This window comes from Amblyomma maculatum, chromosome 1 (genome assembly GCF_055883805.1).
Source record: "Amblyomma maculatum isolate TAMU_Amacu chromosome 1, ASM5588380v1, whole genome shotgun sequence".
Classification (NCBI taxonomy): Eukaryota; Metazoa; Arthropoda; class Arachnida; order Ixodida; family Ixodidae; genus Amblyomma; species Amblyomma maculatum.
Window position 1 is genome coordinate 428,907,553 of NC_139344.1, and position 72,089 is coordinate 428,979,641.

Sequence of the window (72,089 nt, forward strand, 5' to 3'; positions counted from 1 at the left end):
ATTTTTAGAGCAGTGTTTTCCTGCTGCAACTCCGGCATTGCTGAGATCAGCTTGCAGTGAGCAGGAAGTGTGATGTTTTCTCATGAGAGCCCACACTCAGACATTATACATGATTTATTTTTATTACAAACCAGGGAATGATACACTAGTTTTCCCCCTAATAGCTTTGCACTGTTCTTCACTGTCCTAATCTTTGAACAGCTATAACAAACACGTAAAGTGGCCCTGTCCTCATGTATAGAGGAAAACAGGAAGAGGAAGGAATAGAGGAATAAGTCAATGTAGGAAGTTGCTTAGGCAGGTGCTGGAGGCATGCATCTGTATGTGAGTGGCATACCTGCAGAATACCTACTGCACAATAACATACATTCCAACCGACATAATATTACTGCACTAACCTAAGTGTTGTGTTACAAATGAACACCAATCTCCATCAACAGTAGCCATGCAACACTCGTGAAAATCCAAGCACAAAGGAATGCATCACGAGAATAAAATACAGTCTAAGAACTTTGATACGCAAATCTTTGCAGGTTGGCAATAAACTGATGGGCTTGTATAAAGACGCATGAAGCCTGCTCGTCACCATAAATTATTTTTAGGTTAAAGGTAGCCGAAAATGTTTAACTGAAAACTTGTCACTGTATGTCCTACAGATCTAAACCTTTTGTGGAGTGGGGCTTTAATATACAAAATTATGAAGTATTTACAGTCATAGATAAGCACAATACTGAGCTCCAAGGAGGCTAGTTTGAGAGTCTATTTGTGAGCCACTTTATTGAAGATCCGATGCATGAATAAATATTTTACCTCCTCTCAGTGTCGACTAAGAATGCCTGACAGCTTTTCTAAAGGAACTGTGATTATTTGTGCTTATTACACATTTACAAACAAGTTTTTAGGTTCCTAGAATGCAGCAGCTTCATAGCATATGTTCGCACAATATACGATAATCATCACTGCAAAAGACAAAGGCGACTCTTTTAGATGGCGTTCAGGCGAGTTGTATCACCTACCTACGAGTAAAGTGCTCCATAATTGAATTTAATTTACCAGTTCATGGGCACAGCACCTAGAGATAGGAAACTGGAGTACCATGATGCCTACCTTGTGTATCTCAACTCGGTGTTTTTATCTGTAGACATTTTTGCATGAAAATAATACGAAATTTGTTTTTGGCATTCAAGCAATCGTGGCTAGATTGCAGACATGTTTACTTTTAAAATTCGAGTAAGCAATGGATAAATGTCTGATCAGAATTTTGCATGAAATGTGTTTGAACAGACTGCATATGCATAGCTTGTAAAAATTAATAAAGCATCACAGTTTATTTCTTAGTCATACAATACAGCCCCATGCTACCTCCAAGCTCTAAACTTCTAGAAAGTAAAGAGCACCCTTTTCCTCGAATTATAGGATATTCTAGTCTTTAGGAGTGTTATGTGAATACACTAGCTGGCTGAGAAGCAAGCCTTGTTGGCTGGTAAAGATAGTATGTACAATAATTGCAGTGAAGCAATCCTTTTGAGACCAAGCGTAAAATAAAAAGACAGAAAGAGGAGCAAAGCGACCACCCCGCAGATTACGGAGCTGAGACAAGACTTACTAATAAAGGTAAATTTGGCCCCAGATAGGTTCTACAGCTCGAATCTGGAAGAATTTATTTCTAGCGATCCTAAAAAGTTTTGGCTGCACCTAAGCCAAAGAAAACAACAGAAACAATGCATTAAAATCAACGGAACTGAAATAGAGGATGCGCACTGCATTGCTGAATATTTTAATGTATATTTTCAAAGTGTGTTTGCAGAACGTGATCAGTGTGAACTTTTCAGTACTAGTAGCCCGTCGGTAGAACACATTTTAATCAGTCGCGAATGTGTCCTGGCGTTGCTTTTAAATATAAATATTAAGAAGTCTGCTGGGCCTGATAACATTCCAACTGCTTTCTTGGGGCGATATTCTGAACAAATATCTGAATTCATTTCTTTTTCAGTTATCCTTAAAATTAGATGCAGTACCATCAGTCCGGAGAAAAGCACGTGTTGTGCCGGTACACAAGAAAGGGGACCGCCAGGCTGTTTCAAATTACCGTCCTATATCTATTACTAGTACGTGTTGTAAGCTATTGGAACATATTGTCGTTGGTTCCATGCATGAGATTTTGAAATTTGAAAGATCATAGCATACTATCACCTTTTCAGCATGGTTTCAGAAAAGGACTCTCCACTGTGACTCAACTCGGTACATGAGCTATCCAACATACTTGATTTATTTGGACAAATAGATGTGCTCTTTCTGGACTTCAACAAAGCTTTTGATAAGTTCCCCATGGAAAGCTATTGTATAAATTAGGTAAAATTGGACTTCCAGTTGGTATCACACAGGAGATTTGTGCTTATCTCAAAAACAGAGAACAGATTGTTGATTTTATAAACTGTACTTCAAGTGCTCGTCAGGTCACCCCAGGAGTCCCTCAGGGCAGTGTGCTAGGACCATTGCTATTTTTAATTTATATTAATGACTTCATTGATGTTATTAATTTATATTAAGGACTTGATTGATGTTGATGATTATACCATTCAGTTATACGCGGATGATTGAGTTATCTTCAAGAAAATTGTGTCCCATGATGATCATGATGTGCTGCAGAGATACCTTGCAGAAATTACTCACTGGTGTTCCAATTGGGGAATGGAGCTGAATGCTGAATGCGGAAAAAAAAAAACTACTTTTACGCGTAACAAGAAAAAATCTCCTAGCATTTTTCCGTACCAACTTGGAAATAGAACTGTTCTCGAATCGACAAATACAAATACCTAGGCATTACTCTTACAATAAGCACACATGGTCAACACATATCTCAGATGATTGCTCAGCTGCGCTAAAAAATTATGGTTCATAACGAGAAAGCTTAAAAACGCGTCTGTACGAAATAAAATGTTAGCTTACAAAGAAATAGTGAGATCTAAGTTAGAATATGCTTCAGAACTTTGGGACCCGCATACTTTGAAGGACACTAAAGAACTCGAACGAGTCCAGAGAAAAGCAGTGTAATTTATATACGGGAAATATGCCAGGAAAGATTCGCAGTCCTCAATAATGTTACAAAATAGAATACAGACACTCGAAATATGCAGAAAAATTAGTACTACTACATACTACATACTACATACTACTACATACTACATACTACTCTTTCTGGAAAAAATAATAAGGCGCTACCAGCGTCCATATGTCGGCCTTCTTTGAGGAGAATACGACACAGTCATGAGTATCTGCTTGCACCAACCTTCGCGAAAACAAACGCTTACAAATACTGCTCTTTCCCTCGAACGGTGAACGAGTGAAAGTCACTTCCCATTGGTGTATTTTAGTGCAGCGATTTCATGGTTGCACAAAAATAATTTTTGTGCAAGTTAGGGGTGTTGACGTTTCATTTGTGCTTCTTTTTTGTGCATTATGTTCATTTCATGTTACATTTTATACGCTTTTCTGTGCCTTATTTTTGTTTGTTAATAGCCCCTCCTGCTTGGGCCAAAGTATTGGCCTGTAGTATTACTAAATAAATAAAATCTGAGCCACTCAAGAGAATGTTTAGTGTCATAGACTCGACTGCTTTCCTGTCACCCTCTGCACGATATGTTCCACACACAGGCATCCGCAGGTCCTGTCGCAGCTTTCCGCAGAAACTCTTCAGCCTTGGAAGCTTCAGCGAAGTAGGCTGATGTGAACGGCAGGCCTTTTCAACTGCATTGTTAAAAAACACAATCAGAACAATGAAAAATACTAGCACTCACTATGGTTCATAGAAATTGTATAAACAATAAATTATGGTGAAGAAAGCCTCTGCAAACAGCGTACAAATAGAACAACTTCACACAGTTGGCAACTGAAATTACAGAAAAAATGACTAACATCCTTTCCCAATGTTATGTAACATTTTAAGAAGCATGTTTAAAATGAAATATTAAAAATAACAATCACATGCTATTCAAGGGCAAGTGGCTTTTCTTGTACAATGCTTGAGTTATTAGCCCCGAAAATGTGCAGACGCATATTCTTCCTCAAATAGATTTTTTTTTCTCACCTGAAATATCTTCCTGCCAACCAAGATCCGTATAACTCGTGCTATGGTCTTTCCAGTTGTGATGTATGGATGCGAGAGTTGGACTGTGAAAAAGGCTGACCGCCGAAGAATTGACGCGTTTGAAATGTGGTGCTGGCGAAGACTCTTGAGAGTTCCTTGGACTGCCAGAAGATCAAATCAGTCGATATTGTCGACCATAAACCCTGACTGCTCAATGGAGGGTCAAATTTTAAAGTTAAAGCTCAGCTACTTTGGTCATCTGATGAGAAGAGAGGAGTCGCTGGAGAAAGATTTGATGTTGGGAAAGGTTGAGGGTCGCCGGAGAAGGGGTAGGCAGCGAACGCGTTGGTTAGATGGCATCCTCGAGGCACTGCAGATGAAGTTATGTGATGTTAGGAAGATAGTGAGAGACCGGAAAGCGTGGCGTGACATGGTCCATAGGGTCACGAAGAGTCGGACACGACTGAACGACTAAATTGAACTGAAATATCTTCCTAGTGGTAATTTGCAGTCTGTAGAGAACAGGTTATATATCATGTAACCAGAAAAGTTCCTAACTCAGAAGCTGGCGCAAGAAAAAAAAATCTCTCTTAGCACCTGTTCTACACCAGCGGTGCCATGCTTCCTTAACTTGAAGCCAGGGTAGTCTAAAAGCATGTAACACATGTTATGGTCCAAATTATTTAGGCACACTGATTTAGGCATCCAAATGATAAAGGCACACACATCAAGGGCATGTGCATTGTCGCAACTGGTAACTATTGTGTAGAGGGCACACTGGGGGAGCCAAAGGTGCCATAATAACTCCACTTTCACTTCAGCTGTTAAATCACTTTGCTGGTACAAGTATTAAAAGAGCAAGACAAAATTGAGTCCGACGAACTATGCAGGACAACGGAAAGCACAGTCTTGCGGTTTACTTTCTTGTCTGTCTTTATAGCAACTTTCTTAACGCCTTTTTTGTGTTTAACCCTGTAACTGGGTTGGACGTACTTCGTCGAAAGATAGACACAAGCCGGACGGGCCGAGCAGCGCGCTAATATGACACAATACGCTATTTATACTAACAAGCTTCTCGGTGACAGACTGCATGCGGGAGCGTAAATTGCCGAGGACGTCGCTAGATAACGAGTTCATGGTATCCAATAGCGTAGACGTAAATACACACGCTAAAGAGGCGACGCAGCACGCACGCTTTTCGAAGGCTTCACTTATCACGCTCGCACTCTCGAGGAAAGCAAATGCATACGTGCACGAGACACAGTCAGCGTAGCGACGTAACACGTAAACAAAGACATCGGCGTGCTGACATTGACACCCAGCAATACAGCGGCACCATCAATCACGAAAGAATTGTTGCACTAGTTAAGTGAAATGCCACGCACACGCATTATCGTGCACAAGGCAAATATCATCAAAAACCACATTTTTTAAAAAATAATCGTGATGACCCTTCTCGCCACGAATAGCTTCATATTATCCTCCGAAACAAAAAAAAAATTGTGTAGACTAAAAAAAAAATGTTTTACAACTGATCGCTATCAAACAGCGGCAACAAACGCGACGACCGGAGGCTCGCAAGATGAGCTCGGCGCCTTTCCACCACGCTTAACAAAAGTGAAATTGTTGAAGTCTTTACATGTAGCAATATGTACACACACTGCAGTGCCAACGTACTTCCGTCTCTCAGAAGCATCGGTGACAAAGACGTCGCTTTTCTCCACGGTAGATTTCGTAAATACGTTGGTCAGCTGATCACGATTTCTTGAGGATCTTCAGCAAGCCCGGCGCCTGAACTTCGGTCTGATAGTCCCTGGTGCACTTGGAGCATGTCAAAATGAAGCGGTAACCATCCCAAATGCGACCGCTCTTCACAAAACACTACAAATTTCATCACAAACAAGGAACAGCAATACAGTTTTAAGGGACGAGGTACGTAAGAATCTCAATATTGCCGCCATCTTGACCAGTGTGGATGGATGGATGGAATATAGAAGCGTGCCCTCTGAAACGGGATGGTAGCAGTTGCTATCATGCTCATTTCCTCTCCCCCCTATATTTTAATTATTGTTTTAGATTGGTTAACTATACCATCGTTCTATTTATTGGATTTTTGTTTCTACATTACTAACATTATGTCCCTTTTATTTTTTTAAGCACCAATCTTCCAGTCGTTTTTTGCTAGCTTCCATCGCATGTTTATTCACCTGGCCACTGGTATAACTGGTATCTCTAAACCCCAGAGCTCGGTGTGCCCATCTGTTACTGTCCTGCGGGAAAAGAGCGTCGAAATGCCATCTAGCGAGAGCGTCAGGGACAGCGATGTGGATAAAATGAGGCACCGCCACTATTGTCGCGATCTCAGATAGCTGTTACTAGATAAAATTGGGATGCAGTTTATTCGGGCTCCGCCACCGGCTGAGTGTTGTATACCACTTTTGCTCGCGACTGTACGTCGGCCAAACAGGCCGATGTCTCAACGATAGATTCTATACGAACACAGTTAAAATGTGTTAAACCACATCAGACTTTCTATCGAAGCATTGCCCTTAGTGCGAGCATGAGCATGTCTGCTAACCTAACTTCTCGGATTGCAGCATCCTGGCCAAACACGTTTGCAAAAAAAAAAAAAGAGAAATACAAAAAAAAAAAAAAAACAGGAGAGATTATCGAGGCGAAGGCAATAGCTGATGCGAGTACTTCGTGCGTCAGCATACCATCGATTCTGTTATCCGAGAAAGAGTTGCATTTCCATAATGCCCGAAGGTAAATCGTGGTTAAGGATGCCGGGAGATCCGCTTGTTATCCGACTTTGTTGTGTTGTTTTTGTTGGAGTTGTTTCGTATTTATTCTGACGCGCTCATGAATAAAATTTGGTTGTAACTTAGTTGTAACGCTGCCTCGGGGCTAAAACATGCTTTCAATGTCGCGTAAAAATAAATTTACAAAGCGTAAATTTGAGGCTAAGATATATTTACAATTAAGATGAAATAAGAATATAAAAATAAAACGAAAATACATTCAGAGGTACATTAAAAATAACAAGACCTGTCCAAATGTGCCCCCCCCCCTCCCCCTCCCCCAAAACAAAAAAGTTTCGGAGTGCCTGCTTGCCCAGGCCATGCTCATGGGCATTGGAGATAGGTAAGCATTTCGCGAAGAATGGAAGACGGCGTCAGCCTCGGACAATGGCGGAGGGCAGTGTGCGCGGCGCGCGTGACGGACTGTCCGCGCGTCACGGGGCCGCAGAGTCGCCACCGCTCACCGCTGACCGATGCTGCTGCTTCTGCTGCTTCTGGCGCCGGTGGCGCGGGGAGACCTGTCGGACCTGGTGTCCAGCGTCACAGTAAGCCCTACGTTCAAGGCCAAGCTGACGGAGGCGGGACCCGTGACAGCCACTTACGGGGTTTCTTTCCCGCTCGAGCTGGAGCTCTCCGGGCCAGCGGCCGACCGTCGGGCGCTGCTGCGCGCTGCCGAGGAGGCCATGCAGCGAGCCGGCCTGGACGGCGCAGCCTGCGTGCGCCGCGCCCAGTGCGAGGCCGCGTCTGGGGGACGCCACCATGGCCTTCTCGGCGAGCTGCTCGACCTACTGCTCAGGTGGGCTCAGAGTTTCATGTTCCCGAACATGTGCTGCGACAACCGCGCGTGCCTTCCAGCGAATAACAAGATATCATCAATATGATATTTACCTGCTTAAAGAAAGTCTGGGGAGCCTCCGCTCATTCAAGCAATGCACGGAAAGCGCCTGCTGCCCCTTGGTGACATAGTGTCGAAAAGCCCACAAAGGGGCGAAAAATGGCACACACGACGGAAGGCGTCCACTTGGGCTCTGGGTTCGTTTTTCTTTTTTTTTTTTTTTTTTTTTTTGTGTGTGCAGATACCCCTTTTCAGTCAGCTGCAGCATGCAACCATGGCGCAATTCGGGCAAACACTGGGCGCGCTCTTGCGACGGTATTTCTGAACTACGACCGCCGAAGCTCCCTCAGGCAAGCTATTATGTTGTAGTGTGTGTTTGCTCACAGACCGTCAATGCTGCTGAGCGCTATACGCGCCGTACACTTCAAAGGAGTATAATCGTCACCTTTTAGTATTGTCACAATATAGTATCTGCAAAACCATAGGTCTTACGATGCCTCCCTTCTAGGACGTCTTTTCGTTGATATGGGTGATTTTTTCTTACAAAAGCTATATAGAGTGTTGCCCTAGTGGATTTAAACTAGTAGCTATGTTTGAGCACAGTCGATTCTCCTCCCAATAGATTGCGAATGCAGGAGGTCAATGGAATGTCGTTTTCATTGAGCGCTATGGTGTGCGTGCTGTAGACGCGGCAGTGACTCAAAACTTGGAAGCTATAGGTTCATAATTAGAAAAATGTGATATAACAGATAAGTAATGATTGTGCACAAACCTACGGTCACATGTTGTAAACCAAGAAAAACTTGACAAAATGTTACATGCGCTGTAGCACTCAGGAATTTGACTTGTGGACCTCCCGAAGTCGGCTGAATAGTGAATAGCAGACCGACTAGGAAACGTTACCTGTGCGGGGGTTGTAGTCGCAGGGCTCAGACTCACGGCGCGCAAATTCCTGGCCATGCGAAAAACCGCCGATACTCGGCAATGTGACGTCACGTGGCAGCCAAAACTTGGTTGTCAACGGGAAGCATGTATGCGATCCAGGTCCACCGTCCACAGCGGGTGTATCGATATCTAGCGTCGCTTTCAGGGTGGAGATACCGTTCTCTCGGGTGAAATGCTTCCGTTCGGCTGCAAAGCTTGCAATGCGGCGGCGAGGTGTAAACGGTGGTCGTCGCGCAGAATTTGGCAAGGTTGGTGTTAGTTGTTCGTAAAGAAGTTAACCGAAGTTATAGAACTGCACAGTCCCGAGACCGCAGTCCAAAACCCACTAAGCCCACAAAGCCTAATGTTGGGCAAAGCCTGGTTCTTGCAGTAGTGCATAAAGTAAATTTCTCAACGACTCTTACTGCGCGGATAACGAACTGGTGACAAAGAAGCTCAAATCGCATTAACATTTCTAGAGAACATTTATTGCCACCAGACAAAATAGCTCTTCCTCCGCATCTTATCGAATTCTGAAACAAAATGACCAATTGTCGAAAATAGGGCACCTGGTTGAGTGGTCTGCCAGGAATCTACGTTTCTATTCGGGCCGTTATATAAACCAGGCAATGTGATCTGCAGTGCTATTGCAGTGCGTAAATCTAGGATTATATACTTCTGTACAGCTGAGGGTTTGCAATTTTCTTGATATGATTTCCTCTGTTGAGCTGCTTATGCGCGGCTGGAGAGACGAGCGAGCTTGTAAACCAACATTCGTGAAATGCACTGTAACACTGCTCAAAAATACGCTGCAACTTAGGTCGGAATGAAAAGAACGTTTCTTTTACGCACCTCATTCGCTCCGCGGTTGTTTTCGTAGCAGCTGTTCTCAAAATAAATATTCGATGGTTTTTAATTTCCCAAAGACACTCACGTACTGGAGGAAGATTTCGACCACCTGGGTTTCGGTATTTGCAGTGCCATCACACACGGTCGCCTTACTTTTCGCCTCCATCGAAAAGCGCCCGTCGATTCCGCATCTTTGGGCACACAAGTCCAGCCCCCTAACTACTACACCACCACGGTGGGGTATTATATGTCGAATAATCACTGCCAACAGAAATACATTGGCTGCTCTGACATTATATTTCATATACACATGGCTAAGGGGCACTAGAGCGATTTTCTGAAGCGTTTAACTTTGTATGATGTTCCATTTTATCGGCTTTTAGAGACGAATATAGTAAAGAATCGGCAAGAAACGGTCGGTAGTATGTCCTCCTTGCACATGATGAAAACGCAGCAAAAAGAGAGCAATTTATTCGCTGAAAGTGCATGCGCCTTCCGCTTTACTATAAATTAAATTAAATTGGTTCACAGGAAGGGAAAGGCGCAGTAACTGTCACACTTGCTCTGTGGACACCCGAACCGTGCCGTAAGGGAAGGGAGGAAGGTGGGAATGAAAGTGGAAAGAGAGAAAGAGGAGCCGTAGTGGAGGGCTACGGAGTAATTTCGACCACCTGGGGATCTTTAACGTGCGCTGACATCGCACAGCACACGGACGCCACTTCGTTTCGCCTCCATCGAAACGCAGCCGCCGCGGTCGGGTTCGAACCCGGGAACTCCATTAAATTACTTTGCAATTCTCATTTGAGTGACCGTTTGTTCTACTTAGTCGTTTTAAGTCATACTTAGTTTGCCGAGTAACTGCGTTGTTATCTTCGGTGGGCGTTATAATTGTGCTCTATCATTTTAAGTCAATCTTACTTTTCTGTGTCATCTTAAATAAATATTGTTATGGATTCGCTTTTCTTATTTATTTTAATCAGTAACAGAGGAGGCATTTGCAGCTTTAGGCGCAGATTACGATCGGCAGAGGGCTATAGCATAAAGGTCCGCCACTGCAAAGCACGCTTGTATTTCATATGTTCTGTTCAGATTAAGGTGCCTTATTCATTTTCAACTTTGCACTAGATGTCAGATTCATGTCCCCATATCTGCGTTATGAAAAGGCCGTTCATTTTAAGTATGCAGTACACGATCCCGCGATGTATACTGAAATTAACGATCGTACTAAATATCATGCGTGAAATGTAAGTGAATGCCTACAAATTCGCTAACGTTGCTTTTAGGACACACGTTGGGCACTAATTTAAAGCTGTGCACGTAACTATGGAGAAAGGAAACAAAACAAGCAATATTGAACTCACACTGCATAGGCGTGAATTCTTTGTCGGCTGTCACTTGTCCAGTTTCACACTGATAGTCCTCGCCTTCTTTTTGGATCTCTAGGAAATGCAAACCTCCTGTAGCGTTAGTGATCCGTGCACGCAGGCATCTGAAACCCCGGAATATGTCGACGCGAAACACGACACCGCAAGTACAACTGACGCAGGCGATACACGGAGAAGCTAAAATATGGCGCGCACCTTCGCCTCCCCACGGCGGAGGGGTGCGTGTGCATCGAAGCATTCCAAGTCTGGCTTGTGCACCTGCCGGTACGGATTTGCGCCTTCAAATGCTCTCACGGTGCTGAAGTGAAAAACAATTGCGTCATTTACTTTGGGAATTGCAAACGAGATACTTCTTCATAGAGCTGACTGTTGCAAATTACAAATAGGACTGATAGTCCTCCGGTTTGAGCAATCTATAATGAGCACAGAAGAGCGTGTTGTCGGGCTAGTTGGTTCTGCATAGTATATAAGAGAAATGCGCAACAACTCTCGTGAACTGTTGTGTGTGTTTCTTTCTGTGTCCTGTTTAAGTTGTTGCGCATTTCTCTTATATAATGAGCACATGTTTGATTCGTAAATGGAGAAGCTCTACTTTGGTGTATTTCACATGCTTAGCGCGTGCTAAATGGACGCGAAGGATGGCTCATGCCGAATTGAATAGGCGCTGAAAGTGAGAACAAGTCTATGCGAGCATCAGGGAATGGAGACTCAATGTGCGCATCCTTTGGCTTCCTCTTTGTCCACATCGTATATAGGGACTTTCTAAAAACTATCGCTGCCTCAGTGTGCTACCGGTGAATACCGCACGAAGTAATATATCCAAGTTAGTTCGTGTGGCGCACCTAAAGATGGCAGTAAAGATAGTTTTAGGTGGGTGAATGATATGAGCCGCCAATCATTTAACTACACATCAATTCCATTTGCCCTCTGCATGTATTTAGTTCACGGAGTGAGCGAACGCCTCAGGGAAATTACGTAGTTTCAGTTTTATATTGTTACGGGGTAGGATGACACTCAGGAGGGACACATACTCAATTGTACACCACCGTATACATAGCCCTTCTCTTCCGCATGAACTCTCCTCCACGCGCTAGCGCAGCACCCTCGCACTGCGCTTCCTCTTCTTCTGGCGCTGCGCTCTTCCCCGTCGTGCGGCGTAACTTCTTTCCACTACCGCGCTCCTTACCGTGTCTTTGCTCGTCTTGGCCCCGTGGCATACCGTCTCGAAGACCTGGCTGAGCGTCGCCCACGTGGTGTGCACCGCATTTTTCCAGATCATGTTTCCAATATGAAGCCATATGTCCCCAGCGCGCGCAGTGATCTCGACTTAACTACTGTGTCGCGCTTATACGTTCCAACGACGGCATACCATCAGTCGAACATATCTTAGCAGTGCTCTGCGGGTGCATGGAGAACTCACAGAGCCGTTGGTTGATTGTGAATTGGGGAGGACAGCGACCAGCAGTTGGTGATGCGCACACAGCATCACGACGACCTCAATAGCCACTGGGTTGTCAAAGGCAGACATAGCTGTTTCTGGAGCTGTTTCCCGAGTGAACCCATCAAATGCGGCGACATCGTGCGCATCGAAAGATCCCTCCGTACTTGGACTGGGATTTTTTCTCGGAGATTCTCGATTATTGGAGCATGTTCAGTCTCTGTTTCCGCATATGCGTGTGAGACGCACTTTACTACGTCTCACACACATACGCGGTGAGGTCCCCCAGGCGACCTCACCTCACTTTTCAGGTGACCATTGGCTGCCTCACTCAACCTCACCTTAAACTCATAATGTGAGGTTGAGGTCGGGCGCTCGACCTCAAAAAAAAATAACTAAATTAAACCGTAACTTAAAGCAAATATACATTCCTCGCTAATCCTGTGATATATAGGCAAGCCAGAATTTTGTCGTATGAACGCTGTATTTTACTCTTAATTTTATACAACAATTAATATCCCGGATAAAAGCAGAAAAACTCCGGAGACTACATGTCCAATTTTGCACTAAAGTAGAGATCCTCTCCCCCTCCTCGCCTACCTTTTTTTTGGTCGGTTTAATTCTAAGGCCTACATGGGTACCTCATTACTACGTATAGGCCCATAATGCGATACAAACAGTTTATCCCATCCGACCCACGTGAATAAGATTCGTATTAGAAATAAAACAAGCCAGTTCTTACTATATATTGAAAAGACAAATGCTGTTGACCCTAGTGACGATGACAACAATGATGATATGCTCTTTTTCTTAATTCGCAAAAAAATTGATGATTGCCAAGCATTTTTTTAATACACTGTACATTGTCTTGAGACCGAATACATTAAGTTCGGAAAGAAAATAGGAATACAGTCGTGCCTCGTTAGTATGGACACTTTGGTTTCCGACCAAAACTGTCCATAACGCGAGTCATCCATAATAACGGGCCATAAATAAAAACGAGAAAAACTTTATAATTAATGGCTGCTTTTTTAATTAAATTTGTAATTCAAAAACAGCCGAACTGTTGATGTTACCCCCTTCTCCATGAATCCGTCGACCCGAAATGTCATGTCTGTTCTTACACCTTGTCAGCTATCCTCTTGAGTAGCTAAGTTAATAATGCCTGCACATAGCGTAGAATAATGTTTCTCCGTAAACATCACCCTGTTTTACTGAACAAAAATTCCGTAAATCATCACAGGTCAAACCTATCAAGACGGAGGAGAAGGAACGGTACGCACCCATAATGTTGCCGAGGCAGCGAGCATTCTGTTGAAGCATTTCGTCGCTCACGACAGCACCATTCGCGCGCACATTCTCGAACCACATTAACAAGGCTGTGTCGTGACGCTGGGATTAAGTCGACCCGGCCTTCACTTGGTAGCGTGCAGAGACTCCGGGTTGATGAAGGAGTGAATCTTCGAAGTTGGTAAAATATATACAAGCAGGTTTAATGGCACTTTGAGAAAACTTATTTACATGAAAAAAAGGGTATATCAGCAAAATGGCAAGCATTAAGAGTTCATAGCGAGAAGCGTCTGGATGAGCCGTTTACCCAGGGCTCAGAGCGTCATTTCGTGCTCTGCAACGTCCTTAACTCCCCCTATGTTCAGCCCCGCTATGAAGATGCTGACCAATCAGTTACAGGGCACACCCCTCAGATATCGGCAACCAATCGAACACATCACTGCACTGATGGTCTGATGCACTGACTGGTCCAGTATTGTTTCGTCGGGCGTGGTCACTTGTCAGGTAGAGCTTGGGAACGGCGAGGAGGTAAATTTCGATTGCTCTGCAAAGATCCGCTATGTTGGTTCCGGCAAGTGGATTTCCTTCTCAGAAACCCAAGTGTACGCGCGCGCCACGAATACTGCTCCCAGCCATTGCAACTCTTTCCTGCATTGACGGGAAATCCTCTATTGGCCGTAATCTTCATACTTCTGTCTTCTCCTGTACGTCAGCGGACGTGTCACTCCGGTCGTCTCCTTTGGACAATAGGCATTCCTCACTTGACAATAGCGCCCCTCGACGGGAAGGTTGAACAATTGAACAAAAGCACTTCCGGCTGTTTCTCACAGGGCGCCGTTTCTTTGTATTTTTCTTGACGTTTCCTTGACAGGGCCAACTTGGCAGTTAAAGGGTCAGGACAAAGCAAAGCATGCTCACACAAAAAGATTCATGGGAACACGCTCACTTAGAGCCCTTGCACCAACAGCATATATCAATACCATGCCCACAGGCGCACAGTAGTGCGCGCAAGCGCTGACCATGCACGGTCACAACAGCTGACTCCATTTCTTCGAACTGTGCTAGGCGCTAGGACTGTGGCTGACGCTGCGATGCCGACGTTGAGCCATTGATCGGAGTCCTGTAGTATCGATGCTACCGTCGACCTGGAGAGGCTGCGGCCAAGTTGAACTTGGGTCCAGTCCCTCACGACTTGCATTGACTGACTGAGATGGCTTTTTGCCGCTTGTATTCACAGATGCCCGCTTCGCCCCTAGGTTCAGCTCCGTTCTTTTGCGTTTAACTCCCCCCATGCCGAAAGTCAGACTAAAGTTGAGGGTTACAGGCTCCTGGTTCTTTGCACTCTTTTCGCCTAGTTAACCTCCCTGCCTTTCCGTTCTTCCGATTCTCTTTTTCTGCCTTGTACTGTTTATGTAAGGAAGCGAGGGAGTCAAGTTGGCAGGCTGCTGAGGGCTATCAAACAGCCCTTTCCTGCGCCGTTTGTATGTGTTGCTATGAAACAAACACTGCAAGCTGAAGTACAGTTTAGAACGACAGCTAGCCGACTACGAAGAGCTCAGACCTTGTCAAGGTCGCATCGTTGACTCAAGGCGAAGCCGACATGCGAACCGCCTGGGGCACAAAATGTAGCAGTTCGGTAGCGCAACAGTGACGAAAACCAGGAGCATGAGAAGGAAGGGCGTCCAGGACTGGACGCCCGGTCCCGATTGCGTTGCGTGCTCGCCGCCTTTCCTTTATCGCTCTACTTCGTGAGTGTGTCAACTCTGACCAAAAAGCGTTAACGGCTTCATGGAACACACTTTGTGTCTTGGTGAAGAAAAACTTCAGTTCCCACCCCCAATTTTTAGCGCTTGTCTTTCTATTATTTCTTTCTTACGCTTTTAGCGGCCTCTCTGTTCACGTTCAGCAGAATTTATAGCGACCACAGATTGCTCTTTTCCCGACTGCGGCCTCTCGTTGCGGCGCGGCTGCTGCACCCAGAAATCTCTCGGTTCCCTCCTTTCGGGGTATTTCTTACTCAGCTGACCCTCGGTTTGCTGTGTACTTTCCGTTCCGCTCTTGCACCTCCCACTTCTAAAACGACGACACGCCAGCTTTGGTTCTTTCCAACTCCACAAGACTCGTCCAGGCATCCGACCGTATCGGCTGTCGCATAAGTTCCCGGCCTGCGCGCCCTTCTTTACCGTTGCATTCGGGTTCCCCTGCTTTTTTCAAACGATGTCCATATTAACGAGACAAAAATATATGGGCCCAAGTGGGCTGTGTGCATTCTTCCCCTGCCAGTTGTTCAGACAGCGAGTTTCTAAATTAACGAGGCATAAATAGATTGAAAAAGTTTCGTCCTTAGAAAAACTTCATAATTCGGATCGTACATATTAACGGTGCACAAATTTTCCATAACATCCACTCAAGAAACGACCAGTTGTGAAGACTACATCCCCAACAAAACAAACAAAAGAGAAAAAAACAGCAACACACCAAATGTTCACAAAACTCGGCCAACGCCGTGTAAACAAATATACCTTCAGAAATTTTCGAAGAGGAACGCTGTGGATGTTATGAGGTGCCAACCGGCCACTCCTAGGTGTTTGTCTATAATTTTGTAATCCCGTGGCGTATTTCAAGAATTGGCGAAATTGCTTCTTCGAACACCACGCTTACATTAAAAAATTACAAGGGTCGGAACTGCTAGGAAAGAGGATTAAACGTAAACCGCTTTGCTGTCGCGAACATCGGCTAGCTCGCCAAATTTCGCCGGACCAAAATGTCCAACTCCCCCCGCCTTCAGCCCCCCTCTCCCCCCCCCCCCCGCTCCAAAATAAAAAACGAAAAACGAAACCGATACAAATACTTGTACGTCCGAACAGATTACTGGATACCATTTTCGCCAACAAGTCTGAGACGAGCTTCTTTGTGTTATTCACTTGTTTTCCTTTAAAGACTGAACTAATATATTGCACGGACGGTGATGTCTCCGAAGCTGCTTCGCCGCATGCACCGCACGTGCATCCAGAGAAACCGTTTCCCCGTTAGTGTCGTATAGTTACAGCACATAAACTTAAAATAAAGACAAGAACAACAGAAAGGAGGCGAGAAAGCAGCCCGGAGGGACCGCGCTCCCTGCTGTGCACGCGCTCCTCCCTTCGCCGTCCGTCTCTAGGCATCTGGTTTTGCTTATACAGTGAATGCCGAACTGTCACCAATACACCCCAAAGGCAGCAGCGCATGTGTGTCAGCTTCGTTTTCAGAGACTGCAATGCGTTTTGAAATACTTTGCAAAAAAAAAAAAGAGAGAAAAACTAAATGACCGCTCCAGTAAGTGGAAAGGAGGGTTGTGCCATGGGGCTATGGAAAGATGGGAAAGAAATAGCCAAATGTGAGGGAGGAAACCTGTTCTCTGTTCAGCAGTGCACGAACGTAAACATCATTCCAGAAATACCATGTTGACGAGAGTAATACGAAATTTCGCACACAAAAAACAGAAGAGAATTGCGCTTCCGAGAGCGTATAGAAGGCTTGAGACATCGACTTAGTACTGCATTTCTCCGTGCTAGCATGTAATTGATTTCGTTCACGTATATCTCAATTGATTCTCAAAGAAAAACGAATGTCTCAATATATTACTTCGACATCTGACCACACAAATTTTCATCCGATTGATTTGTCCGTCTCGAGCAGATGGCAGCACAAAAGAGACACGCTCAGTTTGCCACACTAATTCGTCCGTCTGGACTCCAAATTGTCGAGCCAGAAAACATCTCAATATGTTTTAGCTTATAAAAACATCTAGGAGAACGCTTTCCCCTTTTGTTTTTGTTCCTGCGCCTAAATAAATTTCAAGAGAGGCCTGATATATGGAGTTAAGAATCTATTACCATTATCCTTCCTCCTGTATTGCTTAGTTTCACTAGAAATTTAGAGATAAACAAAAAGCCTTAGCGGAGCAAAAAAAAAAAATTTTTTTCATTGGGCTTTACTGTATACAAGCCCCATAAAAAATTTTGCATCTTCTATCTAGGCAAATGGTTAACATGCGCGGGCTTCTTTCTTGTATACCAGCTGCGTCTTATAAGCTGTGCCATCTGTCTCACCCTCTTGCATGTTTTACCACTATGTTGGATATGTAATTAACGCTAGTACCTTCATCCCATTGCAGTTGTTCGGGCCACCTGTGAATCTGTTAGAAGGAACAAGCAGCACAAGACCAAAGAGATGTTATTCTGGAGAATATATGAATATAAATTTACAGGACCTGAATATAGAACGATGCGTACAATTGGAAAGGAGGACCTCGATAAAATGCTCAGACGGTATTGTGTCGGTTTTCCTGGTTTGTTCATGTGTTCCTTTTTTTTTTTAATCAGTCAGTATCACGTTCTCTAACGATTTCGCTGCACCATTTTCTGTTAACTTTCCATGTAATGTACAGCGGAATCCTACATCGAATGTAAGGCAGCAGCCGTGACGTCAGCGCCGAAACAGGCATGCACACGGCAAACAGTTCTGCTTCGCGCCGTCTGCGCAAAAGAAAATTTGCTTCGCTTTTTAGTTTGTCTGTTTGTTTGCTGCATCCGAGAAAAGCACCGCGGGTCACAGTAAGTTTGTGCTTTGCGCGCTCCTGGGTGTTTGAGCCAGCGGCAAGCACCAGCACAAACAAGTCAGAGGAAACAGGGGTGGCGGGCGTGGGCACGAGGAGTTCATGCCGTAAAAAAAAAAAAGAGGAAAAAATCTTCCAAGACGGCCAGAGGGAAGCGTCATCGGGCTGCGGACATTACGGTGGAATACCGAAAGCTGGGCAGGGGCTGCGGCATCCAGTCATCCGAACGGGGGGTAACCGAATACCAAGAGTCGGCAGGCACACCGCGGTAGTAGCTCGAACTACGCGTCAAAAAGGGAGCTCTTCGAAGGAAGCCGCGGCAACAGCAAAACGCCTGAACCTCACAATTTCGACCTCACACAGTCACGACCTAACTAAACCTCAAACTCACGCGTGAGGTTGATGTCCAATTTTGTGACCTCACTCAAAACTTTTCGAGCTATCGCCGACCTCACCTCAACCTCACCTCACTCCTTGAGGTTGAGGTCATTTTGAGGTTGGGGTCAACCTCATGAGATTGCCCACCTCTGGTTCAGTTCAGTTCAGTCGTTCAGTCGTGTCCGACGCTTAGTGACCCTATGGACCATGTCACGCCACGCTTTCCGGTCTCTCACTATCTTCCTAACATCGCATAACTTCATCTGCAGTGCCTCGAAGATGCCATCTAACCATCGCGTTCGCTGCCTACTCCTTCTCCAGCGACCCTCGACCTTTCCCAACATCAAATCTTTCTCCAGCGACTCCTCTCTTCTCATCAGATGACCAAAGTAGCTGAGCTTTAACTTTAGAATTTCACCCTCCAATGAGCAGTCAGGGTTTATGGTCGACAATATCGACAGATTTGATCTTCTGGCAGTCCAAGGAACTCTCAAGAGTCTTCGCCAGCACCACAATTCAAACGCGTCAATTCTTCGCCGGTCAGCCTTTTTCACAGTCCAACTCTCGCATCCATACATCACAACTGGAAAGACCATAGTACGAGTTATACGGATCTTGGTTGGCAGACTAATGTCTCTGCTCTTTACTAGGCGGTCAAGGCTAACCATTGCTCTCTTTCCCAGAAGCAGGCGTCTCCTAATTTCATGGCTGCAGTCTCCTTCCGAGGTAATCTTGGAGCCCAAGAAGAGAAAATCTGCCACAGCTTCCACTTCTTGTCCATTGATGCTCCAGGACTTGATAGGGCAAGACGCCATGATCTTTGTCTTTTTAATGTTCAGTTTAAGCCCAAACTTCTCACTCTCTTCTTGTACGCGCATCATAATTCTCTTGAGTTCCACTTCACTTTCTGCCATTAAAGTGGTATCATCCGCATATCTAAGGTTGTTGATACGTTTCCAGCAATCTTCACTCCAGCTGAAGACTCGTCCAGACCGGCCTTCCTCATGATGCACTCTGCATATAGGTTAAATAGGCAGGGCGAAAGTATGCAGCCTTGTTTCACTCCTTTCTCGATCGGAAACCAATCAGTAAGAGCATGCCCAGTTCTGACTGTGGCCTTTTGCCCTTCATACAGGTTCCTGAGGAGACAGATGAGGTGAATTGGAACTCCCATCTCTTGGAGAGCTTGCCACAATCTGCTGTGATCTACGCAGTCAAACGCTTTCGCATAATCAATAAAGCAGTAGTAGATGGGTTTCTGGAACTCTCTTGCTTTTTCCATGATCCAGCGAAGGTTGGCAATCTGGTCTCTAGTTCCTCTGCCCTTGCGAAACCCAGCTTGCACGTCCGGAAGCTCCCGATCCACATACTGCTGCAGCCTATCTTGGAGGATTTTCAACATCACCTTGCTAGCATGCGAAATAAGCGCGATCGTGTGGTAGTTGGAAGAATCTTTGGCACTGCCCGTTGAGATCACCCTTTTCACTAAAGCTTCGGCTGTCCGTTTCTCGGAACAACCGTACCTTACTGACCCCCTCCAATCCTGTGGCCACTGCAGGGTTGTCCAAATCTTCTGACATAATGTATGCAGAATGTTAACAGCGTCACAGTTGAGGTTTTGAAGCAACTCAGCTGGAATGCCATCAATTCCGCTAGCTTTGTTCGTAGCAAGGCTGACTAAGGCCCATTCAACTTCACTCTTCAGGATTCCCGGCTCGAGATCAGTAATCACAACCGTCTTATGTTGGGTTTGCACATTCGGGTCCTTCTTGTACAGTTATTCTGTGTTCCTGCCACCTCTTCTTTATCTCTGAGGCTTCAGTGAGGTCATTGCCTCGTTTGTCCTTTATCATGTCCAGCTTTGCACAGAAGCTTCTTTTGATATCTTTGATTGTCTTATATAGAGCTCTTGTGTTCCTTAATTGGCTGTTGTCCTCAACTGCTTGGCACTGTATGTTCAGGAAGGCATTCTTATCTCTTCTTGCTATTTTCTGAAAATCCGCATTGAGAGCCTTGTATCTTTCTCTTTCCCCCATAACGTTTGTCATCCTCCTTTCCTCAGCTATTTGCAAAGCCTCTTCAGATAACCAGTTTGCTTTCTTGCATTTCTTTTGCTTTGGAACTACCTTAGTAGCAACTTTTTGTATTATATCGCGAACATCAGTCCACATCTCTTCGGGCTCTCTGTCTTCTAGATCTAATTCTTGGAATCGGTTCCTCACTTCCACAGCATATTCTAATGGAATTTTATCCATATCATACCTGAGAGGCCTTCTAGTTTTCTGCGTTTTCCTCAATCGAAGCTTAATTTTGGCAACAAGAAGCTGATGATCGGTGCCACAATCGGCCCCAGGCCTTGTTTTTACTGCTTGTATAGCGCTTCTCAATCTGTGCCGGCAAAGAATATAATCGATCTGATTCCTGTACAGACCATCCGGTGAAGTCCATGTGTACAGGCGCCTCTTGTGCTGTTGAAAATGAGTATTCGCTATGGTCAGGTTGTTTTCTTGACAAAACTCTACTAGCCTCTGCCCCGCTTCATTTGGCTCGCCAAGACCGAACTTGCCTATAATTCCGGATATTTCTTCACTCCCGACCTTAGCATTCCAGTCTCCTATGGGAAAAACGACGTCTGATGATGGGGTGCGGTCTAAAAGGCATTGTAGGTCCGCATAAAATCTCTCAACATCAGCTTCTTCAGCAGTAGTGATCGGTGCATAGACTTGGATAACTGTTATGTTGAAAGGGTGACCTTGGATCCGAAGTGAAATCATTCGGTCGTTTTTGGGGTTGTAGCCTAGCACTGCTTAGCCCATTCTTCTGTTTACTATGAGAGCGACCCCATTCCTTCTCTTGGAATCGTGCCCACAATAAAAGACATAATGGTCGCCGGAGTTAAATTCTCCCATTCCGGTCCACTTGAGCTCGCTGATACCCAAGATATCGATGTTCAATCTGTCCAATTCTCGCCTGACGACATCCAGTTTACCTTGCGTCATAGATCTTACATTCCATGTTGCTATGGGATATATCTCCTTGCAACATCGGACTTTCCGGTCGCTTCCCGACACATCCACAACTGAGCGTCCCTTTGGCTTTAGCCCAGCCGCTTCATTCGTCCTGGAGCTTCTAGGAATCGCCCTTTGTTCATCCCCAGTAACATGTGGGACGCCTTCCAACCTGGGGGGCTCATCTTCCGGCGCCATATCATTAATGGTATTGTGACTGGCCATAGGGTTTTCTTGGCAGGAAATACTGGAGTGGGTTGCCATTACCTTCTCCAGTGAATCACATTTTGTCAGAACTCTCTGCCGTGACCTGTCTGTCTTGGGTGGCCCTACACAGCAGAGCTCACGACTTCATCGAGTTTCGCAAGCCCCTCCGCCACGACAAGGCAGTGATCCATGAAGGGGTACCACCTCTGGTGCTGAATGTCAAAAGAGTGGAGAGTTTGCTCAAATTCATTTGACGCGGAGCAGCAGCTCCCGGCGGGATGCTCCGAGACGGATAACAAGACTACTTTCCACAAAGAAGACGGCATTGCTATACGATGTATCTGGGACTGGCAATGCTTCCACACACTTTGAGAAATGGTCGATTGCAACTAGGACTTATCTGTTTCCAGCGCTCGTCTTGGGAAACTGGCCGAAGAAGCCGCGCCAACAGCAAAAAGCCTGGACCTCACAATTTCGACCTCACACAATCACGACCTAACTAAACCTCAAACTCACGCGTGAGGTTGATGTCCAATTTCGTGACCTCACTCAAAACTTTTCGAGCTATCGCCGACCTCACCTCAACCTCACCTCACACCTTGAGGCTGAGGTCATTTTGAGGTTAGGGTCAACCTCATGAGGTTGCCCATCTCTGGTGCTGAATGTCAAAACAGTGGAGAGCTTGCTCAAATTCATTTGACGCGGAGCAGCTCCCGGTGGGATGCTCCGAGACGGATAACAAGACTACGTTCCACAAAGAAGACAGCATGGCTAGACGATGTATCTGGGACTGGCAATGCTTCCACCCACTTTGAGAAATGGTCGATTGCAACTAGGACTTATGTTTCCAGCGCTCGTCTTGGGAAACTGGTCGAAATGGTCTAAACCAACAGATTCGAAAAACGAACTCGGTGGCAGGAAACGCTGCAGGGTTAGTTTGGACGTCTTCACAAATGGCTTCCTGTACTGGCACGTCTGGCACGATGCCACGTGAAGCCTGACCTCTCAATACATATTATGTCACCAAACTCCCTCCAAGACACGAGTGTAGGTATTGCTGCGACTATGGTGACATGCCGTGGGAGCTTCGCGAAAGCCGCGCAAAACCTGCGTCCGCAATGCTTTAGGAAACACCGGAAATCAGACAGCAGGTCCGCCCCGGAACCGCTTCACATGATACAAGAGGCCATCCTCCACCCGGTAGACCCGGCGCAGCTTTCAGCATTTGGGCCCCCCTCTGTGACGCGTCTCCAGGTGTGTGCCAAACTTCAACGGGTAGCAACAATAACTTCCTCTTATCTTCAGTAACAAGGTCTGAGAGTTTCACCAGGAAAAGTGCGCGTAAGTTGCATTTACACGCAAATCTATGAATCAATATCTGGTATGCATCGACGGCCACAGCATTTCTCACTACACAATTTAATATTTCTTAGGGATTCTGATAGACCGCAATCTATCATGAAGCCCGCATTGCACCCAATTGAAAAAAAAAACTATAATCCATCGCTCACTTACACCGCTTTCTTGGCGGAAAATCATGGGGATCGTCAGTACAGGCAATGGTACAGTTGTACAGAGCACTATTTTAAGGATTCCTGCAGTTACAGTACGCACGTACTTTCGAGCACGTGCAAGACTAATTTGCGTGCCCTCCAGGCAGTACAGGGTCAGGCCCTTCCCACATGCCTGGGCCTCCTTCGGAGCGCATCAACAATGGGAAGTAGTACACTCGCCAAAGACCACCCGCTTTCAACGTATATTTTTCTAGACGCGTTGCGAATGCAAATGCGACATATTCCAAGGGTTCCACAGCATCACCTTGCACAGATACCTCTGCAGAACCGCGTTCTACATTTGCAAAAATCATAGCAACGCACCAGTCTTCCATCCCAAAACATTTCACTCCCGCAGCACGACCTCTGTCGTCACTCTGGTGTCTGGTGCTCCTATGTGTGTGCCTTGCTATTCCGGGGATATTGAATAAATCGAACTTATCAACGCCAGCACATCAACACGTATATACAGATTCGTATATACGTGTTCACGTATATGCAGCTGGCTCGGTAACCTACCAGTTCTGCATGTGCCGTCGTCGTTCCTGCGAGACCAGAAAACATTTATGATCTAATTTCGCTTAAGATACTACCTCTACTGAAGCAGAACTGGCCGTATTTTGTGCAGCTCTAAAGTATACTACTGAACAGGATTCTCAAAAATGGGCTGAGTTTTGCGATTCCAAACCTGCCCTAAAATGTCTTCAATTGCATTTTTTGCCATGGCGACCATAAACAACTTGAAGCGGAGGTTCGACATCTCCACCACCAGGCATTACAAGGGGTCACCAAATAATCTACCAGTGGATACCAGGTCATACTCGAATTCTTGGCGATAACTTAGCTGACGATGCTGCTCGATCGGCTCACGATACAATCGACATTGTCGAGATACCATTGACAAGAGCCGCGGCAGCAAGGTACCTTCGACTGATCGCCCGAAACGTGACTACACAATCATGGTCTACGCCTGGAGGGTAGCTATGAGCGCCTGCAGCTTTTCAGGGTCGGGACCAATGCCACGACGGTTCACGATGTGATCTAAGTACGTAACTAGAGCAAAACCGAATAAACATTTGTTTTTTTCGGTTTGAAGCAATACCCAGCAGAAGAAAGGGCTTCGAGGACCTTTCAGGTGTCGCTGGTGTTCCTAAAATGTGTCTGCATAGACTATAAAATTGTCTAGGTAAACCAATGCCATAGTCCATTTCGTATGGCCCAGTACACGGTACATGAGGAGCTGGAAGGTGGCCGGAGCATTCGAGAGGCCTAATGACGTGTGGTTCAACTGGCATGCAGTGTTCCTGCGGCAAGGCCTCCAGCGAAGCAAGCCAGTGAGGTTGGGGCAAAAATTAAGACTCCCATGGCAGCGCTGCCTGTGGTGTTGGATGCTGAGCCGAAGCATCAGGCTGGAGAGATGCGAACGGCAGGTCAGTACTCAAAACCGCCGCTCCGTAAATCAACACGAGAGATTCATGCCTAACGTCCAGTAGGAACACATGGGTCTTTCCTTTGATCACAGAGAGCAGGCTCCGTAGTGAGGTCATTTCACGAGTTGGAGCCGAACACCGAATCGGTTCGAAAACCACGTCCACTGCGACCGTGCTGTCCAGCTGACCAGGCACCTAAGCTGCCGCACCAGGGGGCAGAGTAGCGTCAAAAGCCGTAGTCATCACGGATAGGCAAGGCAGCTGAACATGGCGGCGGGAGTTCGAGGCGAGGTCTCGTAGGCAGATGGTAGCACATTTTGTTGCCGGCACCAGAGATTGGAAGAGGCTTATACTGAAGTGGAAAACCCAGGTGAGCAAGTCATGGTCGTGGTGTCGGTGTCACAAAATTAGGAATGATTTCCGCTCGCTGGCACCAGCCGCACCTGAGGACCACAGCCCAAACTGGACTGTAAGACTCCGCAAGACTTCCGCAGGGATGGCAGGTCATACCGAGGTCACTGCCAGCACGTCGGATAGAGGCCCCTGCAGCGGCTGCAGATCGAAGAGCCCGTACCGGGACGCTGCGGCCTGCAGATGGTGACGACCCCCGCGTGGCCAGCAATATCATTTCAGCTTCGATGGCTAGTGCCATGGTAGTGCAGACAGTATCAGGGCGCCAAAAGTGGACCAAACTCTCCACCTTAAGATCCACCATGGCATCCACAAAATCCTTGGTGGCGATCGGGGCCACAGCGTTCTGAGATGCCCCGGCAGCGACTGCATGGCTGCCTTTTGCCCAGTTCATGACACATATGCTCTTCCAGTATCCTCGACAGTATGTGCCGTAAAACAGCTTGCAATAAAACGAAGGTTTGGCACTTGCACGTATTTAACATTTTTCGTGAGACCGAATTGTCATATTATTTTGCCATGGATCTGGAAACGCCTGAACAATCCCGACGAGCTGGAATCGAGATCTTACAAAAGTAAATACTTGTATATTTCAGCACATTATTGTATTTTAAATACACTTGAATAAAAAGGGAATGACATAAACTGGGCAAAATATGACTGATTTCGCTGCACAAGTGAACAACAGAAAACATCTCTCTCTCTCTCTCTCTCTCTCTCACTCTCTCTCTCTCTCTCTCTCTCTCTCTCTCTCTATATATATATATATATATATATATATATATACATACATACCAAGAACAGCATGGTTGGTCTGTTGGACGGGCGACATACAAGCTATATCGCGCGAGCTGCGAGCATATCGACACTTCGCTCAGTCGATGCCTTAGAAAATCGGCGAGACTTGGCACGAGTGCCGAATAAGTTCCAGCCTTTGTGCGGCGAAACCGGCTTGTTATTTTTCTCCGCCTTGGGATTCAGAAAACATGTTAATCATTCTTTCTAAAACACTGCGAAGTTTTTGAAACGATAGAGAAGAAATGTTAATATTCAGACCACCACTGACAACAACACAAAAATTACTGCCTACTTTATATTCGTGCAGTCTTTAAATTCGAGCGCGGAAGGCCTCAGATCCATTTCAAGTACTACTGGGGGGTTTAAGACCTCCAAGGCCTGACTTAGATTTAAGCCCTGACAGGCACAGGCAAACACCCCGGAGCTTGCATGCTGGGTAATCCGCCATGATGTTGTCACTGGTAGCAGACGACGCAGCACGTCACTCACACTAGCCTCGTTTGCATGGTCGCGTAGTGCGCGAAGACGATGCTGGCGCGATCCGACAGGCCGACTGCGGGTTCTTCACAATTTCAAAAGTACGTATGCACGAGTTCGGGAAGGCAAAGGATCCCTCTAGCGTTGCCGACGCGAATGGCTCGCACGGGCCAACACACGGAGATCGACGCCAATCCGGGAAAGTATCAAACTATTCGCCGGAACTAGAAGTCATGAATGTCGGCGATGCGGCGATGTCGACGGGCGGCCACAGGCCGACGCATAGTACAGCCAGTCGTCTGCGCCTAGCGTGAACAGGACCGCGCCGCACTGCTTTGCCTTTCGTCATATAGCGTGCCCGATTTTTCGGGCACAGCGTCGACGCGTACGTTCCTCACTGATATCTTGCAAGATCTTGCACGCACGTAAGGACAACGCACGAAAAGCCGCTTGTTTGCTCAGTGGACCATCGAAAATGACAAGGCACTCGCTCCATTCAGCCTGGCTGCGCTTCCCGCCGTCTGCTGTCAGCGACAATATCATGGCGGATTACCCAGCATGCATCGCTTCATGCAAGCTCCATATAAGTCAGGTGCGATCGACCAACGTTTAGCGACTAAGCCTAAATGTAGAACGGTGCAACTTTATCACATAAAATTTCATCCTCTCAGTACTCAGGACTCCGAGTGATCAGAACAGCCAATACTCTCCTGCTTTTTTCTTGTTTTCTATCACAGGAAGCGCTAACGTAAACGAATAAAAAAAGGAAACGCGCCTATGAGCCTAGTATTCCACAGAAATGCACTATGTAAAGCAATCTATAGCCAGTTTCAGCAACGGGAAAATAGCGCAGGTTGAGCCGAAACAAGGCCGTCGATCGCACGTACGAGCTCTGATTTTCAACTCGCGTATTTTCCAGTAGCGAAGTACAATAAATGGGAAAAGCTATCCTGAGAGGCCTCCTTTGGCGGTCATTTATAGTTCTTGAGCTCCATTAGACCGTACGAACAAACCAATTAAGGCAAAATAAGAAGTGAAAGCGGGTATAAAACAAAAACAAAAACAAACGCTCTGTTGCGCAGTTTCACAGATCCAGGTGTTTTTCACTCTTCATACGTTTCAGTGACGCACCCTAACCTTCGTAGATAGCAAAGTTCCCGCGCGGTGCCCAGTTCAGGCTGCTTGTTCACGGCTTCCCTTCTGTTCTATGGTGCCACATGTGCGAGGAAATCCTCCCGTGTTCTCGCCCCCATGCATATTCCTGACTGCTTTTTTTTTCTTGCAGCTCAACACGACTACTAGCCGAATTCGTCGTCTTTTTCCAACGGCAGCGCTCGAACTGACTGCGATGCGGCAGCTGGAGAAAAGGCACAGCGCGGGCAGAACAATGAGAGGCACTGAAATGCAGTGAAGCATTGAAGCACGCCGGCAGTGAAGAGGCACGCCGCGCAGGGAAGCAGACAGTCAACTTTTCTCCTCCAGTATTCGACGGCAGCGCCGCGCGCGGCCACCCACTTTTATTGCCTCAGCGCCTCCCAGCGAAACGTGTCCCGCTCTTGCCACTACCACGGCCGCTCAATGGAGGCCGCTCAATGGAGGCGCACTCGCACTCCATTGAGCGGCCGTGGTAGTAGCAAGAGCATTGAGCGGCCGTGCCACTACAAAGCAATCTAGAACACTGCAGTTTTAAAGTAGCGGCGCTCCTCCTTCGCGGCGCTTTCCTCCGCGTTTCTCCTGACCCGCCCAAAGCCCGCGCTGCACACGGCACTATTTTTCACCCTAGCGCCCGCCGGCCAGCCGCGACTTTGAACGCTGGCGTGCCTTTTAGGACAGCTTCCAACCTCGGTGGCGAAACAAATTCTCATAAACGGTTAGCAAAGCGATGAGAATGTTGAAAAAAGTTTGTTTAGTTTTTGTTCCTTTCTAATGCAGTTAATTTTCAAATAGTTCCCCAAAACAGACATTCCTGCAAGTTTCCTTGTACGAAAACTGCCTGTGAAAGGCGATGGGATGTTTCGCGGTGCGTAATCAACTAAGTGCCGCTACAGGCACATGTTGATGTGTTGAAGCTTAATAGTGCAACAATCTAACGTGTTGCTAGTGTTTATCGTAAATTAGTTGTAAGTGCAGTGCAGTGCAAGACGATGTGTACAGCTTCCTGGTGTGCACGTAAATGCATTACATTTAGATGCGCAGCGCAGAAGTGATAGACTTACAAAAATATTCAAAAGTGACAGATTAAAACAAAACCCAAAATAAACAGAAGTGTACGAAAGAAATATTACGTCATGCATACATAAATCAACTTTAGTGTGGGTGAAAGATGGCCAAAACGGACTCAAGCATAGGCTGCTTATGATTTTCAATTGGGGATATTTGTAATGAAGCCGATTCTGCGTATTGCAAGGGCTAGCACATTTTTTGAGCTGAAGGTCTGACTTAAAAAGAATTCGAACGCACGAAGAGCAGTTTTATTTATTTATTTTCTCTCCCTCAACGCGTATGGATGATCCAACTCTTCATTTTTTTTTCTTGTTGCACTTGCCCATTGAGCGCCCCCGGTTTTGTTATAGTAAATTGAAAGCGCGTTAAAATAAAAAGTCGTTTCTGTTGTGAAAAAAAAAATTAACTTTGACGAAAAGCTAAATCCTCACTTAATAAACTAAGGACACAGAGGCTGTAAAATTTTTCAATCTATCCCACATTTTGGCTGGCTGCTTGCGAACGATATCTCTTTTAAAAGGGTCGTTTGCTTTGCAAGTAATGAGACGTCAACGCCTCAGTTAAGGTTAGAAAATGCGACGCGCAAGCCAATGCTTTTACTTGCACATTTGGAACTCTAATTAGAAGATATTTTAGCCGCTTGACTTTTCATTTCAGTATGATTTTCATGTTCAAATTATGTACGACGTAAATTTCGGTAAAATTTAGAAAGAATCGAATTGCGGAGGTCTGGTGGGGCGAACTTCAGGGGCGGTCCACCTACATTTGGGGGTCACTACTGAGTTGGACACGCTCAAATTAGGTTGGACACCGAGTTTGGTCGAATTCAAATGAGATATACTTAGTGACATCAGCAGAGGACTTCACAGATTTTGTGCACATCTTCCTGCGGACACCTTTTCCATCATGATCCAATACATTTTCTCCCTTAAAACGGACACGGCGTAGAAGTTGCTGTCCCGTGCCAGGCTGTACTCTACGGTCCAGAACAGGTTTAAGTGCCGTCATTTCTACGGGCACTACGGATGTCGCTTCTCTCCATTGCGGATGTGTGGCACCCTCAACAATCGCACCTCCCTCGGATGCCAACGTGCTCTTCGGAGGATCGAGAAGCGCAGTGTCAACAGTGTCTACGTCTGTTTCTTTTGTTTCACCAGAACGCGCCTCAACAACTGCCTTCTCCTTCTCATCCTCGGCCTCATTGCCGCCTTCCGAATCTACCAGTCTGCGGTCTAAACTTTCCGCTCTCTGGCCTTGTTCGAAATTCTCCGCGATGCCTGTCCCTTTGTCTGGACTCACCGCTTCTTTCTTGCCGGCCGCTGCTGCCCTGACAGCTTCCTCGTATTGCAAATTCGCTGCTGCAAATTCCATTTCTGCAATCTTTAGTTTTAATTTCGACCGTGCTATCTCGTCGACAAAAGACAACCTCGAGCCTCCGCTGACGCCCCCAACCATTGCCCACGCCACCAGCTCCATCTGCCGATCTCTTGCACCCCGGCCCCATCCTTCCCCGCTGCGGCCCCGTAAACTATGCCCCACAGTTGGCGTAGTGCACGACAAGACAACAACCTGCGTCGTGCTCCGAAGATGGCTTGACCCGCTGGTTAGCGCCCGCGGTTCATGGCTCAGCCCTGGCTCCTTCGTTGTTCCGCCTCCGTCGAGTCCGATGGCAGGTCCGCTTCAAATCGGGAGATTCTTGCCGACTGCGCCAGTTAAATATCAGGTTCTTTTCTTCTTGTTATCTTCCAATTTCGCTTCCTCTCCTGATTACATGGATCATTCAATCTAACTGCAGAATACAGAATTTATTTAAAACTATATACATTTTGCAGCACTTCTCTGTCAGGGTGCGGCCTCTCATCACGGCACCCGAAACGAGTCTCCCTTGCCGCGTCGCTCCAACCCCTCCAAGCTTCTCTCCCCCTCTCCGGGTTCTCCTCTTCAGCCGTCTTTCCGACGTCACTGTAGCAGTCGCAAGCTCCCGTCGAATTCCTGGAAAACCACTCGCTGGCACGGCTGGGGGTGGTTGAGGGAGGAGGAGGAGGAGAGAACAATTATTTAAACCCAATAACTAGGGATCGGGTGTCCTCGGGATTGACGCATTTCCACCGCCGACATCGCTGGCCGTCCGTGCGGCGAAAGCCCGCATACCTCCTCCCAAGTTCGGACCGTTCACAGGGAGGCGTCAGCCACGGCCGCTCTGTTTCCACGCGCGCACGCACGCACGCACGCACACACACACACACGCGCACGCACACACACACACACACACACACACACACACACACACACACACACACACACACACACACACACACACACACACACACACACACACACACACACACACACACACACACACACACACACACACACACACACACACACACACACACACACACACACACACACGCACACACACACACACATACTTAACACTCAGGTTATTTCTTTACAGCTAAAAGTAAAATATTGTGCAAAATCCTACACTTATTCTTAATGATAGTCCAATTGATAGCAGTTTTAAAATCATAGGTGTAATTTTCTCGGAACATATAAGCCGGGACTTGCCCGTAAATATTGTAACTGATAAACTAGCGCGCGTATTAGGGCTACTTAATCGTAATCAAAAATTTCTACCGGTAAAGACAAAGCTTCATAGTTAATACGAGTTGTTTTGGTCCTCTGCACAGCACGGTTTCCTTGCATGGGACATATCACCAACACCATCAAAATCAGGCGTTTTAAAATAAAATCGTAAGAATTACCTTTCACATGCCTTAAGAATGTGCTCTGAATGATTGCAGAGAATTGGCTTTGTTAGGGTAGATAACTTCTTCGATTTTAGAATGACCACAGCTTTATTGAAGGAAGTCAAAAATATTATATGAAACCTGCACGCATTGGCTAATTTAAGTGCGCGCTTACGACAGAAAACGCTTTGAACTCTAGGCTATACCTTTCAGCAAAACAAATAGAAAACAATGGTTATGCTGTAAATGCCCAGACTATTGAATACCTTTAATGGCAACGGCATCACCTTCGAAACTCTTACGTTTACAGAAGTTAAAAACCTCTTTTTATAGTCTTTTTGTTTTTGCTGCAGTTGTGTACTGTTCAATTCAATGCTGTCTTTGTCAATGTGGTCCGGTTTTCAGTTGCACTGTTTCATGCAGAAGGCACGAATTTCATGTAGTCCATAATTTTTGTCACTTGGTTTTAGGAATGTTTCACATGTTTGTTCTTTTATATTTTTAGTGTTCGTGATTACACTAAGTTCATTCATCTTTGAAATTACTTTGTTTTGCACCGAGTTATGTAACATGCATGTGTAGGTTGTGCGGATGTTTTATTCTTTTGTTTCAAGTTCTGTTATGATTCAAAACTTTCACATTGCTTAACATATTCTGCTGAGAAAATGAATTTGTAGCGATGTTCGCGAATAACTCTGCTGTCCGTTGCTCTTGCCTTGTCAAGTTGATTAAATGCGGTTTTTTCCCTCATCTCCCCTTATGTACAGGCAAATAAAATTAAATATAGAAAGTATAAATTGCAAAAACGTCGCAGCAGCGCTGATGCTTTCGTATTCTCCCAGTGCACTTTCCGCAGTGAAATGTTTTTACCGAGCCGATGCTGCGAATTTGCACGTCTCCCGCCATCTGCGACATTCGGTCAAAGGTGTGTCACCCCCCTAGACGGTGGCTGGCCCAAAGATACGATGACAAATCGAGCTGGAACTGCGCTGCCACTGCATAAACCTCTATTCGATGCTTTTTTTTTTTCATCTACTCCAAGTGATAATTATCAAATGCATACTCAAATAATAATAATAGCAGCCAAAGGAAGAGTCGCAGGCACGACTAAATGGTGATTAAAATTGTAACCAGCACTAACGCACTCCGAGAAAATAACTGCCCGCCATGGGAACGCTCCCATTAGCCCAAGAGCGAAATGCATCGACCAAAGCTGGGTGGCTTTCAGGACGGTTGGCGCTTGTGGTTTCTGTGTGGGCATAGGCCACCAACCATCGCGGGTTCGAGCGTCGCACGAGCCGAAGCTCCGATCAGCCGTCACCAAGCGCACACTGAAACACCGCAGAGCGGCGCTGCAGTGCCGGCATGATCGGACGCGTCTCCGCACAGCTCAGTGCTTTGATGCTGTTATCGGGAGAAATCCTGCCCATCGACTGAAAACGAGTGAAGAATCGGATGTCGGAACCCGCTGGGAATACGTGGATAACAAGTTCTCCACCAAGTGAGTCCGATTTCTCGAATCATCAAGGATTTTTGGGGCGAAGCGAGCTAAGCCTAACCCAGACGATAAGTGGTCGAGGCCCCGACGGGGGAGCCGAGGGTGCAGCAGCGCCACCGGCGGCGAAGAAATTCAGCACGGCACGAAGCGCGCGAGAAAATTGAAGTGAGTGCAGCCATGGAGGTGGTTGAAGGTGAAGAAGTGGACCCGCGGGAGTTCACGGTGCCGGGACAGTGGTTCCAGTGCAGAGGGAAGAAGGTTGTCCCGCTTGAAAAGAGCAAGAAGGAAATCGAGGCCGAGCAGTTCAGGCTTAAGCAGGCCGGAAGAAAACTGGCAGCATTTTCTGTAGAAAGACAAGAGGCAAGAATCCCGGAGGGAGCGGACAAGATTATTCTCCGACCCGAAGGAGGACTAGATAGACTCCTTAAACGTGGAGCCGCATATTTAACAAGAATGATCAGGGCGTCGGCGGGCGTAAATATTGAAGAAACGGAAGAGGAAGACATCGTGTTACCCAACACGAAACAACATTCCATTCTCATCGCTACAACAAGTGGGGAAAGGAAAATGAAATACGCGAGCATAAACCGAATTAAGCTAGGGGAAGAAGAAGAGGTGGCAGTCTTCGCCTACGTGGGCACTCCGGACGGGTGCGGCAAGGGAGTGGTGCACGGGGTGGATAGGATTTTCACCCAAGAGGACATCATGCAAATGCTAAGGCACAAGGCAAACCCGGAGGCTATCGGGGTAAGAAGACTCGGGAAGGATTCCACGACTATATTAATACTCTTCAAGGAGGAGAAAGTACCGAGGACCGTCATCCTTGGGGGAGCCCCGCACAGATGCTACCTGTATAAGAAGAAATATGAAGTATGCAAGGCATGCGGAAGACTAGGCCATAGAATCGACGTATGTCCAAACCCGACAAACATCAAGTGCCGTGGTTGCGGACAGGAAAATCCACCAGAGGACCACACCTGCAAGCTGAAGTGCCAACTCTGCGGGAAAGAGCACATGCTGGGGGACAGCAAATGCAAGCTGATCCATCGTACACCGTACGAAATCAAAAAGAGAATCTGGGAAAAGAAGATGAAAAAAGAAGCGGAATCGGAGGGAGCAACCAACCAAATCGCAAAAACCCAAGAACACCAAAGCCGCCCTAGAGCCAGACAAGAAGGGGAGAAGGAAGGGTACAAGCCCAGGACGAGCTCTTTCCCTAGACTAGGAGAGGAGCAGCGGACAGCCTCCAGGGGACGAAGCTCTTCCAGGCGGAGGAGCCAATCCAGGGGACTGTCAAGCTCGAGAGCCACGACCCCCAGTCGAGACCGAGACGAACCAACAACCGAGAATGGTGAGAGCAAAGGCGTGAGCTTCGCAGGCAAGGTTACCCAGGGCCGAAATATTAAGAAGGACAAAAAAGACGAGGAAATAGAAAAATTAACAAGCATTATTAAGAGCATGAATGCAACGATCCTTAGTTTAAAGGAGGAAATACAAAATTTAAAAACAGAGCGCAATACAGTGGCGACTAAATCTCAAACAAAAGCAGGCGGATCTGAAATAGGGGCGCCCAACAAAATCGAAGGCCAACATCTTACAGCTCAAGTCGACAACAAGGGAGCGGAGAATAATATGCTGGTCGAGGATACCTCTCCACCCCCATCTAAACGCAAAGTTAGGGAGGATAACAGCTCAGACCTAACAGTGGATGAAAAGCTAGAGAAAGTAAATGCGAAACTGGACAGAAGTCTTAAGAATTTCGCTAAGGAAAGAGACAGTAAGCTTGAGGACTTAGCCAAGCAGATTCAACATATGCAGATACAGATGCAAAATCACTTTCACCTCATGACGGAGGCGCTCCAGCAATTAAAGGGGGAAACCGCCAACCTAAATGCGAGAGTGACTATACTTGAGGAGAACAAAACAAAGTTGAATAATGGACAGACCGCCCAATAACATCCAAATTTGGCAGTGGAACTGTCGCGGGTATCGACGCAAGCGACCGGTATTGCAGAGCACGCTGTCGATCCGCGAATCAGCCCCCCTTGCTATAGCATTGCAGGAGACCGGCGGCCCGGCCAAATTGCAAGGGTATCGCGCCTTCCACAGTGGGAAAGGGGACAAATCGAGAGTTACAACACTGGTGCAGAGAAACATAGCAACAATCCAACACGAATTAGAAGACAACGTCATAGAACACGTCTTTGTAGAAATTCTAACAGGAAAAAAGGAGGAATCAAACACTTTCCTACTCAATATCTACAGCCCACCGAGACAACGGAAGGTCCGCTTCAGGGCGATAATGAACAAGGCACTTAAGATAGCAGGGAACCAGCCGCTAATTATAGCGGGGGACTTTAACGCCCATCATCCGGAGTGGGGGTACACTAAGGAAGACGCAAAGGGGAGACAGTTGTGGGAGGACACGCATAACCTGGGGATAACATTGCTGACTGACCCATTACACCCCACGCGGGCGGGGAACAGCGTTACAGCCGATACCTCACCGGACCTGACCCTGATTAAAAACGTAGAAACAACGCAATGGCTAAATACGGAACTCAACCTGGGGAGCGACCACTCAATAGTGGAAACCACGGTTGAAATCAGGAGTAAAGTCAAAGGAAAAAAGTGCTTCCGGACGAAAATCACAGACTGGGACCGATTTAGAGAGATTAGAGGGAACAGAGATCTAACAGAGATAGGAAATATAGAGGACTGGTGCGAAGCGGTAAAGAAAGACACCAGGAAAACAACTAAGACGCTAGAAGGGGAAAAAGCTCCGGAAATAGCGGATGCCCGACTCCTACACATGTGGGAGGCCAAACAGGGCATGGAACGTCGACTTAAAAGGCAAGGCAGAAACAACGAAAATCTCAGAAGAAGACTGGCGCGTCATAACAAAGAAATAGAAGATTACGCCTTTAAACTATGTGAACAAAATTGGACTAACAAATGTGGCGACATGGAAAGGAATATGAACCTCCCGCAGACGTGGAATATCCTAAGACATTTAATAGACCCTGAAACGTCCAAAACACAAGCACGAGTCAAAATGGCTAAGGTTAGACACGCATGCGAAGAGCAGGACGATGACATATTCATGAAGAAACTCGTCGAGACATACATAGGGGACACCGAAATTAGAGAGCTACCCGACTACCAGGGAATTCCAAATGAGAAGTTAGATGCGCCCATCACGATAGCTGAAGTAAGGGCGGAGATAGCGAAACTCAAAACCAAGTCAGCTCCAGGGCCAGATGGAGTCACGAATAAGATGCTCAGGAATTTAGATGACAACTCGATAGAGGCCCTTACCAGCTACATGCAGAAATGCTGGGAAAAAGGGGAGATCCCACCGCTGTGGAAAGAGGCTACCGTGATCCTGATCCCAAAACCCGGGAAGCAACCGAAACTGGAAAATCTCCGGCCTATATCGCTCACGTCATGTGTAGGAAAGTTAATGGAACACATCATTCAGACCAGAATTTCAAATTATATGGAGGAAAAAGAGAAATGGCCAGACGAGATGTATGGCTTCAGGCCCCATCTGAGCACACAGGACGTCATGCTGCGGCTGCAGCAAGACATAATTAATTCCAGAACCAAAGATGCGAAAGTCATTATGGGACTGGACCTAAAAAGGGCCTTCGACAACGTCAAGCACGAAGCCATCTTGGAAGGGCTCCAGCAGGCAGGAATAGGGCTAAAAACTTATCGCTATGTCAGAAACTTCTTAACGGACCGCACGGCGGTTATAACTTTCCAGGAAATACAATCTGGGGTGATCAGGCTAGGCAACAGGGGGACACCTCAGGGATCGGTACTGTCACCCACCCTTTTCAACATGGCCATGAGAGGGCTCCCGAAGGAACTGCGGAAAATTGGGAATTACAACTTAAATTACAGCCTGTACGCGGACGACATCAATCTCTGGATCAACAGAGGGAGCGACGCAGAGATCAATGAAACGCTGCAGGCGGCAGCAGATGTCATCTCTAAGTACGCGGCGGACAGAGGACTTAAATGTGCGCCTGAAAAATCAGAAATCTTCGTGTATAATGACAAGGCACTCAGGAATAAACCTCCCTCTGACCCACAGGTGTACGTGGAAGGAAGGGAGATACCAAAAGTAGAGACAATACGAATATTGGGACTCCACTTACAAACACACGGAAGGAACACGATCACCATTAAAAAGCTAGAAAACCACGCGACCCAGACATTAAACCTCATCAGGAGGGTCTCACGTAATGGAGGCGGCCTCAAGGAAAAAAACCTCCTGAGATTGGTACAAGCCTTCATCATTAGCAGAGTGGGCTACGCCACGCCATATCTGAACCTAAAGGCAGATGAGAGGAGAAAGATAGACGCGCTCATCAGAAAATGCGTTAAAAAGGCCCTAGTCATCCCAACATGTACATCGACGGAGCAGCTACTGGCCCTAGGACTGCACAATACGATTTCAGAAATCACGGAAGCGGTTAAAACCTCGCAACTTGAAAGACTCAGCACGACGCGAGTGGGAAGAGCTACGCTAAGTAACCTTGGAATAGCCACAGACAGGGGGCAAAAGGAAAGGGTTGACATTGACAGGAAAATCAGGGCGCACCTAAGAATCCCTCCCCTACCCAAAAACATGCACCCTGAGTTTAATAGGGAAAGGCGACAGAAAAGGGCGGAAGCGATAGAAACAATATATCGGAGCAAACCCCCAAATGAAGTTGCCTACGTAGATGCGGCAGGAAACAGCCGCAGTCGATACATGACCATAGCGGCGGTAGATGGGGGAGGCACCCTCATCACGGCGGCTACCATACTAGGGAAAGAAACCGAGATAGCGGAGGAAGCTGCGATAGCGATCGCTTGCGTTGGCACCAAAGCTAGATATATTATTAGCGACAGTAAAACTGCAATCCAAAATTTCAGTAGGGGGAGGGTAAACCCCCTCACCACCAAAATTTTAACGCAAGGAGTGATTGATAGGACGATCAACATCATCTGGACCCCGGCGCACGAATCTGTCAGCGGTAACGAGGCGGCCCACAGTGCAGCTCGAGATCTCTACCTCCGAGCTGTACAGGATGGCTCGGCTCAGGCAGAACATAATAGAGAAGGGCGATTAATCTCGTATCAAGACATTACAGAACACTACAGGCAATGCCGGAGGCGTTTCCCCCCACCAAACAAGGCGTTAAATAGAGGTCAGGCAATGGCGTGGAGACGCCTGCAGACTGGAGTATACCCAAACCCAGTACTAAATAAACATATCCGATCGGACTGCGAGGACGATAAATGTAAAAGGTGTGGGGCGAGAGGAACCCTCGACCATATAATTTGGGAGTGCGCTTACTCCCCAGGCAGGGCGCAAAACATTAGCAGTAGGGAAGCCTGGGAAACCTTATTGCGAAGCTCAGACCCTGAGCTCCAACTCACCGCCGTCCAACTGGCAGCAGAGGCCGCCGGCGAAACCAAACCGGCCAGCATCTAATGCGACCATCCCGTGCGGCTGGGCCGCTAAGTCCCCTCCCCCTTACAGGGGGGTGAGACAGAGCGGCCCAGGCGGTGTGGTCCTTCTCTGTTGGACAATAAAAGTTTTCAACAACAACAACAACAAACAAACACCGCAGCGCGCACTCAACCTCCACAGGGAGGAGAGCACTTCGTTGCAAGGACACAAGCCTCCAAGTTCACAAAGGAGACGTTTATTGAAACGTCATCCTACAGCGGTACACACACACACGCACACACATACACATATATATACAAACGCACATACACACATACTCAGTCACCGTGTCCCGGGAGCGCGCCAGTAGCAAGGCTCCCCTGCGCACACGAAGTGACACGGAGTGCACATCGCAAGCACGCAAGTGCGTGCTGTGATCTCTCTCTCGCGGTGACCAAAGGGTTCCTTTGAGAGAGCGTGGCCAACCACCGCAAGGCACGCCTGTCGCGGATCGTTGGATCACGATCGACAGGCTCGAGCTGCGCTCCCAGGTACGATCCGGAGCGGAAGAACTCGAGTGCACACTGGTCTGCGCGGACAAAGGCCGGCAGACAAGAACAGTAGCGTACGCACCTTGCGATGTCTCGAAGGGGTCTCTCCTTGAACTCCGCTCGGACGGTCGCGCGAGCGCGGCCGTCGAAGCGGTGCCGTGTTCCCGCCAAAAGGCGCCAATGAGAACAGCCACTGGGACGCCAGGGCGGAGTTGTGGCTGAACGACATATAATATGGTGAGGCTTCCCCCCAAAAAAACATAAAATATTGTGCCTCTGCCCGTGCCACTAGTCCAAACCTCTTTCAGCCGGGAGACAGGGAACGAGAAAAACAATATGGCAAGGGCGGCCGCTCAAAGGGCAGCCGCGGCAAGCCCGAATCCCACACGCTGTACCCAGGACATAGCCTATAATGGATGGTCGGTGCCCGAATATGGCACCTTGCGGGCGTCCCCAGGAAGCATCCAAACTTAATAAACTTCCTTTATTTGCAGACCAGTAGTGATCGCGTACTTTGATTCACTCGCTCACTAAGCCGTTCTTTGAGGGCCTCTGCATGTCGGAATCGTCTTTCTCGAGCGGCCGCCGTACGACGCTGTGTGCGCTATTTCCGTCTCATGTTGCTGATATGTTATCTGCAAAAAACCTAGGTAGGAACGAACACATTGGTTGGGATGTCTGCGCACACCGTCAGGGCAGATGTGGCCTCTATCCAAGGACGCGGGATCGAATCCCGGCCTCGGCGGCAGCTTTTCGATGGAGGCGAAAAGCAAGGCGTCCGTGTGCTGTACGGTGTCAGTGCACGTTAAAGAACCCCAGGTGGTCGAAATTTCCGGAGTCCTCCACTACGCCGTCTCTCATAGCCTGAGTTGCTTTGGGACGTTAAACCCCACAAACCAACCAACCAACCAACCAAACTAGGCCATCGCGATAGGGTAATTCTTAAGGGTAAATGACAAGCTTTTGGTTTTTTATTACCTGTCATGTCTTGAATAACCCTAAATGGTGATAGAGCCTTTCAAATTAGAATTGTGACGCTTGGCTGTTTGTATGAGTAATGCTCTCAATATTTATACGCTGAGATCACAGAGTAATGTGTTCCTTCTGCAGGGGGCCCCGCTGCGATGCCGCCGCCACTGAGCCAATTCGCACCAATTGCTCCCACGAATTTCGATCCTGCCCGTACAGCCTGTTCAGGACCTGAAGACTCTAGTGAATGTTCGCCAGAAGGCTCCCCAAATAAAATTGTCTTTATTTCTCAACGGGTTTACTCATATTTTCGACACTGCGCAATTAATACATCCGCAGATTCTTCATCGAAACATCTTTTTATCGGAACTGTTTTCCTAAGCCAGAATTAATCACTCGTGCAGCTAAGCTGAACGCGAGAAATGTGAGTGTTGTTTCGAGAACCGTGCAAATAAAGAGAAAGAGGCAGGCAGATTTCACCCAACACCAGGCTCTCTTGCGATTCTAATAGAGTACGAAAGAAATAAAGTTGATCTCAAAGCCGACGTTTTGAGTAACAAACAGCGAGTGATGCCGGAAAGATGGACATTTGTCCCCAAGAGCAGCAAAAACGTTGCCAAAACGTTGCCCAAATAATATGGAATGTCAGCTCCACAACGTTTCGTCATCGTCATCATCAGCCTGGCTATACCCACTGCAGGGCGAAGGCCTCTCTCATATTTCTCCACTTAACCCGGTTCTGTGCTAGCTGCATCCACTTGACCGCTGCGAACTTCTTAACCTCATCCGCCCACCTAACTTTCTGCCGCTTCCTGCTACGCTTTCCTTCCCTTAGAATCCAGTTTGTTACCCTAAGTGACCATCGGTTATTCTCTCTTCGCCCTACATGTACTGCCCATGCCCATTTCTTCTTCTTAATTTCCACTAGAATGTCGGTAACTTGAGTTATTTCTATGACCACTCTGCACGCTTCCTATCTCTTAATGTTACCCCTACTATTTTTCGTTCCATAGACCTCTGGGTTGTCCTCAACTTGAGTAGAACTCTCTTGGTTAGCCTCCACGTTTCAGCCCCATAGGTGAGTACAGGTAACATGCAACTGTTGTATACTTTCCTCTTGAGCGATACCGGTAAGCTGCTAGTCATAACCTGCGAGTGCTTGCTAAATGCGCTCCATGCCAATCTCATTCTTCTTGTCATTTCCTTTTCATGGTCCGGATCTGCAGTTACTACCTGTCCTAAGTAGACATATTCACCTACTACTTCCGGAACTTCGCTACCTAATGTAAACTGCTGTTCCTTCGTGAGGCTGTTGAACATTACCTTAGTCTTCTGCATATTGATTTTCGAGCCTACCTTTCTACTTTTCCTGTCTAGGTCATCAAACATTATTTACAGTTCATCGCCCGGGTTGCTGAGCAAGGCAATGTCATCAGCAAATCCCAGATTACTGAGGTATTCTCCATCTACCCTTATCCCTAAATGCTCCCATTCCAAGTCTCTTGTAGTAATCCCGATCGTCATCAGCTCGCGCGCCAACCCGAAGAGGTAGACGAAGTGGAGCCGGAGCCTTATTGGCACTGCAATGTTGGTTCGAACGCTACCCCCGTCGCTTTGGTTTGCGGACGTTGCCTATACGGTCTTTGTGCTCTAGTGAACACCTTGCATTCTCAATACTCCCTCTAAGCAAGCTGTGAATAGTACTGGGGAGATTGTGTCTCCTTGCCTAACACCTTTCTTTATGGGAATTTTGTTACTTTCTTTATGCAGAACTATGGTTTCATAGTTGTCGCTAAAATAACTTTTTTTATCATCAGGTAACGTTAGACGCTAACGATAGTGCAACATTTGGTAAATGTTGGTACGATGTTATCCTGACGTTCGATTAATTTAAAAGGGCAAAAAATAACCTTACTGATTACACTGCACCCTGCAGACATGCACAAAATGTACCTTTATATCAAGATCTGAAACATGTTCATTGTGAGCTATATTAAAGGGGTCATGACACCAGTTTTGGAACGTAAATTTTGTATTGCATCCTATTCCTAATGTGGCAAGTTGCTAAAGCTGAAAGTTTCAGCTCCATCAGAGCTGCATGTATTTATAAAACTAGTATTTTTAGTGAACAGCTTGCTGATGTGCCAACTGGCGTAGCCCCTGAGGACATAAACCAACATTGTCTGCTGTGCGTGCCGTGCATCTCCTTGCAGTTACCTTTGGTCAATCTAGTTAGAATTCGCTAAGACTCTTCCAACAACGGGTTGGGATATAAGGCAGACGTTTTCTATTCTCAACTATCTTTCATTGTCTTGTTGAAACCAGCTGTGAAGCATGCCCACGGTTTTGTTGCTGTGGGGAGCCATGCACGGTTTCAGCACGCAATGGTCCCTCACTCTGCCTGACCTCCCCCCCCCCCCCTTCTGTTCTTCTGTCCACACAAGAGTTTCTTATACCTTTCCAGTCTGTCATACTAGCAGGTGATCAAGATGCAAGTTGGTAGATTCTCAAAGCATATCTCTCCCAACAAGGTGGCAGACAAATGTAACTGCAATATCTCCTATGGCAATGCTGTTTGAAATATTTTACGAAACATTAAGGTGTCGTTTCCTCCCATTTATTTTAGCATTTATTATTGAAAAGAGCAGGTATTTTTTTTTTCATTTGCTCAAAAATAAAGTTCAAAGTGTTAAGAGTTCAAGTGCAAGACCTTGAAAAGTGGACGACAGCTCTATGAAAGTAATATTGTTCAGCGTTTGCTAGGCGTGGGCCGCCTTGTTTGGCGTCCATTCACGGAGCAAAAATTGGCGCTCATTTCGCTACACGTACCACGTACACGAAGATTCCATGATAATCGGTGCGATGAACAGCTGGTTTCACCGCAAGTTCCCGGCATGCACCAGCCTAGAGCTACTGGACGTGGTCTCAAGAGACCTTTGGTCGCCCATTGAACAGGATCAGCCAAGTGCGTGAATGCGTGTTCATAGATGACTCACGCGCCTATCTCATGTTACCTGGGGGACACGAACTGCGCACTCTGTTCACAATTTTGTGAGTGTGACGTCAAAATGCTGTGCCAATGACGTGGCATTAAGACGTCAATTGTGACGGATTTGGAAATCGTTCAATTAACGGTCATGACTTCGCTCCGGTAGCATCCGGTCGCAATAAAGCCTGTGTCACTTCTGTGGTAGAAGTCCCTTGAGGTATTGTCAACTTTTTCTAAAACCGCGCAAGTAATACGCAATTAATTACATAAACAATATTTTATTTTGCAAATGAAATATATTTAAAGCTCAATAACATCAAGCAGAACAAGAAGCATTCTCAATTTTGCAATTATATTTCATCCTCAGGAGATTTTGCTGCCGCGAGGGGACGCTGACAGCGTCAAAACGTGTGTGGTTTACTTTTGGAGTCTAGGGCTGGGTGCTTAAGGACGAAATGCTGCCGGCAAAAATTTGACAGCACAGATTACATTTGCTACTGCTGCATGTAAAGCAGGGAAACGATTGAAAATATTGTCACATTTGGCGGTGCAACGCATAAGGAAAGAAGAACGCATACGCATAAGGAAAGAAGAAGAAGACTCTCGTGAGTTTTGGAGAGAAGACGACGTTCAACAGCGTCGGCTGGTGCCTACAGAGAACGTCCGTTGGAAAGCCTTGTCTTCGGTGTCCGCCCTCTGCTACAAGCTGAACTACCCCGTAACAATATTATTATAGAATGTAAGAGGCTTCAACAACCAATGCACGACGCCGACGCAAGGATTCGAGAAGTGCTGGGGTCTCGGGACATCCATATGGCAGGCTATATTATCGAACAATGGAAGCAAGTAAGCGAAGACTTGAGGATTGGTGGAAAAGGTCAAAGGAGTAGTGTTAAACTGTGCAGAGTAAATAATCAGTTTGCCTAAAAAATATTGAGCACACAACGTGTTAGTAGCTAGGTAACACTTCTCGCCACCTCGTTAAAAAAAGGGATGCTAATATATATATATATATATATATATATATATATATATATATATATATATATATATATATATAGAGAGAGAGAGAGAGTGTGTGTGTTTTGCAATATTATCAAACCTCATTTTAAAAAATTTCCCGCCTAAACCGGAGGCTCATTTCCGCTGTAATTACGCACAAAGCTTGCGAGTTGTTCCCTTCTTTGCGAGGCAAGTTTGACCATGGAGCTTACCTGGTTTGGCCGCGCATGGTGTGAAACCAGAACCGTCTGTGACGAGACTGCGAAGGAAAAAACGCCAGCGCAGAGTTTCTAGCAAAAAGGCAGCTGTGGCGTCATCTGGCGTCGCTGGGGGAAAGCGCCGCGGTTCAAAAGCGCCGAGGCATGCACGGCATGTTCTTGTAATGGTGCTAGATGGTGCCACTGCTGCCCTTCGGGGGAAAATTGGCGTTTGCGTTTTTCTATTCCTGAGCTGGTCCCTGGACGGAGACGCCGCGCCCTGGTCAGCATCAAGCACCTTCTGGTCGCATTATCGCTAGCCCTAATCCTTCGCGGGCGCTGCCGGTGAGGATTTGGACGAATGGCTGACGCACTATCAACGCGTCAGCCGATATAACAAGTGGGACGCGACCGCCCAACTTGCCAACGTGGTGCTCTCGCTCATAGACACAGCTCTTACGTAGTACGAGAACCACGAATATTCGTTCACATCTTGGACAGGTTTTGTAGAAGAGCTCCGCAAGTGCTTCGGTGATACCACTGCAAAGAAGTGTGCAGAACTGGAGCAGCTGCTCATCGATTGAGTGCAAATCTTGCCTTTCGGGTAAAACGATCCTGAAATCAAGAGAGTCGACTTCTCAGTCAGAGGAGCCCCGAACACTCATGTATCGTTTGGTTGTGTGGAATGCACATAACTCCTGCACCTGAACTGCGCTCCAAGACTAGGCCCAGTGCCTTCGGTGGCACGCTGGCGGAAGTACCTTCGTCGGCGCCGCCTGTCTCGACGGCATTACCGACCGCACAGTTATTGGTATCCGAACCTGGGTCCCAACTCCTGGTTCCTGCTCCTGGTTCATCGGCTGAAGCATGTATCCTGCCGTCTCAAAATGCTCATCAGGCCGTGAGTGAACTATCCTCAGGGCGGAGGCCGGGAATGGCTAACCAGCCTCCACTTGGTGATGGAGTTCCCAACATTGTGCGTGAGCAGCAGTGCATGCCAATGGACATGTCTTCAGCGCTACCATCTGGACAAGCAGCACAGCGCGTTGCTCAGAAGCGTACTTCAGAAGACGGTGCACCGTGGTCGTCTTCCGCAAACAACAGTTCACAAGGCAAGCGTTCCTGTACAACGACTGATCACCCGGTATTTTCGACATCCGGATCAGCATCTATAAAGTGATCCTTAAGGCTCTGAAAACCAAGTCCCAGACGGCCACTGACGTACGACGGACGTGCGAACTCGGCCGCCGAGTTGTGGCCGAGTTCGGATGTCCGCCGGAGCTCTGGCGTACGTACGAAAGCGGATGGTCGAATCCGTTCACCCAGCGGACAGCCGCCATAAGTCGGCCACTGGATTCGCTTTTACCAAGCTATTATATAGTTTGTAGCCGTCGTGCTCGTCTGAACTGCGTATAAATCAGTAATGCCATCAAATCTGCATTATATTGTTGCGAAGAAGAAGATCGGCAGTGGCGCGAGAGAAGCCCTCGTGCTAGGCTAGACATAAAATCATCGTTCATCCTGTCGCCATGATGTGCCATCTTCTTTGCTTGTCACCACGTAACACTTTGGTTGGAGGTGCGACGTACGTCATCTCCATCCTCGCCTTGGAGCACTGACGCCATCTGTAAGCCGGGACCATCGACCGAGGGCTCTGGGACATTGCCGAGCAGCTTCGCCCTAGCCCTTCCCGCGCAGACCCGGCCAACTACCACCGCCCAGCCCCCAGCCCGGATCTGAAGACAATGAGAGCAGACAGACCAACCATATCCGAGACGAAGGACCCGAAATATCCGAACGACCCAAAGGAACCGGACATGTACACGCAAGCCCCGCCCAGCTGCTCGTCGCAACCTCGAGTCATCGGTCCCATGTACTTTGGTGGCGGATGGTTGAACAGCTCCAGGGGAGGCGGATCACCCAAGCACCATCGTGTTCATCGTCATCCTGCTGGCAAGCGCATCATTCTCTTGTATGCTTTCTTGAACATCTACACCATCACATCACCATCGACTTCAATGAAACGATCGGGACGATCGCTCGGTGGCCTCGGGAAGTGTTGAGAAGAAGAAGATCGGCAGTGGCGCGAGAGGAGCCCTCGCGCTAGGCCAGACATTAAATCATTCTTCATCTTGTCGCCATGTTGTGCCGTCGTTGCTTGTCACCACGTAAACAAAATGATGCCAGAGCGAATCGATGCGGTAGAAAGCTTTTCATCAAACACGTTTTTTTTACTTTCCGCATGTTTAATTGTTGAATTCTTTTTCAAAATTTTTTGACGAAACGTAAATGACCATAAAACATTTTTTTAATCATGATGGTTCGGTGAAACTTTAATCGTAGGCTAAGGAGACGCAGCCGTCAGCAAGCTTGGAAAGAACTAAACCGAACTACAGTTACCGAACCTTCACTCAAAAGTCTTAAATGAGCCAATTCAATCCACTTGACAAGTTTTATTATGGAGGATGCCTTCAGGCTTCCATGTACTGCATTTTCTGCGCAGTTTCAAATAACTACGGTTATTGTGCACTGTTAGCATTGTTTTTGCTGTGGCTTGTTGCGGTGGGCACACTTTGTTCACCCGCTGATTCCAAAGTAAGTACTTCACCGAACATTTGTTTATTTAGTGGAACGTTTCGATGCACCGACACATTACAAATGGTGCTGCATAAAAATTGGTTCGCGCTGCCACAGCTCTGTAAAGCAGCCGAACGGTCGAGTGATTTAGGCGAGACTAACAGGATGTCTCCCCGCCGACTAACTAGAGTGCAGCCTCATGTCTCAGGGCCATCCTTCTAGGCGTTGCTGGACGCTGCGCCAGTAAGCCGCGCAACTTCTCTGCCTCTGATAAAGGAGTGCCTGCCTGGGCTTTAAATCAGAAGTTAATTTGTTAACCATGCGCAACGTCGTGACTTGTAAAAACTATACGGGAAAACGTTTGCACCCGAGCCTATCGTACAACATGCCAACACTTATGGAAACGTCACGAGGGTTGTTGTTTTTTTATGGGCAGCCGCTGATTTTTCTTTCTCTCTTGAGCTTTGCGGCAACTACAGATTATAGAAAGAATGGCTTGTGCACTGTGCTGTAGCTTCTAAATAACTAAAGGTTTAGTGCTCTCCTTTGGCTTTGACAAACCAGGACAGCACATTGGGCATGTTGGTTATGCATATGTGACCGAACAACCAAGAACAACCAGACAAGAAAGAGATAAGAGACAAAGTCAGTGCGTCTTTTTCTTGCCCATTGTTTTGCGCTGTTCTGGCATGAATTTGACATCCCGCCGCCGTGAAACAGTTGGGCTTGTGAGCTCTGGTGACTGCAACGCCGTCTTTTATTCAAAACGGGCATACTGGCAGGTCATGCAAGCCGCAGGGTCTCAAAATAAATAAAAAAAACACGACCTAAGCAACAGTAAGATCAAAACAAAATTGTTATTGCTATGTCCTTACAGCTATTCTAAGGCTCCTGAGAACTTTACTGCATTTTTGACAGCGAAATAATACCCCAGCTAGACTAGAGCCATGCAGCACCTTATAGGGAGCTTGCACGAAGCGCTGGTAGCGCCATTTTCCTGTACAGTGCAGCAGTCGACCGTGGAGCAGGCCGCGCAAATAGTACTAAAGCATACTAAAGCGCAAAAGGTAAAGTCCAGACAAAACGACTGCGGGTTTTTCAGTATACCGCCGTGGCTTCACAGGCGTGCGAAGAGATGTCACAGCGAAGAGATGTCACACAACAGTACCTTCTCGCAAAGCTAAACGACACGTTCTACGCCACCTGGAGATATGGACGACAACGTTGGAGAAAGGTCTGCTCATCACTGGATCCCCGTAAGCCCCTGTCGCGTATCTGGCATGTTGCAAGAAGCTTGCGCACACCTCCGCGACAAAGGCACCCTTTTCGTGCCCCGGCCCTTTATCAAAGCCGCAATGAAGTTGACGTAGCTGAAGATTTTTGTATAATGGTTGTGGGCACAAACCAGGCACAGTTACCAATTTCAGAGGTTTTCGCGCCACCTTCGCCGGATGATCAATACGACGTGCCCTTTACAATAGCTGAATTAGACGCCGCTCTTGCTTCTTGTCGGCATTCATCTGCACCTGGTCCTGACGGGATTACTTATACAACCTTATCAAACCTAGGCAAGGATGGCAGAACTGCACCACTTAATTACTTCAATGATATATGGGCTTCTAGTACTGTGCCTGAACCCTGGAAGATTAGCTGCCTGGTTGCTCTTTTGAAGCCTGGAAAGCCTCATCTCGAACTTACCTCATACCAGCCAGTTGCCCTAGCAAGCTGCGTTGGAAACGTTATGGAGCGCATGGTGCTGGCAAGACTTATCTAGAGAGTAATGATCTTTATCCGAATATGATGACTGGATTTCGCCGCGGACGCTCTTTCATTGATAGCGTCATCGACCTTGTGGCAACAGTAGAACACGAAAAGCGTCACCGTCGACTAGTAGCTGCTGTCTTTTTAGATATAAAGGGAGCTTACGACAACATCCTACATGATGCTATTCTTGATGCACTTGACGACGTGGGAGTTGGTGGCCGGCTGTACTTGTGGATTGTAAGCTATCTCAGTGGCCGCTCTGTTTACATGACTACGCCTGAAGAAGATACTACCCGCTTTCAGGTCGGTCGTGGAGCTCCACAGGGAGGAGTCCTCAGCCCAACTTTATTTAACGTTGCGCTAATTGGCCTGGTGAGTGAACTACCAGCTAACATCCACATAAGTGCATATGTTGACGACATCTGCATCTGGGCCTCTGCTTCGACGCGCCCACAACTACGTGCGAGATTGCAACGAGCTGTGTCATCGACATCGATGTACTTACGGCGTCAATGTTTATACTTAGCGGCAGAAAAGTGTGCAGTGATTGCGTTTACGGGGAAATGTGTCAGCCGCTACCCGATTACCCTTCATGGAGTCGTAATACCATACGTCTCCAGGCACAGATTCTTGGGAGTAATTATTGACCACCGACTATCTTGGTCGAAACATGTTACTATGGTGAAGAAAAGGCTAATTAATTTTTGCCATGTACTTCGTTACATAGCTGGCATCAAATGGGGTCCAGCTGAGCGCTCCTTAATACGGCTTTACGACATCCTGTTTGTTGGCTACATCCGGCACAGTCTCCCTGTGCTCTCTAGTATGAGCATTTCATGCTTGCGGACTTTAGAGAGCGTACAATCGCAGGCACTGAAAATATGCCTTGGACTGCCTAGTGAAATGTGGATTTAATAGATGGTTTGAACGTCTAGCACTGGCAGTAAATCGGGCACAGCAGGATCGGGATACCAGCCGCAGGGCACAGCTTCAGCGCGAGAGCGATGGGCGCCGGAGACCAGCGATGGTGATGGCGATGCCGCAGGATTGTTTCTTCTTCGTCTTCTTTACATTTCCCCCGCGTGAAGAAGTCGCCATCCTGGCGATTCACGGAGAAGAGACAACCAGAGGGTTGTAATACGGCTTGAGGCGGCTAACATGGACAACCTCACGGCCGCGGCGGCGGTGGTCGGAAGAAGGGGTGACTGGCTCGATGACGTAGTTAACAGGGGATGTGCGTTCCAAGACGCGATAAGGTCCGTGGTATTTAGTTTCTAGTTTGCTGGTGGCAGGAACGCATAGCCAAACGAAGCTGTCGGCCAGGAACGTCGGAGTAGGGGTATCGCTATCATGCTGATCTTTGCGATAGCCTTGAGTGTTGGAGGTAAACGTGCGAGCTAGCTGACGGCATTCCTCAGTCTTCTGTACAATATCGGACAAAGCGCTGTACTCAGAGGCATCTGGATGGTATGGCAAAATTGTGTCCATAATACAAGATGGTTCACGGCCGTATAAGAGAAAGAAGGGCGAAAAACCAGTTGTTGCTTGGGTGGCAGTGTTGTACGCGAATGTTACGAATGGCAGTACCTGGTCCCAGTTGGAGCTTCCAGATTCAGATGTAACATACATTGTGAGCATGTCGCCAAGCGTGCGGTTGAAACGCTCCGTGAGGCCGTTGGTTTGCGGGTGGTACGCAGTTGTAGCCCGATGTATCGATTTGCAAGACGACAGGAGCTCTTGGACTACTTCGGAAAGAAAGACGCGACCTCTATCACTGAGTAGCTCGCGAGGGGCGCTGTGTCGAAGAATGAAGTGGTGCAGAAGAAAATGGGCTACCTCTCGGGCTGTCGCCGCGGGAAGTGCAGCAGTCTCGGCGTAACGGGTCAGGTGATCGACGGCGACGATCACCCATCGATTACCAGCGGCACTGCATGGTAGCGGACCATAAAGATCGATTCCCACGCGATCAAACGGGCGAGCTGGACACGGTAAAGGCTGGAGAGGGCCAGCGGGGTGGCGAAAAGCCTTGCGTTGTTGACAGGCGGTACAAGAGCGAATGTAGCGCCGTACGAAATTGTACATTTCCCGCCAGTTATACCTCTGACGAATTCGATCATAGGTTTTCAGCACGCCGGCATGAGCGCTTTGCGGGTCAGTGTGATGGTGGGCACTAACCTCGGAGCGTAGGTGGCGCGGAATGACAAGAAGCCACGTTCTGCCGTCTGAGCTGTAGTTCCTTCGGTAGAGAAGGCCGTCCCGAATGGTGAAATGGGAGGCCTGTCGGCGGAGTGCCCGAGGATGCGTAGCCGCGGAAGTAGTGCCAATGATATCTAGCAGGTTAGGGACCCAAGCATCTTGTCGTTGCTCGAAAGGCATATCCTCAATGGTGAGTGCTGACAAGGATGCTTGAGGAGGGGACGATGAGTTAGGCGAGTGCACCAGTGACCGAGAAAGAGCGTCGGCGTCAGAGTGCTTGAGGCCAGAGCGGTACATTACACGGATGTCGTATTCCTGAAGCCTGAGAGCCCAGCGCCCGAGACGGCCAGACGGACCCTTGAGAGACGCGAGCCAGCAGAGAGCGTGATGATCTGTAACTACCTCGAAGGAGTGGCCGTATAAGTAAGGGCGGAACTTCGTTACAGCCCACACGATTGCTAAGCACTCCTTTTCGGTAACGGAGTAGTTGGACTCGGCTTTGGTAAGAGCACGGCTTGCGTAGGCGACAACGTATTCGGAGAAGCCAGGCTTGCGCTGGGCGAGGACGGCGCCGAGGCCGACACCACTGGCATCGGTGTGAAGTTCTCTAGGTGAAGAAGGGTCGTAATGGCGAAGGATTGGCGGTGACGACAGAACATTGCGCAGTGTCGCGAATGCATCATCGCAGGCTGGCGACCAAGAGGAGAGGTTAGGGGTGCCTTTCAAGAGCTGTGTAAGGGGGGCTATGATGGTTGCGAAATTGCGAATAAAACGACGAAAATACGAGCAGAGGCCCACGAAGCTTCGCAGTTGTTTCAAAGTGGTTGGTTTCGGAAAGTCAGCAACGGCGCGAAGCTTCTCAGGATCAGGCAGAACTCCGTCTCTGCACACAACATGTCAGAGTATTGTGAGCTGGCGGGCACCGAAGCGGCACTTTTTGAGGTTCAGTTGAAGACCGGCGCGGGTTAGGCAGGTGAAGACCTGGCGAAGTCGAGTCAGGTGGGTCGGGAAGTCGGTTGAAAAGACGACGATATCATCGAGGTAGCATAAACAGATGTTTCATTTTAGGCCGCGCAGTACAGTGTCCATCATTCTTTCAAATGTGGCTGGGGCGTTACAGAGTCCGAATGGCATAACATTAAATTCGTATAGTCCGTCTGGAGTAATAAAGGCGGTCTTAGCGCGATGCTCCTCTGCCATGGGCACCTGCCAATATCCAGAGCGCAAATCGAGTGAGGGAAAGAATTCTGCGCCTTGCAAGCAGTCTAGGGCATCGTCGATTCGTGGGAGGGGATACACATCACGACGAGTAATTTTGTTGAGGCGGCGATAATCAACACAAAAACGCATGGAGCCATTCTTCTTTTTAACTAGGACCACAGGAGAAGACCATGGGCTACAGGATTCTCTAATTACTCCGCGTTGCAGCATGTCATCGACTTGTTGGGCAATAACACGGTACTCAGTCGGGGACACACGATATGGCCGCTGATGGAGAGGTGGATGAGCGCCAGTGTCGATGAGGTGAGAAACGGCCGTCGTGCGACCCAAGGACGACTGCGGGATGTCGAAGGAGGAGCGGAATTGGCGTAGAAGATCAAGAAGTTGCTCGCGGTGGCGCGGCTCTAGAGCGCTGTCTACAGAATGGTCAAAAAGGTCCCGCTGTAGCGGATCGGAAGCCACACGAGTTGGGGTCAAGGCGTCAACTTGGCAAACAGGGAACGACTCATCATCAAAAGCGAACAGAAGGTCCACGGGCTCGATGCGGCCAAGGCACTCCCCTTCGATCAACATAGCGGGAGACGCCAGGGGATTGGCTACCAGGAGTGTGCTAGCGCCGTTGTTCATGTCAAGGACGGCAAACGGCAGCGGTAAGTGGCGGCGGCGGCAGAGAACGTTAGAGGGCACAAAGAGGACTGTCGCGGCGGTAGTAAAAGAGGCAGTGAGGGGAACCAGAACAGCGCTAACGGGTGGGATGGTTGTGTCATAAGCTACGAGGAGTTTGGCCGCAAAACGAGGACGCGGCTCGTGGAGCAGGGCATCAGACGGTGCATCACTCGATTCAATGAACTCTACTTGAGGAGTGGCGCAGTCAATGATAGCATGATGCTTGGACAGGAAATCCTAGCCGAGAATGACGTCATGAGAACATGTGGGGAGGACGACGAATTCGATGATGTACAAGGCTGCAGCAATGACGACGCGAGCAGTGCAGACAGCTGTAGGCTGTATACTGTGAGCGGATGCGGTACGAAGCGATAGTCCCTCGAGGGGCGTAGTCACTTTTCGGAGGGAGCGGCAGAGTTTTTGGCTGATAACTGATACAGCGGCACCGGTGTCGACTAGCCCAAGAGTATAAACACCTTCAACGATGACAGCAGTAACATTCGCGGGATTAAGACGAGGACTGAAATTCTGTCGAATACGCAGTTCGTGCCTCGCGAACTGCGGTGGTTAGTTTTCCGGCTGAGTAGCGGGTCGTCGGCGCATTGGCGAAATGGAGCGGCGACGTGGTGATGGCGAACGAGGAGGCAGGAAGTCCGGAGGATCGGGGGATGCTGTTGGAGGACCCGATGGAACGGGGAACTGGGGGGCCAAATAAGGTGGCGCAGGCCGTGCAGCAAAGGCCATATTTATTCGGCGCCGGCAGTAGCGTGTACTGTGTCCAGGGATGCCGCAGTGGTAGCAAATAGGCCTGTTGTCTGAAGTGCGCCATGGAGATCGTGTCTGAAGCAAGGGGGAGTGAAAGCTGTTGGTGCCGACCGCATGGGGGGCGAAGCATATTCATATGCTGGCTCAGGAGGTGAACTTGAAGTGACTTCGGCATACGTGCGACGCAATACTTGAGGAGGAGCCGGCGCGAATGCTGGAGCGTAGCTCAGTGGCGCAACGCCGGACGATGACATTGTGGGTGTGGGGAACGGCATTGAGGATGCGACCGGAGCTGATTGAGGAACAGGATTAGGGACGACTTCAGACACATGCTGCTGGATTGCACGGCGAAGCTCCGGAACAAGGCCAGTTGGTGTCGACTCCTTAATATATGGCTGCAGAGACAGTTGTCGCGCGACCTCCTGACGTACAAAAGCCTTGATGTCTTCAGAGAGGCTAGATGACTCCCTTTCCGCGGCAAGTTCAGCAAGTGATGCTTGAGACTGGCGAATCAAAACACGCTCCTTGCGGAGTTCGTCGTAGCTTTGACAGAGGTCGTATATTTCCTTGACCGTAGTGGGGCCTTTGGCGACGAGCATGTTGAAAGCGCCGTCGTTAACTCCTGTGAGGACATGGCGTATTTTAACGGCCTCGGTCATGGTCGGGTCAACGCGGCGACACAAATCAACAATGTCCTCAATGTAACTGGTGAACGATTCACCGGGCAGCTGTAGTCGCGATCGAAGACGCTGTTCCGCGCGGAGTTTTCGGACGGTGGGGCGGCCAAAGACATCAGAAAATTTGGTCTTGAAATGCGCCCAGGTGGTAAAGTCGGACTCGTGGTTTCGAAACCACAGATTAGCAACGTCGCTCAAGTAAAAGATGACATTATTAAGCTTACGATTGTCGTCCCAGTTATTGTGGCGGCTGACCCGTTCGTAAGTGGACAGCCAATCGTCGACGTCGTCATCGCTGCTTCCACTGAAGGTAGCGGGGTCCCGTTGGCGAAGGGAACCTGTGCAGGTGACTGGCGGATGTAGGTGCGATGAAGTAGGCTCCGTCATTGGGGTAGTCAACGTTCTGCTTCGAAGTTCCAGAGCGAGATGGGTACAGGGAACCTCAGCTTGACCTCCACCAAGTGCAATGTGGATTTAATAGATGGTTTGAACGTCTAGCACTGGCAGTAAATCGGGCACAGCAGGATCGGGATACCAGCCGCAGGGCACAGCTTCAGCGCGAGAGCGATGGGCGCCGGAGACCAGCGATGGTGATGGCGATGCCGCAGGATTGTTTCTTCTTTGTCTTCTTTACACTAGATGCACCTCTAGCAAAGGTACAATTGAAGAGGCACATGCTCGCCCAATATTCATTTACTTGTCACACGAACCACTTCGTGTATAGTTTTCACCCACTCAGCAAGATTATGGATGAAAGGCCGGACGGCAGTTTTACAAGTGCACTCCGCTGCCATCAGTCGCAAGTACCGACAGGATATGCCCTCCCATATCGTCCTGTGCAATCACCATGGGCGATGGATAAACCTTTGGTGCACCTTCGTGTTCTCAGAATACTAAAGAAATCAGTGGTGCCAATTAGTGGACTCAAACAACTTACTCTGGCGGATATCTGGTCAGAATATCCTCATTATATTCATGTATACACCAACGGATCTGTGTCAGCACAGGCATCCGCTGCAGCTGTGGTCATACCAACTCAGAAACCGACTCTGCATTTCCTTTTGGGACATACCTCTACATCAACCGCTGCTGAACTTGTAGCCATTCGGGAAGGTATTCGCTACATATGTGGGGAACCACCTCAAAAATGGTGTATATTCACGGGCTCGAAAACTGCATTACAAATTTTGGAAAACTTCTTACGCCACACTGCCTATCAGTCCCTGGCACTAAACATTATGGAGCTCCTCAGATCTGCCCAGCTGCAAGGCCACAGGATAATGTTTCAATGGATCCCTGCCCACTGCGGGCTTCATGGGAATGAACAGGCCGATTTTGAAGCGAAAAGCGCACTCATCAATGGCCTCCAAACAGCTGTGCCTTTTTCAAGAGGTGACACGACGTGCCTTCTTACGAGTTGTATGAATAATGCTACAACAGCTTACTGGGCCCAGCCAGACGCCCGACACATCCGTCTAAGGCTCGATCGAACATAATTCAATGTTCCGCGTGATATTCCGCGTCATCAGGCATGCTTACTACATAGACTTCGTTTAAACGTGGCTTTCACGCACAAGTACTTACATTTAATTGGACAGATGGACTCGCCGGAATGTTCAACTTGTGGCATCCCAGAGACTTTGGAGCACATATTATTGGTGTGCCCAGCGTATGCGCGCTAAAGGAATGTGCTAGCGGCTTCCTTGAAGCGTTTAGACAAGAGGCCTCTGTCGGAGGAACTGCTGCTGGGCGCTTGGCAGGACAAGGGGAAGTCCAGGCAGTGCGTGCTCTTTGCCGTTTTTTGTGCGCCAGTGGACTTGATTCGCGCTTGTAAAACAAGCTACTGTGTCTGTACATGTATTTCATATGCCTTCTTCCACATCGTCACCCATCATGACCTTCTTTCTTCTCTCCTTCCCCTTACCCAGTGCAGAGTAGCAGGCCAGATTTGAATTATCTCGGCCAACCTCTCTGCCTTTTCCTTTCAATAAATACATCTATCAATAAATACATCTAACAGTACCTTGAACACCAAGGGTCGAGAACCGCACGTGAAGTTCTATGGTTTCCCAGGCAGATGGTACGAGCAAGAGAGGCGGCAAGAATGGATCACTGCTGTCCGCAGTCCTTGCATTTTAATGCATGATGAGTGCCAGCCATACAGGCGAGCAGTTTCCTGTTGTAATTCCGCAATATTTAACAACTGACGCCGACTGAGTCGTTGGCGTTCCAGGAAACGTGGCAGTTTGCTATTTGGGAAGTTACTGCAGGTGTGTCATGATGTGTGTGGCGTAGCGTGTTACTGCCATGTGCTTATTTATTGCTTGTGACAGCGTTGCACAGCGGTTACTTAAAATGGCCCTGGGTTCACACTATGCATGAGAAAATTGGCGCAGATGCTCAAGAATTGATTTTATATGTGTTTATTAAAGTCGTCTTTCTCGATCTCACTTACGGAACGGCTTACGTTGGGCTCGTCATCGCCGGCTCCACGGCGCACGCACTCTGCGTTGGCTTCGTCTTTTGTTGGTATTTCCCTCTGACCTGAAAGATTTTGTTTGGTTTGGTTTTGCGGTTTAACGCCCCAAAGCGACTCAGGCATTGTAAACATTCTGGACGAAGATATTTCAAGGATCAACTCCGGGAACAACACGTACACGATCAGCGCTCTCAATCGTCAACGAGCGATCACTTGTGTGAACATCAAATCCATAGTTATAGACCAGAAGACCCTCGACATGGCGCCCTACATCGCGGCACCCGACGATGCTATTAAGGGCATCGTATACAACGCCTATGACATCGGAGCTCCGGAGGAAGTCCGCCAAGGCTTTATCAAGCGGAACACGAACATCGCTGCACTCAACGCAAGGAGAATCGGGAAGTCAAGATCTATGCTGATCACCTTTGGAGAGGAAAGGCTCCCTAGACAAGTTTTCTACTGGGGTCAGTGTTCACCGTCCACCCGTATCGATAACGGGTGGAGACATATTACAAGTATAGGAAAACGGGGCACAGGACGGATGTGTGCTACAAGCCACGGCTAGAGCGTTGCCGCAGATGCGGCGAAAACCACCCGGAGTCAACGGATGGAGAACTACCGATGTGTAAGCCCGAATGCATTGTATGCGGGGGGATGCACAACACCGGCAGTAGGAATTGCAAGTATAGGCTGCTCAAGACACGGCCCCACAAACCCAAGAACGACCTAGGGCAACATGACTCTGCACACCAGCCAGGATCGCGGGTCAACGACAACCAAAAAGGCTACCGGGGGAGAAGTAGGTCGAACTCCTTTCCACCACTGTCGGGGACAGGAGACGGAGTCGTCGGCTCAGGTCCTGACCAAGTCAAAGGAAGGAGTCCAAGCAAGAATGGAGACACAAGCAAAAAGGTGAGCTGGCCAGTTAAGGCCTCCCCTTGGGAAACGGCTCGAGAGAAGGAACTGGTAGAGCAACTCGCTAATAGGGACAGAGAGCTTGAAACGATAAAGAAGGAATTGGCAGAAATGAGGAAACTTATTATTGATAACACGAAAATGCAGAGGGTACTCGACTAGTCACCTATTCAGAATTCACAAAGAACTAGTCAATCGTCTTCATGTAATACTAACGAAATTTTACACAACGAAAAATCAATGGAGATGGACACCCGAGTTCCCGCGAAAAGACCTCTACCCAGAGAGGAAAACACAGAAGACAGCAAGCCCAAAAAGGTGGCAGAAAATTCGAATTCGACTGGCGGTCGCAGCGCCACCCTGCGATGCTTGGGTCCCCTATACCTCGCAGCATTCTCAGATGCGCCACAGCGAAGGGTGAAACGAGGGCGAGAAGGTGTGTTAGCGCCGTAGCATTATAGTGCTCTAGAATAAACGAGGAAAACGAGTGCACGCCGGTGCTCATTCGGTAAGCACGCGCAGAGCGCGCGGCGACGGCGAAGGTCGACCAGCGGAGTCGCGCTCGGCGGCTGCTGCGCAGATCACTTGTTGTTGTTGTGGCTGTAGGAAAAAGGAAAATAAAATGCACGGCCCTGCTACTGGCTCTGTAGCTGAGCCACCTCCGCTGCCTCGTGCAGATAGAAGGGAACATAACGAAGAAAGAAAAGCAAGAGGGAAAGAAAGACGCGCGTCGCAACAACAGCCGTCGTCCACCACCAGCGGTGGCGTGTGCAATGACGGCCTACAACAGATAAAAATTCGGTGCCAGGCCGGCCCTCGCCGCAAGCAGCGGTGACCCACCTGCACCAGCCCCATCAGTGCTTCTAGCGACATCACTTGGCGAATTCACGCATGCGCAGTTATGGCTAAAAGTGATCACACGCACGCCAGACTCGGTGTTGAGTAGCCTATGTGAAGCATTTCGCTTCAAAAATTGCTGGACTAATTAAAAGCCTGATGCTAAGAGAGAAAAACTGGCACTGTCTTAGCACAGCTATGCCCGGATATACTTATCGAGTGGTAAGTTTCCCGGCTGAGCTTGCTGTGGTCATTCATGTTTAATAATGAGAGACAGCTTTAAGCCATAAGGGGTACTTTGGACTACTAATGTGCGACAAGGGGAAAGCGTCTGGTTTTCCACTACGGCACCTTTTTCTCTCTATTTTCACTCCCACATTCCTCCTTTTTCTTACGACCCGGTTAAGGTGTCCGCTGAGAATCGTGACAGATACAGCGTTTTTTCTTTCCTGCAAACCAATTTGAAACGCCACTCACTGATGCATGTTGTACTGTTATTGTTGTTGTGGCTTAGAAAGAAGGAAAAGAAAATGCATGGGCCTGCTACTGGCTGTGTAGCTGAGCCACCTCCACTGCCTCGTGCGGACAGAAGGGTGAAAGTGAAGAAGAAAAAAAAACCCACAGTGGTTTAACTGTAGGTAAGCCTAGGAGATTGGTTGGTTGGTTGGTTGGTTCATAGGAAGGGAAAGGCGCAGTATCTGTCACACTTGCTCTGTGGACACCTGAACCGCGCCGTAAGGGAAGGGATGAGGGTGGGAGTGAAAGGGAATAGAGAGAAAGAGGAGCCGTAGTGGAGGGCTACGGAGTAATTTCTACCACCTGGGGATCTTTAATGTGCGCTGACATCGCACAGCACACGGACGCCACTTCGTTTCGCCTCCATCGAAACGCAGCCGCCGTGGTCGGGTTCGAACCCGGGAACTCCGGCACAGTAGTCGGGCGTCTTACCACTGCACCACCCCGGCGGGGCACCTAGGAGATTGCGAAAGCAATATCCTTGGCTACACCATTCCTCTTCATTACCGTTCCTCTTCACTTTCTTGAGCACGTTGTAACCGTCTCGTTGCATTCTTGCGCTCCGCACTAGTTAGAGAGGACCTTGATAAGTATTTAGACACAGGGTGGTAACAACTTTTATTGCCACGAAATGAAAGGAATTATTTCGGGCTGGGGCGAGTCTAGGGTGGCCTCCAGTCGGGAGCGACCTCTTGAGCTCGCGTGACGAGGGCCAGTTGCGTAGTTTTCCTTGGGCTGGCCAACAGCTTGTCCCATTCCTCCGCTGAGGGAGCTGGCAAGAGTGTCTTTGGAGGGGGATTGCTGGCGCATTCCTACAGTATATGGTCTTGAGTGGCCTGCGTCCCGTCACCGCAGTGCCGGCATGCAGGGTTGAATTCTCCGTTTGTAATTAACGATAGTCGGTAGGGGCTAAGAATGGCCTTTGTTTGTAGGCGTCTGAGTGTCGTGGCTTGCGCCCGGTCGAGGTCGGGGTGAGGGGCGGGGTACGTGCATAGTTCTCACTATTCAGAGCAGACATTAAGTCCCACCCCGGTAAGTCTTGTTCTGCTTCGGTGGCTGGAGAAGAAGCACGTATTCGCCGAGCCGCATCTTGAGCACGACGTCTGGCTCGACGCTCTTCCCGTTGTTCCTCTGTCTTCGTAGCTCGCTGTCGCTTCCTAGGTTCACACTGGCGAGCCGCCTTCTCCCTCTGCTTCTCAGACAGCATGGCGAACTGTTTTACAAGTTGTTGTTGTGGCTGTAGGAAGAAGGAAAAAAATACACGGGCTTGCTACTGGCTCTGTAGCTAAGCCACCTCAGCTGCCTTGATTGATTGATTAATTTATAGGAAGGGAAAGGCGCGGTAACTGTCTCACTTGTTTTCTGTGGACACCTCAACCGCGTCGTAAGGGAAGGGAGGAGAAGGCGGGAGTGAAAGTGGAAAGAGAGAAAGAGGAGCCGTTGTGGAGGGCTTCGGAGTAATTTCGACCTAGAAAAAAAGCCAGTAAGCTAAGCCACCTTAGCTGATGATTGATTTATAGGAAGCGAAAGGCGCGGACCTCGTGTGGGGAGAAGAGAAAATAGAGAAGAAAGAAAAAGAAGGGAGAGAGAAAGACGCGCGCCGCAGAAACAGCCGTCGTCGTCCACCACCTAAGCGGTGGTTGCCCCGCCGGGGTGGTACAGTGGTAAGACGCCCGACTACTGTCCGGAGTTCCCGGGTTCGAACCCGAGCTCGGCGGCTGCGTTTCGATGGAGGTGAAACAAAGAGGCGTCCGTGTGCTGTGCGATGTCAGTGCCCGTTAAAGATCCCCTGGTGGTCGAAATTACTCCGTAGCCCTCCACTACGGCTCCTCCTTCTCTCTTTCCACTTTCACTCCCACCTTCCTCCCTTCCCTTACGGCGCGGTTCAGGTGTCCACATAGCAAGTGTGACAGATAGCGTCTTTTCCTTCCTGTGAACCAATTATTATACTATTATTAAGCGGTGGCGTGTGCAATGACGGCCTACAACAGATAAAAATTCTGTGGCAGGCTAGACCCCGCCGCAAGCGGCGGTGACCCACCTGTCCCAGCCCCATCAGGGGAAACCTTTTTACCCTGTCCTACAAGCGCTGAAATGGCATGCTTTATACAGCGTAGCCTCCCCTCCTCAGCTTACCGAAACGAGAAGAGAGGCGAAGTGTCTCCAATGAAAGACGACACCATGGATGGATGGAAGGATGGAATGGAATGGAATATAGGAGCGTCCCCTTTGAAACGGGGTGGTAGCAGTAGCATGCTCATTTTTCTCCCTATATCTTATTTATTGATTTAGAATGGTTAAATAAACTATCATTCTATTTATTAAATTTTGTTCCGACAATACTAACATTATGTCACTTCTCTGCTTTTAAGCCACCAATCTTCCAGTCGAGTCGTTTTTCGCTAGTTTCCACCGCCGGCTTATTCACCCAGCCACTGTTATCTCTAAACCCCAGAGTATCCCAGAGCTTCAGGAACAGTGATTGCGCCTGCACCAACTTCCGGATGGATACCATTACATTCGAGAATAATGTAGTGGTACCCACCTCCTGTTAGACCACAGCGCACCTAGCGGGAGAAGCGCGAAACGCCCGGCGTGGCTACGAGCCACGCTATGCTGAAGAGCCGACTTGATAGCCCATATTCGCCTCGCTTATTTCGTCAATCACCTGTGGCGGTGGTGGTAACTATGATGAGGGGGGATAGGTTACTGGAAACGACGTATGCCAGCCGGCACTCTTGGCATGCAGATATGTGGCGCGTGTGTTGTGTATCTTCTCTTGTGTTTGTGTTTGTTGCGCCACATATCTGAATACGATGCAGCACCAACTAGCCCCTCAAGCCGTTATTTTGAGGCACTCTTGGTATCCAGGGGAATGGGAATGGGTTGGGAGGGAGGGCACGCGAGCAAACGTCCGCAGAGTAAGAGGGACCGAAGCACGAAAGCACCGCGAAGAGGTCCACAGAAAACAGAGGGCTATTCTGGGTGTCCCGCGGGTAACACACACATCACAAGCGCGACCACGTTTGGCAGGTCACCTGTTAGACTACAGTGCACCTAGTGAGAGGAGCGCGAAACGTCCGGCGTGGCAATGAGCCACGCTACGCTGAAGAGCCGACTTGGTAGCCCAGCTCTCGCGCTGGTATGGCGTCAGTAGTCACGTGGCGTAAAGCGTAACTACCGGACCACGCTACGCTGAAGGCTCAAAACCTGGCGTAGTATTGCTTCCGCAATAAAAAAGGAAGGAGAGAAAGATGTTGAGCCGTCGTCCACCATCCTAAGCGGTGGCAGGTGCAACTACGGCCTACAACAAATAAAAGAGTCGGTGGTGGTGGTAACAACTTTTATTGCCACGAAATGAAAGGAATTATTTCGGGCTGGGGCGAGTCTAGGGTGGCCTCCAGTCGGGAGCGACCTCTTGAGCTCGCGTGACGAGGGCCAGTTGCGTTGTTTTCCTTGGGCTGGCCAACAGCTTGTCTCATTCCTCCGCTGAGGGAGAGTCGGTGGCAGGCTAGCCCCAGTTGTTGTGGCTGTAGGAAGAAGGAAAAGAAAATGCACGGGCCTGCTACTGGCTCTGTAACTGAGCCACCTCCGCGGCCTCGTGCGGACAGAAGAGAAAATAGAGAAGGAAAAAAGAAGAGGGTGAGAAAGACACGCGCCGCAACAACGGCCGTCGTCCACCACAAAAGCGGTGGCGGGTTCAATGACAGCCTACAACAGATAAAATTCGGTGGCTGGCTAGCCCCCTACAGGGCTGGGACTTAAACAGGGGCCCAGTCCCAGTAAAGCCCCTGTTTAAGTCCCAGCTCTGTAGGGCCAGGAACAGCCACCCTTCGCCACCTCCCTCGCCTGCTGTACTGAGTCTGCTTCTATATGTTGTGTGGTGCGGGATTCGAGGAAGTGCCAAATGAATGGCGCCGCACAGACGCCCGGATTGAACGCCCGGCGGGGTGAACTTTAAACATGCGTTTGTGTGTGCATGTGCGTGTTTGGTTTTGTTTGGTTTGTGGGGTTTAACCCCCCAAAGCGATTCAGGCTATGAGAGACGCCGTCGTGGAGGAATCCGGAACCAACTGGGGTTCTTTAACCTGCCCTTACATCGGACAGCACACGGACGCCTTGCTTTTCGCCCTCAGCGAAAAGCGGCCGCCGAGGCCGGGATTCGATCCCGAATCTTTTGGAACAGCAGTCGAGCGCCTCAACCGCTGCGCCGCCCCGGTGGGGCAAGTGTGTGTGTGTGTGTGTGTGTGTGTGTGTGTGTGTGTGTGTGTGTGTGTGTGTGTGTGTGTGTGTGTGTGTGTGTGTGTGTGTGTGTGTGTGTGTGTGTGTGTGTGTGTGTGTGTGTGTGTGTGTGTGTGTGTGTGTGCGTGCGTGCGTGCGTGCGTGCGTGCGTGCGTGTGCGTGTGTGTGTGTGTGTGTGTGCGTGCGTGCGTGAATAACTTTTATTTCCGCCAAAATGAAGGCCCCCTACTCCCCGCCCCCGGCAGGCAGGCCTAGGGGACGGAAGCCAGGACCTCCGCGATTAGAGGGAGGCAAAGAAGTCTCGGTTCCTTGCGGCCTCTTCTTCCAGGCGGATGGCTTGCTTCTGAAGAGTTGCGTCCTCACTCCGCAGAAGCAGGCTTCTCTACAAACTATGTTTGTCTTAGCCCCTGTGGAGCTAGCGCATTGCCAAATTACGTGGTTGAGGGCCCCTTTCTCCCCACATTGCTTACATTTATCGTCCTGTCTCTCATCTTTCTGGACGTGATAGGCCCAGACTGGGTGGATGTAATTTCCTGCCTGTAGACGCCGCCATGCGATCGCCTCTTTATTTTTCAGACGCTTATCCAGTGGTGGCACCCGCTTTCTGCTTTGTCAATAATTTTCGACTATTTCTGTGTAATTTAATAGACGTTCGTCCATATTCTGGCAATCAGGCGGCTCCACGGTTACTCGGAAGTAAAGATCTCAAGTTAACTCGTGTGCCGCCTCGTTACCAGTAACAGACGCGTGCACTGGAGTCCATATTAAGCTGACTTTCCTATTCAGTTTTTTTCCGGCCAGGAGGCGACATCGAAGCCGAGCTAAGCGTCGGGGGGCGAAGACGTGCTTTGTATACGCTGAGCTAAAAAGCTGTTTTCCAGCGTCCATCTGCGCCTACGGGCCGAAAACCACCGCAAAGATCCTGGTCATTACTCCGTGCAAGACTTGAGATTGGCCATTCGGTGTATTATTTCCTTTTTTATGAGAATTTCACCTTAAAGATTGAAGAGTTAGCTAGGCCTAACTCTCAGACCTAGCGTCGCATACCCACGTCGACGGACACCGGCTCCCTGTGGTGGCCCTCAGACTACCACGATGAAAAGCGCTGTGGACGGAGAAGATATTGACCTCAGAGAATTCGAGAACGATTAGTGGGAGACCGTTTTCAGCATGCACGACGCATGAGGAAGAACGATGGGGGTCCATCTCCGTGAACGCCGGCGAGCACGGCACCGGTGAGAAGAAATCTGTCATCCAGAAAACAGGCATGATCCCAACATCCGCACGAGGGCATCAATCCCGAAGCTCCCGGAGAGCTGCTATAAATTACTCTTCAGGCCAGGAGGCTGGAATTTAATATGTGCCACGTCGCCTACTGCAGGCCATGTGCGCGTCTGAAAACCTACTCTATGTAAATGTCCTGGGCGAAGATATTTCAAGGATCAACTCCGGGAACAACAAGTACACGATCCGCATGCCCAATCGTCAACGAGCAAGCATTTGTGTGAACTTGAAATCCATAGTTATAGACCAGAAGACCCTCGACATGGCGCCCTACATCGCGGCACCCGACGACGCTATTAAGGGCGTCGTATATAACGCCTACGACATCGGAACTCCGCAAGAAGTCCGCCAAGGCTTTGTCAAGCGCAAACAGAACATCGGCGTACTCAACGCAAGGAGAATGGGTTAGTCAAGATCTATCCCGACCACATACGGAGAGGAAAGGCTCCCAAGACAACTTTTCTACTAGAGATCAGTGTTCACCGTCTACCCGTACCGATAGCGGGTGGAGACATATTACAACTATAGGAAAATGGGGCACAGGACGTATGTGCGTATGTCCAGAACTACCTAGACTAGTCTAGGTGGTTCTGGTATGTCGGAGCACGAGTGACGTCACACATGGCGCAGGTGGCCGTCGCCACCTGCGCCTTGTAGTCCCTCCTTTCCCTAGAAATATGCATCCAGACTTTAATGCCGAAAGAAGGACCAAACGAGCCGAAGCTCTTGAGCGACGGTTCAAGAACATGGGAGCAAAGGAAGTAGTCTATGTTGATGCGGCAAGTGGCAGAACAGGTGCGGCGGTAGCTTCGGTAGTCGATGGCCGAGGGGCAGCGGTATCCGCGGCAGCCATCAGAAGCCGCAACATAGAGACTGCGGATAGGGTGCCTCGATGTCAGCGCCGCCATCCGGCGCTGACATCGAGGCACCCTAACTGCGGAGGAAGTTGCGATAGCGCTAGCTTGCGTTGGAACGCAAGCCAAGTTCATAATTAGCGACAGAAAAACTGCCATTCAAAATTTTGGGAAGGGGAGGATATCGCCGGAGGCGGCCAAAATTCTCACCTAAAGAATGCTGAATAGGAAATTTCAGATAAACACCCGCTCACGCTGCGTCCCTGGTAACGAGGCGGCTCACGAGCTAGCCCGAGCTCCCTACTTCCGGGTAGCCGTCGAGTCTCCCGAACACTAGGCATACGACGAGCGTCTGCAAAACGACGGGGAAATTATCGACCATTATATATTGGGGGTAGGCTGGTACCTCCGCCAGATATTAGACTAAATAAATAGAGAAGCTGTCGCGTGGAGGCGGCTACAAACTAATACGTTCATGAACCCAGTCTGGGCGTTTCACGCGCTACCAGACCTTAGGGACAATGATCCGTGCAAACACGGTGGGGCGAGAGGGACCCTCGACCACCTAATTTGGGAGTGCCCACAATCTCCAGGTAGAGGACAAAATATTACAAGTAGAGAAGCCTGGGATACCCTGCTGCGAAGCACGGAACCCTGCAATCCAGCACCGCACCATCCATCTGGCGGAAGAGGCCGCAACAAGCCAAGGGCTACCTGCCAGCCTCTGATCCGCGGGTGCACGACTCCCCGTCTTCCCCGGCCCACGTGCCGGGTCGGGGAAGAGGAAGCCCATTTCCGATGGAATTAAAAGTTGTACAACCAACCAAGGTGACCGTCGCCGCCTCCATCAGAAGGGAAAGGCGCAGTATCTTTCAAACTTTCAACTAGTTCTTTCGGCCACTTGGGGATCTTTAACGTGTGCTGTAGGATGTCAGCGCACGTTAAAGATCTCCAGGTGGTCGAAATTACTCCGTAGCCCTCCACAACGACTCCCCTTTTTTATTTTCCCACTTTCATTCCCAAGCATCCACAGTTTTTAGCCCCGCCAAGGTGGTGCAGTGTTAAGACGCCCGACTACTGTGCTGGAGTACCCGGGTTCGAACCCGACATCAGCGGCTGCGTTTCGATGGAGGCGAAACGAAGAGGCGTCCGTGTCCTGTGCGATGTCAGAGCACGTTAAAGATCCTCAGGTGGTCAAAATTATAACTGGTTCACAGGAAGGGAAAGGCGCGGTATCTGTCACACTTGTCTCTGTGGACACCTGAACCGCGCCGTAAGGGAAGGGAGGAAGATGGGAGTTAAAGTGGAGAGAGAAAGAGGAGCCGTAGTGGAGGGCTACGGAGTAATTTCGACCACCTGGGGATCTTTAACGTGCGCTGACATCGCACAGCACACGGACGCCTCCTCGTTTCGCCTCCATCGAAACGCAGCCGCCGAGGTCGGGTTCGAACCCGGGTATTCCGGAGAGTAGTCGGGCGTCTTTACCACTGTACCACCCCGGCGGCAGGTGGTTGAAATTACTCCGTAGTCCTCCACTGCGGCTCCTCTTTCTCTTTTTCTACTTTCATCCCCACCTTCCTTCTTCCCTTACGGCGCGGTTGAGGTGTCCACAGAAAATAAGTGCGACAGTTACCGCGCCTTTCTCTTCCTACAAATCAATCCACAGTTTTTAGGCACGAACGCATAGCGCCGTGAACGCATAGCGCCGTGCTAGCCATAAACATGACATTAAAATAAGAGTAGACACGAAGCGTCTTAACATGCCCCCCCCCCCCCCCCCTATACATACTACCGACTCCGCTGATGGGCCTGGGGCAGGTAGGTCACCGCTGCTTGCAGCGGGGGCTAGCCTGCCACCGAATTTTTATCTTTTGTAGGCCGTCATTGCACCCGCCACTGCTTCGGTGGTGGACGACGGCGTTGTTGCGGCGGCGTATTTGGGTTTGCTCGGTACGGTGGCTCCGCAAGGGACAAAGCAACAAAAGAGACGAAGAAAACTGGCTGTTCCGACTAGCATCTACCGCCCCCAGGAGCCGAGCAGCCTAGCGATTAGCGGCGCATGCTTTTTCAATGGGCGTCACGTTGGACGTGGCACTAGCTTGAGAGAGCCTATAATACTACTACTACTACTACTAAATAATAATAATAATAATAATACAAAGTAATATTTCTCTGCTTATTAATATTATTATTATTATTATTATTATTATCATTAGTTGTAGTAGTAGTACAGAGGAAGACTCGTTTCACGAAGTTGGCACTGAATTGTCTAGTTAACGGCCGAATTAACTGGCTAAATATTATCTTACAGTGTTAATAAATAATAATATTAATTGGTTCACAGGAAGGGAAAGGCGCAGTATCTGTCATACTTGTGTCTGTGGACACCTGAACAACTCCGTAGCCCCCCGCTACGGCTCCTCTTTCTCTCTTCCTCCCTTGTGTCTGTAGACACCTTCATCCCTTGGTGTCCACAGACACAAGTGTGACAGATACTGCACCTTTCCCTTCCTGTGAACCAATATTATTATCATTAATAATTAAAACTGTGAAGATAATATTTAGCCAGTTAATTTGGCCGTTACCTACAGACAATTCAGTGCCAACTTAGTGAAACGAGTCTTCCTCTATACTACTACTACTACTACTACTACTACTACTACTACTACTACTACTACAAATAATAATAATAATAATAATAATAATAATAATAATCAATCAATCAATCAATCAATCAATCAATCTTTAATGTGCGCAGGAACAACCATGTGATCTTTGTGCTGCAGCACAAAAAAAAAAATGAAAAAGCACAAACATGTTTACACACACAGAGAGAACACAAAAAAAAAAAGCAATAAATAATACATGAAATGAAACTGAGACGAAAAGTATCACGAAATTAAGCAAACAATGAGTATCATCACTTATATACACAGTGAGAGAATTTTTTAGCACACCAGGAAATAAAGAAAAAAAAAGAACGGTAGGTAGAAGAGGAAAAAAAAAAAAACCAGATGACTGACATTGATTATAGTAATATAGAAATATACATAAAATAAACAACCATTCCAGGCGCAACAAGTGCATGGTACTTAAAACACAGGCTAGAAATACAGAATAATACAATAAAGAAGTAAAATTGAACAAGGGACAGTAAGATTCGAATATAAAGTTTAAAGTTGAAATATAAGCAAGAAACGGATAAAAAGTAGTTCAAGATACAGACAGCATTGAACAGGAGAAAAAGCAAAAAGTGAAGTAAATACAATTTAAGGCTAAAAAGTGGGAGTTATATGTGATAAAGTACTATTTAGAATACAACGCTACGAACATCCAATGTAAATGAACAGAGCGAGTTTTGGAAGATGTCAAGGTGAGGACAAAAAGAGTTAAATAACCACTGCATCCTGTCCAGAGGGGAGTGGGAATGAAGAGGAGAAACCTGAAATGGTCTGAATTCCCTCATGCTCTTTTGCGGAACGCGCAGTAGGATGTACTCTAAGAGCTGAGGGCACATAATGTGGCCATGAAGGAGTTTGTACAGAAATATGATATCAAGTCTGATACGACGGCAGTGAAGGGAAGGAAGATTCAGTTGGGCGCTCCTGGTGGAGCGAGAGGGGGAAGTTACAAAAGGAAAGCGATAATGAAATATCCGTAAAAATTTTTTTTGTACTCTGTCAACCTTGTCCAAGTTCGATTTGCAAGTGCCATTCCAAACAACCGACGCATACTCCGAGACCGGGAGGCATATGGACAGGTACAGTTTTAGGAACGGAAGTGGAGTATGGAACTCTCTCGAAAGTCTGCAAACGAATCCGAGTGTGCGCATAGCCCGCTGAGCAATGCGTTTAGTGTGAGAGGAGAAGCTGAGGGTGCGGTCAAAAAGTACACCAAGGTCATTAATTTCATCAACCCTATCCAACAGCACAGAATTGACAGAATAATGGTAGAGAAAGCTATGTGTTTTACGAGTAAAGGACACAACCCTAGTTTTGGAAGAATTGAGGGTAAGTCGATTCATCGCACACCAATCAGAAAAAGCAGATACGTCCGATTGCAACAACACGCAATCTTGAAAAGAATGTATTACCTTGAATATTTTTATATCATCAGCATAAAGAAGAAACGAGGAGTTCTTTATCGCCGAGGAAACATCATTAATAAAAACGGAGAAGAGAAGCGGGCCTAGTACTGAACCTTGAGGAACTCCACTCGTTGCAGGGTAAACGAAAGAAGTCTGTCCATTGACACTGACAAAGCAGAAGCGATCAAGGAGATAGTTGCGTAGGAGGGCTACGAGAGAGACTTCAACGCCAGAGAGTAGAAGTTTTTCAAGAAGTAGTGAGTGAGTAACAACGTCAAAAGCTTTGCTCATATCACAGTACACAGTGTCAACCTGACCCCTCTGAAGGACTGCTGCAGAGGCATACGTCATAAACGTGACTAGGTTGGTGGAAGTAGAGCGACCCGACATGAAGCCATGTTGATTCGGTACTATGATATGTTTGAGATGGAAGGAAAGTACGCTGTGCAAAGCTAATTCGAAAAGCTTAGAGGTTGCACATAGAAGAGAAATCGGACGATAATTGGAAACATCAGTTTTGTTTCCAGACTTGAAGACAGGAAACACGCGTGCCATTTTCCACACGCGAGGAAAGGCAGCATTTTTTAAACAGTTATTAAATATGGCAGTCAGTACTGGTACGAAGATATAACTGAAGGCTTTTATTATGGCAGCTGGAATGCCATCAGGTCCAGGAGACAAAGATGGTCTCAGACGCTTAAGACTCTCAGTTATCAACTCCTCGTCAAAGAGAATGGAACTAGATAGTGCACCAGATGGGAGGCAAACGGAATCACAATGTGGATGTTTGTAAACGGAGGAAAAATGTTGTGCAAAACTGTCGGCAACATCCCGAATTTCCGAACCCTGAGAGTCAACTAAGCTGATACTTAAATCTGATTTAATGGAACGCTTGCGAACGTAACGCCAGAACTGACTAGGACGATTTGAGGCATACCTCTCTAAAGACTCAAGATAGGAGTCGTAGTCCCGCTTGTATAAGCGTTTGCAAAGAGAACGCACACGGCGAAACTCATCTGCCCAATTGTGAAACCCAGGGCGTTTCGCTTTACGATGGGCCCGTTCCTTGAGCTTTAACGCCGTTATTAGTTCCCTTGAAAACCAGGAAGGGAACTTCCTACGCGTAGGAGTATGCAAAGGTATGTACCGACGCATACCATCAAGAACTATTTCTGTAAAGCGACTGACTTGTCCATCTGAATCATTAAATAATAATAATAATAATAGCACTAATAGTAGTAGTATAGGCTTTCTCAAGCTAGTGCCGCGTCCAACATGACGCCCATTGAAAAAGCATGCGCCGCTAATCGCTAGGCTGCTCGGCTCCCTGGGGGCGGTAGATGCTAGTCGGAACAGCCCGCTTTCTTCGTCTCTTCTGTCGTTTTGTCCCTTGCGGAGCCGCCGTACCGAGCAAACCCAAATACGCGTTGCGGCGCGCGTCTTTCTTTCGCTCTTGCTTTTCTCTCTTCTGTCTGCACGAAAAATACGAAGAAGTCCTTTGGTGCCACTAGTCCCCGTGGCACCACTAGCCCATTTAGCCATCAGAGCTGTCTGCACGAGGGAGGCGAAACGAAGAGGCGTCCGTGTGCTGTGCGATGTCAGCGCACGTTAAAGATCCCCAGGTGGTCGAAATTACTCCGCAGCCCTCCACTACGGCTTCTCTATCTCTCTTTCCACTTTCACTCCCATCTTTCTCCCTTCTCTTACGGTGCGGTTGCGGTGTCCACAGAAAACAAGTGAGACAGTTACCGCGCCTTTCCCTTCCTGTAAATAAGCGCACGTTAAAGATCCCCAGGTGGTCGAAATTACTCCGTAGCCCTCCACTACGGCTCCCCTTTCTCTTTTTCCACTTTCACTCCCACCTTCCTCCCTTCCCTTACGGTGCGGTTCAGGTGTCCACATGGCAACTGTGACAGATACTGCGCCTTTCCCTTCCTGTGAACCAATTATTATTATTATTATTATTATTATTATTATTATTATTATTATTATTATTATTATTATTATTATTATTATTATTATTATTATTATTATTATTATTATTAATCAGCGGAGGTGGCTCAGCTACAGAGCCAGTAGCAGGCCCGTGCATTTTCTTTTCCTTCTTCCTACAGTCACAACAACAACATACCGATACAGAAGTACTACCACAGAGGTTGGCTGAAAAGGAGCGAAGGAATGAAAGGCTGAACGCTCGACGAGCATCCGAGACACCCGAACAACGAGAACGTCTCGCTGAACGACGCAGCAAAGCCCACTCTGAAATGCCTAAAGCATAACCATAAGCTAAACCGCAACCAAATCCATAAGTTTAAACCATAAGCATATTGATAAGTTAAACCGTAAGCATAACCATAGGCTAAGCCGTAAGCATATCCATAGGCTAAAGCATAAAGCATAACCACAGGCTAAACCGTAAGCATATCCGTAGGCTAAATCATAAAGCATAACTATAAGATAAACCATAAGCATCACCTAAGCTGTTCGCTTCGAGTTATCCCGGCTTAACCTTTGCTAAGTTCCAGCCAATATTTTTAACCACTGCACCACTGCGGCGGCGTGGTGAAGGGTGGCAGTTCCTGGCCATACGGGGCTGGCACGGCCAGTCAACGCCGCTTGCGGCGGGCGCTAGCCAGCCACCGAATGTTTCTGTTGTAGGCCGTCATTGCACCCGCCACTGCTTTGGTGGTGGTTGACGGCTGATGCTGCGGCGCGCGTCTTCTCCCTATTCTTCTTTTTCTTTCTTCTCTATTTTTTCTTCTGTCTGCACGAGGCAGCGGAGGTGGCTCAGTTACAGAGCCAGTAACGCAGGCACGTGCATTTTCTTTTTTTTTCTTCCTACAGCCACAACAACAACACATGTCATACCATAAGTGGTTTTGAGAAAAGGAAAGGTGCAGTAACTGT

General features: G+C 48.1%; 1 protein-coding gene across 1 annotated transcript; it reads left to right on the forward strand.

Moving 5' to 3' along the window:
- Window positions 1–7,361: 7,361 nt before the first annotated feature.
- LOC146209338 (uncharacterized) lies at window positions 7,362–40,146 on the forward strand. Its single transcript, XM_084580028.1, has 2 exons — window positions 7,362–7,684; window positions 40,053–40,146. The coding sequence occupies exons 1-2, from the start codon at window positions 7,362–7,364 to the stop codon at window positions 40,144–40,146; spliced, it is 417 nt and encodes a 138-aa protein (XP_084436154.1).
- Window positions 40,147–72,089: the final 31,943 nt, after the last annotated feature.

What these genes read in the sequence shown, in the direction of transcription:
- LOC146209338 (XM_084580028.1), top strand. Translation starts at nt 7,362, where the DNA reads ATGCTGCTGCTTCTGCTGCTTCTGGCGCCGGTGGCGCGGGGAGACCTG. An exon ending in CTGCTCGACCTACTGCTCAG is followed by an intron (nt 7,685 to 40,052) that starts GTGGGCTCAGAG and finishes TTCCTTCTGCAG; the next exon opens with GGGGCCCCGCTGCGATGCCG.